This window comes from Plectropomus leopardus, chromosome 15 (assembly GCF_008729295.1).
Source record: "Plectropomus leopardus isolate mb chromosome 15, YSFRI_Pleo_2.0, whole genome shotgun sequence".
NCBI classification, from domain to species: domain Eukaryota; kingdom Metazoa; phylum Chordata; class Actinopteri; order Perciformes; family Serranidae; genus Plectropomus; species Plectropomus leopardus.
In genome coordinates, this window is record NC_056477.1 from 4,391,586 (window position 1) to 4,453,415 (window position 61,830).

Sequence of the window (61,830 nt, forward strand, 5' to 3'; positions counted from 1 at the left end):
GTGGATATTTCTGTGTTCATGCTTTTTTTAGTGCTTGTGAATTGGATTTTGTCTCACTGCTGGCCGTCTTGGCCAGGTCTCCCTTGAAAAACAGATTCTTAATCTCAGTGGGACCAACCTGGTTAAATAAAGGTTAAATAAAATAAATAAAGACTTTGTTTATGACCTCAGAAAACACTTTCAGTTCAGCAGATAGTTTTAAGGCCAGTGTTGAAACTTATTTCTTTAAAAACATCTCATAATCTTATAAAGGGTTCATTTGCAAAAACAGATAAATGTCATTCTTAACATGAATAAAAAACAGTATGATTGATATTCCTAGAGGGCACAATAAATAAATAAATAAACTAACATGTAAGAAAATACATGTTTTTGTAAATAAACACTGATGCACCTGCTGTGTCTAATTACGGCTGCTGAGCTGTGATTGGACGACCGCAGAGGGGTTTAGTGAACAGTAAATTAAAGCATCGAAATAAGAAACAGAAAGGAGAATAAAATGATTTGTTTCAGGCGTCTGATGTCATGGCTCAGCAGGCAAACAGCTTAAAAACATGATTTCCTACGAAAAAATAAATAAATAAAAGACTCTGAACTTTTCCTTTAAACGTTTTAATCATCTCTGTTAACTCTACAGTGTAGAAAAATAAGCATCAAAAATATACCAAAATCAACAAAATAAAATCTGGCGAAGCAAAATGCAAAAAAAAAGGAAAAAAGAAAAAGAAAAAACCCCATCAAATTTGACACGGTGAAAAAATAACTTCATTGCTATTATGATGAACTGGGGTCTGGTCTGAACTCAGAGTTAAATTAAACTTGGATTTTACTCTGAAAAAAAGATTTGCTGGCAATCAAACAGCAGGTAGAGAATCAATAAATCAGGACAAAACAACTCATATTATTATCAATATCTTCAGTAATTTGCAGTAAACTGCAGGCGAAATCTGAGAATGAATGTTTGACTTCAGACCAGACCTGGGTTTGTTTGTTTTGGCTCACCTGGAGCACCAGCCGGGCGGGGTCGCTGGGTTCTTGGCAGTGCGACCGATCAGCTCTGCAGAAATCACTCAATCTGTTATGAAAACAGCATTCCTGTTTTTTTTTAGATGTTCCTTCGATAAACCTATGAAACCGCTTTAAAGTACAAAAACAAGCCGATAACGAGGAGCGCCTCCCTGAACAAAATGGGAGACTCGTCAACAGAAACCAGCAACGAGCACGTGAAATAAATCTATCAACACTTCTGAAGTGCACTAAATCAGTTAAATGTTGCTGCGCTAAAAAAGATCTGCATATATCATCGATACATAAATGTACACCAAAGTCTCTCAAGGCTATAATAAAACATCATGCTAAATATTAGCTGTCAAAATAAAAGCTTTAGTTATTAATCTCTAACAGCCTCGTGTACAGTATAAGAAGGCTCCACATCCCAAACAAGGCGACTAACTACCTTTAGAAAATTAGACTATAGTAGTAGATTATATTCAGGTAGAATAGTTTCATCTATGCACAACTCAGTCTGACAAGCCTACAAAAATAAATAGAGTAATAAGTAGAGTAGATTTATATTCTGAGACACAGACGGCAGAAAAGAAGCTCTTTCACTTCCTGTCACGCCTCGACGTCCATCTGAAACCTGCTGTCTGACACATCGATCGTCACCTGAAGCATCTGGAACGGTTTCTCTCCTCCGCCCACCTGGTGTCAGATTCACTCGAGCACAAGTGATTAATCTTGTTTTTACAGGGTATAAAATGCAGGATTATCCTCAGAATATCTGCATTTTTTCTGCGCTGTCTCTCTCAGATGTCTGCACTTTCGTCGCTACCTTTTTATTTGGGGTCGACCAATAATGGTTTTTCAGGGCAAATACTGATACCGATTATGAGCAGTTTACGAGACCAATATATGCATTTACAATAAAATGAAAATCAGTATTTTGAATTTGGAATATAACAAACTTAAAGGCAAAGCTTTGTTTAAATGTTCAAATGTTTCCTCGAAACTGAAAAATTCAATATCATATACAGCAACTTCCCAGCTACAGTTTTAATAAAAATGAATAAATAAAAATAACTTTCTGGGTCTTTACAAAGTAAAAGTTCCTCCTATGCTGACACTTTATTTGCACTTTTCACTTAATTAATTTATCGGTAATCGTTAAAATAAAATACCGATACGGATAATCAGCAAAATGCCAAATATCGGACACAATAATCGTCCAGGGTGATAAAATGTCGACCCCGTGGTTTTGATAAAGCCCTGACCTCACCTGAGCGCCATTAAATGTCCAAAAACATAGAAAATAATGAGAAAATAAGAAAACAGGCAGAAAAAATACACCACCACACGCTGAGTGCGTCTTAACTGATGATTAAGAGGAATTACTTCTGTCTGTTTGTTGTTTTTCAGGACAAACCTGCATCATATAAGAATTAATTCCAGTTTCACAAATGCAAATATCTTTTTTTTCACTATAAACTGAATTTTCATAAACTTTGAACTCACCTTTATCTTTAAGTCACCTCTGAAAAACCATTTTCTATGCAAAGGCTTGACTTTTATTTCATTGATATTGTTTTATTTTACTCTCTTATGTAGCTCCTTTTGTTCCATGTCGTATAACTTTTTAAAGTGATTCATTTTTTTTTTCATTGTTTTGCAACTTTGAAAAGCACTATATGTACTGAAGCTTAATATTATTTTCATTAATAATAATTAGCCAATTATTAAAAGAAATAATCAAAACACTGATAGACGTTTTTGTTCGTTGTAGCACGGCACAAACTGGAATCAATATTCAACTTTTTGCTTTGTCAAAGTGAATTATTTGCTCTGCATCATTTTTTTTCTTTCATACAGAAATTAATCACAAGTACCTTAATTATATACAAATATATTGCCACATAAACAACATTATTATAACTTCAAAATAAATGCTTTGGGCATATTTTAAATGAATTTTTGATGCACAGCTAATCACTTGTGTAGATTTTTTAGTCACTAAACTATAAGATAAAGGCAGTTAACTGCAGATAAAGGTTAATTAAAGGATAATGGAGTCGACAGCGTGATGTCGTTTTGTCTGACTGACAATCCAAATCAAAACGATACGTGAAACTGGAACCTGTTTTAGTATTTTTGCTTGAAAAATATCTCAAAATAGATGCAGATCAAAGAATAACTCTGATTTGTTTTTTCTTACCACTGAATAAACTCATCGCTGATTATGAATCTGACACCCAGCAGATGAAGATGAACGGCTCCTTCCTGTTTACTGATGATCGATGCGTCACTTTCTCTCACATTTGGATCAAACTTCATCAGTCTGACAGACAGCAGGTTCTTCATGATCTCATCATCATCATCATCACCACCATCATCATCATCACCATCATCGTCGTCATCAGCCTCCTCCTCGTCGTCCTGGTCTGTATCACGGTGCTTTGTCTTGATAAGAAATCTAACTGTGCTTAAATCCAGCAGACATTCGTAGACTGTATGCAGGAGATTCGTCTGTGTGAACTTGTTCACTCTGCGGCGTTGTGGTGAGCGTCCAGACTGGGGAGGGCCGGGCGAGACGGGCCGGGGACAAAACGCGGAGTAAAAACAGCCGAGGTTTGGGGTGAAGCAGCTGCCTCTCGGGGGAAACCGATGCAGGAGAGAAGAAACTACTGAAGTTCTTAAAGTGGCAGATTTCTGCGAGGCGACCTGGTTTGTTTCCCCGGATGAAGCTTCTGCAGCCGTGAGACCAAAGCGAGATATCCTCCAGCGTGACCACAGGATTACGGGCAGTTTGGATTCAAAGAAACGTTGGCACATTTCAAACACACAAAAAAAGAGGAAATTTCATTTTGATGTATATGAGACATCCGGAGCTGGATTCCTCTGCGCAGATCAGCTGACCGGGCGGAACCGAGCCACGTAAGCGCCACAGGATGGGCAGTAGGGGCGTGACGGCTCCGCGGGGAGCTGCTGGCAGAGCGAGCACAGCTGGGGGTCCCTGCGGGTCCGGGGAGGCTGGCGGGAGTCAGTCCGCTGGAGGGGCAGGTGTTGGCGGGCGGCGCGGGGGTCCCAGGAGGAGCCGACAGTCCTGTAGTCACGGCGCCAGTCGGTCTCAGGGGGCACATCAAGGCGGAGCGGCTGGGCGGGGGCCTCCCCCGGCACCCTGACGTGGTGCTGAGCGTACTGGGAGGACCCGTTGACTTTACTGGGCAGCGATGGTTGCCGGTAGTGACCGTTAGTGGTTGTGTTGGCAGGGCGGCGAGGGCGGGACAGGGTGGCATAGAGACTCTGTTGGCCCGGCGGCGGAGGAGCAGGGCCGGCTCTGGGTCTGGGGAGGGAGGCGGTGGAGGAGGAGGGAGGCGGCGCTCGGCGAGGAGCTCGGGGCAGAGTGCCGTAATTCAGCGCGACGCTGTGGAGGCTTTGACCTGAGAGAGCCTGATGCCTGTCAGACACAACCAGAAACTGCTGCTGGACGCCTGGTCCAGATCCTGAGGAGGAGGAGGAGGAGGAGGAGGAAATGGGAAAAACAATTAGAATACAATGTGAAAAAGCTGTAAACAAAACGCTGAGTGACAAAGTCCATCATCGTGCTCTGAATCTTAATTTGTCAAACTTCTGAAATCAGTGAGCCGCTAAAAAAGATCAAATCTTTTAATGTTTGCTGAATTTCAGACTTGTGAAGGACCTCCTGCTGAGAGGAGACGCCAGGAAACTAGAATTTGGTGGTGGTTGTGGAGTTTTTTTGGTGCTGGTGGAGAGTGGAGGTGAGAGTGGAGGTGAAGGGCCAGCGGGTTACCTGAGTGTCCCCAGGTGGAGTGGCCCGAGCTCGGGGGCCGTGATGTCTGCAAGGGAGGGTGCTGTGGAGGAGGTGCAGGAGCTGAGGGGCCGTGGTGTCGGGGTTGGTGGTGTTGGAGGAGGTGGTGGTGGTAGGAGTGATCTGTAGTGAAGGAGGTGGGGGAGGAGGGGATGTGCAGGGAGGAGGTGCTCGGGCGTCGGAGGAGGGAGGAGGAAGAGGAGGAGTGCCTGAGAGGAGGTCTGGACACAGAGGGGTCCTTCAGGGCGAGGAGGAGGACAAATAAGAGGAGCAAATGAAAAGAGATGAAGAAAATGAGGATGTTGGAACAAAGAAAGGATTAAAATAAATTAAATAAAAATAAAAGATGCGATAAATGAAGAAAAGCAGGATGTTAAAACAAAATAACATATAATAATAACAATGGGAAAGGAAAAGAAAAGAATAAAAAGTGAAAATAGGTATAAAAAAGGAGGGATGGGAAACAATATTGGAGAAAGAAAATGGAGAGGAGAAAATAAATGAAAAATTAACATGATGAAGGAATAAAAAGGTGAGAAATGACAAAATAAAATTGACATTTTGAAAACCTTATATCTTTAAATGAATACTTTACTCCCTAAATGGACATTTGTATATCAGTTAGTCACCCTGTGTTTAATTGAATTTGTCATTAAAATGTTGGTGTTAAAATTGTGTTAATTATTATCTTATTTTATCTTAATTTTACTAGCTTTATCAGATCCATCTGAAGATGTATTCTATGTATCCTATTCCGTTTTTATTTTATTACGTCTTTTAGTTACGTCTTTTTGTCTTTTATGTGTTTCTGATGTGAAGCACTGGGTGCATTTAGTTTATTTTTGTAGTTGGGCTGCATTTCTTGTATGAAAGATGCTATACATAGAAAGTTTATTATTGTTGTTATTATTATTATTATTATTATTATTATTATTATTATTACTATCATCATCATCATCATCATCATCATTAAATAACTAAGCTCATAAAGGTCCCTGTTCAACAACACGTGAGGTCACGAGAAGTAGGGAGGTTTTCTCTTGTGAGGACGCAGGAAATGAAGATAGTCAGACAAACACAAACAAACTAACGTATAAAGGCAGCCGTAGACCTGCAGCTCCAGCGTTTAGTGAGATCAAATCACTGTTTTGTTCGGTGGATTCAGGTTTTGAAGAGAGCATCGAGAAGTTGTTTTATGCTCAGTTTCCCGTTTGGGAAAAACTGAGCATAAAACTGTAAAAAAGAGACTTAGATCAAACTGCTCGACTTCTGTGAGAGTTTGTAAATGGATACTTTGACATAGCTTTGCAGTTTTTAAACATAACCCTCCTCTGCTTTGGTTTTTGGCTTCTTCAGTTATTGTGGAGGCGGGCAAAAAAAACCACATTTTTCTGAACAAATTCAACGTAACACAAGGTGAGTAACTGATCATTTAGAGTCGAAGTACTCCTTCAAGATGCAAGTTTTTGTTTTCCAGAAAAAAAAGATGAAGATGAGTTACATTTGTGACTTAAAATCTGTAATTATGTTTTTTTTGGACACGTCACTTTTTAAGTCGATACGTTATGTAAACTTGGAATCAAGATGATGCTTATTTTTTATATCCAGCGTATGTGAGGTTTCTTAAATGCAGCAAAACCGACTAAAAGTAGCCGATAGACTCCTTTCTCAATGCCAGTAGACATGTATGACTGTTTTTCCTGGCGGGATGGGGTGTGTCACCGTCTGTGATGGGAGTTCAGGTGTCTCATCTGCGGCGTCAGCAGTAAGATCACAGATGAGGGTAATTCTTTATGTATGTAGTGAGAAAAAACAGTAAAATTGATGTTTTTCTTGAGCACAGCTGATTTCTCTTCATGTCAGTGGTTGAATCATTAATGAGGATCGCTGATTGCAGGTCAGGGGTCGGCATGTTTTTAGTTTAAAACTCCACCCGTGTGAGTTTCAGTGGGTCTATTACAGATAAAATCAACACTCAGACGCAGAATAAAACGCTCCGGCTAAAGTTAAACATCAGGATTCCTCCCGCAGACGCTGATATCTGGAGTCAAACCTCAGCTGTCGGTACACATCAGGCCGGCTTCGCCTCGCAGCGAGCGCAGAGGTTAAAAGCTTAATGGAAGAACTAAATCAGTGATCAATCTTTAATGCGCTGGCCTGAGGCGATTCCTGAGGGCTGAATACAAGATGGCTGAACGCCAGCGGCAACAGAGAGAGGCAGCGTGAGAGGAGCAGGCTGTGCAGAGAAACACAGGCTGCAGCTCCAGAGAACTGCACCGCTGCAGAGCTCACACGTTCACAGGGTTTCACACCGAACATTTTCACTGCTGCAGACATTTCTGAACACGAACAGTGCTCCAAATCTGCAGCAGGGAAGACGGTGATACAGAGCGATTTTTTAATTTCACACCATTTTATCATTTACCCAGAAAAAAAGAGTTCCTAGATGTTCCTCTGTTAAGAAAGAGGTCTTTAAAAAGGCAGAAAGAACCACTTCATAAGTATAAATCTGTGAACAGCAGTTTAAAGTCTGTCTGCTCTTTTATATATTTTCTATAAAAACTATAAAATCTCTGTCCTCTTTGTGCATCGAGCACTGATTGGCTGTTAAACACTATGATATCATTTCACTGCCCTTTTATAAAACTGAGAGGCAGAATGAGCAGGACTTTTCTAAAGATAAACCAAAAAAAAGAAACAAAAAACAATTCCCTGAATCCTCAGCAAATTGGTCTGATTCCTTTCAAAATCATGGGGAAAAGGCAACTTTAAAAGACATTGCTCAAATATTAACAAAAAAATAGTTAAAAAGTTACAAAATTACCCCAAAATTAAGAAAAAAAGAAGAAAATAACCCACAAAAAGATTTAAAAAATAAAAATATACATGGATACATTTTAAAGAGAAAAAAAATAGAGAAAAAAAATAAAAATAAAAATAATCCCTCTAAATTTTCACTTTTGACTGACTAGAAGTGTGTGAAGGTATCGTTATCTGCAGAGACCCTGCCTGTATTTTCTTATTGTGCTGTGTTTATTCTGACATTTCTGGACATCAGCCTTTCAGCAGCAGAGTGCGAGGACCGGACTGCACAAAAACACAGCGACCAGGTGCCAGATCAGAAGCGGCATCAAAGAAGAGCCGCTGAGCCGGCTCTGAGAGGACAACTTTGAATGTTGTGTTAACAAACTGCAGCTGACAAATCCTCCTCATTCTGCCTCAAAGCTGCCGTGTTTTATGAATCAGAGGTGCGTTTTTGTTATTATTGTTCTAAACAGAACCAGAACCAGTGAAGATCTTTGAGTGAAGAGCAGAAACTGAAAGACTCTGCAGTTACATCGTATGAACACAAGGTGGCAGCACGTCATCAAATGAAATAAAGAGACTGAGACACACACACAGCTGATGTGCTTCCCTGCTGCGGGATCAAGAGGAGTGTGTGTGTGTGTGTGTGAGTTACTTACGCAGCTGTGGGAAGGTCCGAGGTTTTGGGGTCGGGACCCGATGACTGTTCCACTCAGGCTGCGGGCGATGCGTCGCAGGTTATCTGCGCTGTAGCTCTCGTCTTCACCTGAAGGCGGCTGTACGAAGGTCAGAGGTCAACAGTTTTACAAACTTTATTTTTTTTCAATATCCACATTCCCCTCCTGGTAGCAAAAGCTCAATTTATTCATTCATAAAAACACACATTCCTGACATTTTTCGAACTAAGTGACCATTTGAGCATGTGATGTGGAGATTAATCGCTAATGATAAAATAATCCCCAACATCTGAAAACAGTCTTTAATCAGGAAAATAGAGTTCACCCTTTTTAAAATTGTAATTAAATCTAATGATATCTGTGTAATATATACAAACAACTGTCTAACAAAAAGTGTAAACATGTAGATTATGTTAAATGTTAACGTGTAACACTTAATTTTGCAGGTTTTTCAAAATCATAATCATTCTGTGGACATTTCCTCTACAGAATTGTGTCCTTAAACATCACAGACTGGGACAAGGACATGCATTTCCTGTTTCACAGTGAGGACCTACCGCTGCGTTTCATACTACAGCGCATTCATTGTGAGCTTCATGCATGAGTGTCAGCAGTATCGTACACAATGAATCGGTCACATCCAGTTTACATCCAATCTGCTTAAAAAAAATCAATAATCTGGGCTGATTCAAGTGAAAATACGACTGCTCTAATCATTTGTTTTACAGTACATGCTGACATTATTTAAACTTCTAAACAACCGTTTAAAAACTGCAAAACCTAAAAAGTAATTAGACTAAAGTCACAAATGGCTAATGAGGCCACAGAGAGAAAACATTAACAAAAGAAATTGGGCTCATGGAGCTGTTTGACAGCCGTGAAATTACTTCACACAAAAACATGTGTAAAACAAAGACTGCAACACACACAAACACACACACACACACACACACACACACACACACACACACAAACACACACACACACACACTTAGTCAGTTGTACCTTATGAGGTGTGACCGGTGATCTGTAGGCATATCTCTCGATCTCAGCAGTCGGTGTTTTGGAGCGTCCAGATCCTGGCAGCATTCTCCTCACACCTAAACACACACAAACATACACCACACACACACACACACACGTTAATATGAACAGCAGATGCAGTAGTAACAGTACTGGTTGTGTTGCAGCAGTGCGGCACCACCACTGTGCCACTGGTGTCACTTTTCTGTAGTCTGCAGATCTCACAGGGACAGTAATCTTGACAAACCATCCACCTGCTTTTATTACAGAGGTGAGTTTTGTTAACGTTACCTTAGTGTTAATCAGGAGCTCGACAAATAGGAAAACAACTGCAGTAAATATAACTTAATAACATATTTATTTACCTGTTTTTTCCTGCACCAAGCAGGTCGGTTCATTTAAAGTCCGTGTAAAGTGATAATTAAAATGTGTTGTGAGTTTGTCACATCGCAGAAAGATATGTTATTTAACACCTGACCAAATTTGAATGACCAAAAAAATCACCTAGCATGTGAAAGGTCTCCAAATCATGAAAACATGCACAATATTGTCTGATCCGAAATGCTGGGGGCGTGTCCGCTGGGGGCGTGTCCGCTGGAGGAGCGGAGGCCACGCCCAATCCTGGGACTATGCTAATGATGCTTCTCGTTTTTATACTGCTGCATTGTCGGGGGCGGAGTTATGCCGAGTATAGCTCCAGTGCGTCATCGAGCTATGGTTTTAGGCCCGCCCAAAAAATCTTTAAACAGGAAAATGGTGAAAAAACAGTCAACCATCTAACTCCACAATTCAGTACTATATAGTAAAAGGTCTTTGTAACATGTTTTCAACAATTTTCATATCTCTGAATTCACTTTACACGGACTTTAAGTCCGGTACGTATCTTTTTTCGTTTCCATTGTGAAAAGTTGTGGATATTACCTTTGGTTCATTCAGAGCTGTCCCTATTTTTTGTCACCCCTCTGCTTGGGGTACCGAGCACACAGATAAGACTCTAAAAGGTGGAGCTAAAACACAGTTTGTTTGTCAGTAGAGAATCAACACTCTGCGCTCAGCGCTGAACTGTTCACACCATGTAGGTTTTACCTACATTAGTAAACTACAACATAAAGTAAAATAAAGTTTTGCAGCCTGTAATCACAGCTGCAGACTAATATTTCTGTTTTAATTTACTGGGCCGACTGCCATCAACTTTTGAGGTGGAACATTTACTCATAATTTCTAATGCATGAGTCGATGACTTGAATCCATCAACACACCTTAAATTTCAGTATGACATCTTTGACCATTTCATCCGTTTTTGTCGTCTCTCTTGGATGCAGATGCAGTGAATCTTCATGCGTTTAAAAAAGTATATTAATTGTGACCGGATTATGTAAACTGCTAATATTGTAATCCTCTCTCTGAGAACAAAACGTTTCAGAGCGTTGTTCCTGTGCGCTCCAGCAGCACCAAATGCCTGCTGTTGCCTGAGAAGGAGTCAAAGCATAAACCCGCTATTTATAAATATCCCTGAGAGAGACGCTCACTCCAGCCTGCTCCTTTATACGTTTTGAAAATGTCGCCATGCATCCCTATTCTGTGGGCACTAAACGGGGTGCAGACTTCACTCTGAATCTCCAGTGAACAAGGAAATACAGCGAGTGCTGCCGGACGGAGCACCAAGGGAATAAACCCCGCCCACATCGGGCTGCTGTGACTCAGAGGTAGAGCGGGTCGTCCTCTAATCCAAAGGACAGCGCTTCGATCCCCGGCTCCTCCAGTCAACACTCAACATGTCAAAAACCCCTTTGGCAAGATACTGAACCCCAAATTGCTCACGATGCTGCGCCATCGGAGTGTGAGTGCGTGTTACTGAGTAGCAGGTGGCACCATGTATGGGAGCCTTGGTCACCAGTGCGTGAACGTGTGTGTGAATGGGTGAATGTGACGTGTAGTGTGAAAGTGCTTTGAGTGGTCAGAAGACTTGAGTGCGGTCCGTTTACCGTATAAGAGGTGGAAACAATACACAGATGCAGGTTTGTAGGAGTTACTTTTGGCTCCACAGATAGTATACTGAAGAGTTTTGATGGAAACACGGCTTTATTTCCTACCTGGTTTGTTGTTGGTTGGCTGCGGACTGACTCCTCGGCTGCCCCGGTGCATGCTGGGAGCCAGCAGACTGGCCTGGTACAGAGAGTCCAGCTCCGACAGCTCCTCACCGGGCAACGCCGCTGCTCCCCCGCCTCCTCCTGTAGCATTTAAAGAGCCGTAGTATCTGTTGACGTTCTCCGCCCAGCGTTCCACAGGCAGGGTCGCTCTGTAGTCCTGGCTGGGGGGCGGGGACGAGGTCCGACCGGGCCGACTCACAGGAGGCGGCAGGGGGACGTTGGCGGGGGAATCTGGGGGTGAGTAAATGGGCGACCTGTTTGGCGGGTCAACGAGAGAATCAACAACATCAGGTGGGTCGGGGTGTAAGCAGGACCAGCTCCTGGTTGGATAAGAGGACGAGGGCGGAGCGAGCCTGGGGGTGGGGCTAGATGCAGGGGGCGTGATCTGTGATGGTCGGGGGAAATATGGCGCCTCCTCCATCATCAGATGACACCTGTCGCTGGTGCCAACAGGTGGCGGAGACTGGGCCCTTGTTGGAATAGAGACAGGGGGTGTTCTGGTCCACTGGGCAGGACTCTCCACCTCCTCAGGTGGAGGGGGCGGAGCTAAGTCTCCCAAGGGACTTTGCTCCCAGCTGTCCATGCACAGAGCAGGGAGGGACCCAGTGTTGGTGAGGGGTTTCCCAAAAGGAGAGCATGGGCCTCCTGTCCCACTGTCCTCCCTGGGTGAACCTGTAGGGGCCCCGGTGTTGGAGGTGCCGTCAGACAATGAGTTTGTTTTGGGTGGGAGGGGCTTAATGTGGCAGAGAGAGAGAGGCGGAGCCTGCTGGTCCACACTGGCAGCTGGTTGGTCGCCTTGTGTCTCCGTCAGAAGTATTTGGAGCGGGAGAGGCTTTTCACTGCAGAGAGAGAGAGAGAGGAGGTGGTGAGGAAGTGTGTGTGTGTGTGTGTGTGTGTGTGTGTGTGTGTGTGTGTGTGTGTTGGCCTGCAGTATGTCTGGAACAGATGGTGTCATTTGAGAGCTCTGGTTGGTATGTGTGTGTGTATGTGTGTGTTTCAGAGGTTGTTTCCTGGGGAGTGTCGACGATCTCTCACCATAGCTCACACCCTGAGTGAGCCGGTTGTCACGACAACACTTCTCTCAATAACATCTCTAAAGTCCTGCTAGAGCCCCCTACAGGCTGCAGAAAGAACAACAAACGGATGATTGAATTATTTCTGAAAGGAGTTGAGAGTCTCTGAGGCATAGCTTTGTTGTTTCTGCATGTATAAACCACAGCAGACTATAAGGCGAGGAGATGCGATGTGGAGACAACAAGATCTGTGACTGGTCGGCTTGGACCGTTCGTGCTTTTTCCCGATGCCCGTTGAGACAGTGATAACGATAGCATCTGCTCTTTTTTAGAGACACATTTTCAAAATACACATCTCAGCAAAGACATCTTCGATGCTGCACAATTACTTCAAGTTTATTCTTCTTTATTAGCCCTTTTTACACAGACTTTCAAAATACTGCTGCAATGAAAACCTTTTGCTGTTCGATTTCACTGTCTTCAAAACTAACACATATTTTCATTTGCTATTTTTCTTTGAGTTGTTGCTGCTAAATCTCTCCGTGGTGGGTCAAACACATTACACACTGTCAAAGTGTCACACTTGTCCCTTTTACAACAGACTTTGAAGTCACGCTGTTATTACCTCCACTGCCAATGTAAAGGCCAAACAACATGCCCCCGATTCAGAGTTTTTACCTTTTATGTAGAAAAGTGAGGCAGAAAAACAGCGCAACATTCCCACCTTTAACAGGGAGTGTAAGGTTGGAGATACATATGCTATTTAACCTTGCCTTTGTGTGTGTCATGAGCATTTTTGTACCTGTACCGACTCAGAGGATGTGTACGAGTACGGGTAGTTAACAGCAAGTATATCTCCTGCATAAAATGTGCAAAATTAACATTAAAGTCTTGAGTTAAGACCATCAAGCGCCAGGTTCGTTAACAGATAGTTTAGTCAATTTACATCAATAAACACTTTAAAATAAACTCCATACCATTTAAAATCAAAGTAATCAGAAGTTCCTTGGTGTGTTATTCCTGTGACTCCATTATAATCATTTGTAAGTGTATAACTGCATGTTGCTGTCTGTCTGTTCTGTTAAGTCCTAAGATCCAAATGTGGTAATCTCTCAGGTGTCATCTGACTGCAGTGATTGAAACTATTTCTTGTCAAACATCAGTTGTTGCAGTGAATGTGTGCAGCTTCTGCACCTCTGATGTCACTGACTGTCAGGGGTACCCTCTTCTTCTTTAGCTGTAAATGGTGCAGCTAAACATACTAGGCTACTGCAGACGTCGACAGCAAGACCGTGTTGGGACCCACACCAAAACCTGGACTGACGGACTGTATCTGGCAACACATACTATATAGTCGCAGGGCGGATGGTTACAAACAGAGATAAGGTTGATATGCATCCTCTAATCTCAGTCTTTGACATCAAGTGCATCACTAAAATGTTAAACTACATTAAATGAGCCTCATTTAGCAGCGTCACCAGTTTTTAAAGACTTGTAAAACAGAGACAGAATGCAGCTTTTACAGCTAAAATATTTCACACACATTATTGTTGAGAGCTAGTACTACTTCCGATTGGCTGAGCAGACTACAGGTGGTACCTGGGCTGTTCCTGCAGCTGCTGCCCCTCCTCCTGTTGTTGCTGCGGTTGCTGTCTGCCTGCCTCTGAGTCCTGCTGCTGCTGCAGTTGCATGCGTTGCTGCAGACTGCGGGCTCTCCTCATGCAGCGCTGCAGCCGGCTGTGACTACTAGCTCCGCTCTCAGACGCCACCAGCTGCAGTTTGGCTGCAGCCAGGTCACATGTCAACACAAAATATACAACAGAAAGAAAAAAACACAAAGAGAGGAAAGAATGAATAAAGAAAAGAAGCATGCAGAAAATAACTTATGATGATTTCATGAAAAAAACACACCTGACACAAAATCAAATATCAGACTGCTGACATGATGGTGCTGTGACTGTGTGTGTGTGTGTGTGTGTGTGTGTGTGTGTGTGTGTGTGTGTGTGTGTGTTATGGGAATGGCAGGCATGAGAAAGATCAATAATTCTGATTTGGTTCTCAGTGATGAAATGGTGAAATTATATTGACAGAACATTAAATTAACAGAATAATAACCAAACATGTCGGACCAAACTAACTCAAACCAGGCAGTCAAGCTTCTGGAGAGTGAGGCGGCTCTGACGGGCTTCTGTTAGAAGAGAGGAGGCTTGACTCACCGCTTCGCTATTTGTTCCCTTCCATTTTAAATATTTGATGCATGTCTTAAATCTGTCTGTTAACAACTCTGACAAAAACAGATGAAGAAATGCAAAACTGTGCGGTCTAATTAGCTCTGAGTTTCCTGCAGTGACGACAGGGTGCTGGACGAGGCTGTGTGTGCTTGTGAGTGTGTTTGTGAGTGTGTGTGAGTGTGTGTGTGTGTGTGTGTGTGTGTGTGTGTGTGTGTGTGTGTGTGTGTGTGTGATTGACAGATCAAACAAAATGAAAGTCTAAATATTGTATATGTTCTCAGAGACACACAGACACGCTGGAATCTCACTGGCTGATGTCGAGCTGTTATCAGCAGGCCACTGTGCTGCCTCTGGTTGCCATTAGCAACAAAGCAGAGGGCTGGTGGGCGGGGGGTGCGGTGACCTCATTCACAGTGTGAATATTTGGTATGAGATATTATGTGTGTGTGTGTGTGTGGCAGGTGTCATGTGTGTGAAGGAGGCAAAGAGGGTGGAGGCAGGGTCAGGGGGTGGGGAGGGAGGAGGAGCTTACAGACGGCTTCGTTGACCGCCGACAGCGCAGCGGCGACCTCGCCTGCCTGCTCCAGACGAACTGACTGGTCAAGCAGCAACTCTGCCTCCGACACACACCTCTCGAAGCTGTCACCTTTACCTGCAGGATAAGCACGCACACACACACACACACACACACACACACACACACACACACACACACACAGTTAATGATTCAGCAGCTTAATGGTAGGTGTCAGATCAAGAGTCAAAGTTTCTTCTGGAGGTATGGAGGAGGTAAGTTCAGTGTTACAGAGAGACAAATGTGCTCTAAATTCACCTTTATATTTCATGTATGAAACAATAATTATTCTAATCTGTTCCCATCAAAAATAGTTAATTACCTACTGAGAGCAGAAAGTTTGTATTTCTGTTTGATGTCGATGGACAAACGTGTAAGCAAAACAGTAAGTGATGTGCTACTCACTGACAGCTCAAAATCCTTGAAGGAACAATTAAAAAACAACTGAAAATCCTCCAAAACACCAAACAATATAACACAGATTTAAAATGAAGAGCAGCCAGCAGCTGGAAACACACACAGGCTTTATTACTGCGTGGGTCATTCTGTCTTTTGTGTGTCAGCTGAGTCAGGCCCTTTCAGCTGCTCAATGAGGAACATTCCTGTTGTCCGACATGACACACATCTGCTGACCCCACACACACACAAACAAACAGAACACACACAGACACACACACAGGCAGGCACACACACACACACACACACACACACACACACACACACACACAGAACACACCTTACAACAGACGAGTGACAGTTGGATCATTGATGGATGTTTCAAAGTCCTGATGTCTTTTCTTTGCTATTAATCTGCTTTCTTTGAACCCAAAGCAAACGCATGTCTAATGATGCATTGTGTGTGTGTGTGTGTGTGTGTGTGTGTGTGTGTGTGTGTGTGTGTGTGTACCCTGGATCTGCAGCTGGTCCAGGTCCAGGTACTTGCTAGGTCGGGGGTTGAAGCCGAGTGCCGCCTCCCTCTCCTTCTCCTTCCGGCGCTGCTGCTCCTCTTCCCTCGCTCTCCTCTGCACCTCTTCTTGCAGCTCGTCCAGCTCGCTGCGACCTGCAGGGGGCGCTGCACAACACACACAAACACACACAGTTATTGCTGTGCACTTTGGCCAGGTGCACACCAAAGTGAAAGCTTGCGTAATTTTATAGTCAGCAGGATGATACAAGTTTCAGTTAAGAGACATGGAGGGAGGTGAAGATGTGTCGCACCGAGGCTCCCCCTGCTGGAAGAGCTGAGCTCCTGCAGCAAAGCGCCGCTGCTCTTCGATCTGATGTTCTTCCATGACGGTCCTGAGGAAGAGGAGGAGGAGGAGGAAGGCTTCTTCATGACACATTCCCTGAAGAGCAGAAAGACAGACAGAGGGAGTCATATATACAACTGATACAATTAAACAGGACGTGAATTTAAGATAGCCTCACGTATTACGCTTGAAGTTTGTCCTGTGTGGAAATTATGCTAAAATATTAATATTATTAAATTAGCAACAATATGAACCTGTTCATTATCTTGTCTCCATTCACTGAAACTACGATAACACATAGGAGGTGATGACAGTTTGTAGGCATGTCATGCAGAGTTCTGGTTGGGATTTGCAGGTGTGTAAAGGCCCTAAAATCAGCGTATAAGGTTCAGTGCGCAGGATTTAAGGGGATATATTGGCAGAAAAGGAATATAATACAATAATTCTGTTTTCTTTACAACATAATCACCTGAAAATAGAAATCTTTTTGTTTTCGTCACCTTAGAATGAGCCCTTTAAATCTACACAGGGAGCGGGTCCTCGTTAGTGCACTAGAATAAACTCTCTTTTAAAGGGCTCTGGTCCTCTTCTATGGAGTTTGCCATGTTTCTATGGTAACCATATAGTATCGTTGAACACAAACAAACCAAACACTGGCTCTGGATGGGGCCATTCGTATTTTTGCCATCATAATTAGCAGCCCCGCCGTGACAGTCAGCATCATAAAAACACTGTTTTTTTTTTTTATGTGAAAGTTTTAATCGCCTGGTATGTTTGTCTCAGAGCGAAAGAGCCTCTGCAGAGATCTTTTGAATGATGAACACTGAATAAATTCTCATCAGAAGTTTTGAATGGTTTCAATCTGCAACCCTCACTGCTAGATGGCATTAAATCCCCCTAAATTTTTTAACATTAACAGTCCCTAAAAACCACTGAAATAGCTTCACCTGTACATTGAAAATGGCGTTCACTGGACAGATTTCTTTCTTCTTGCTGTAAAGCATTTCGTCAACGTTCTCACAGGATCCGGTTTAGACAGCAACAGAAGGGATAGTATTTTTAATAAATGACACCCTGAAAACCAGTTTCAAAACTATTGTCATGTGAACGAAAGGCCAAACCGCAACAAAAGTTTAACGTTTCATGGAAGAGCCGTTGCTGTTTAATCTTCTAAACATTTATGGATGTAAAATAATTGCTATCGTGGTTGTATGGCATTGCTCAGGTTTCCAAAACATGAACAACTACATTCAGAGAATGACTGCCACAGAACTTTTCTTTTATTATTTTGATATTTTGCTGAACGTTTTCACCAGAATTCGATTCTTCTTTGCTGCTCTAAATCAGTAGTTACCAGCAGCAGCACAACTTGCTGTGTTGGGGAAATAATTGATTTCCATGGAAACTGCCATTTTATACAGGTGCAAAACTACTTTAAAGCTTATCAATAAATGACATGGTATGGGATTGGTGTGTGTATTTTCCAATACTGATCCAGCATTTCCGGCAGCATCAGAGGGATTTCTGATACTGGTCTCGGTTTTGGAACAAGTCGATACATTAGTGGACAAACAGCTGCTCTTTGGTGCCGCGTCTGAGCTCACCTGTCTCCCGGGTTCAGGTCCAGGCTGACCGGGCTGCTGCTGTTCCTCTCGCTGCTCTCGTATCCACTCTCCATTCTCTGGATCAGCCTGGGAGGAGGAGGAGGTGGAGGAGGCAGATCTGCTCGTCCTCCACTTCCAGGTCCATCTCCGCCTCCTCTGTGGCTGCTGGAGGCTGTGGGGAGAGTCCAGGAGGAGCCTGGCCCGACAGACCTCACCTCCCCCTGGGCTGGTGAGGGGGTATCTGCTCCCTCTGAGGTTGGACCTCCACAGTCGTCTGGCAGGGAGGCTCCAAGCGGGCTGTACCCTGCCTGCCTTCGCCTCTCACGATTGAAGATGCTATCAATGTTGAGCGCCTCCCTGCGGGGCCTCCACGCTGGCCGGTACCTCCCCGACCCTGCTCCCCCCGAGCAGCTGGACTTGGACTCGCTGCTGGTGCTGTCGGCCTCCCAGTCCTGGGGCTTATTGGAGGAGGGATCAGAAGTGTTGGCAGAGTAGAGGTGGTTGTTGGAGGTGATTTCAGAGGAGAGGACGGCAGCTGGTAAAGAGGAGGAGGAAGAGGAGGAGAGGGGTCGGCTGTGGATGATGTTGCTCATGGTCTCCTTGAAGTCTCGGAGGCGACTGGTTGAGGATGAGAAGGAGGAGGAAGGTTTGGGAAGGTGACGAGGAACCTGCTGCTCCTTTAATGTCTCACCTGGGGAAGAGTAAAGAGGAACAGAAGAGAGTAGCAGAAAGGAGGAGAGAGAGGAAAGAGGGGGAGGAAGGAGGAGGAAAGAGAAGAAAGCAAAAGGGAGAACAAGGAAGAAGAGAAGAGGAGCAGGAAATTGGGAGAGTGGAGAGAAAAAGGCAAAGGACAAAGTGAGACAAAAGTAAAATACCAAAAAATGAGACAAAGTCAAAGTAAGATTACAGTGACTGAAAATGAATGAATAGAACAAATGATTTAATATGAGTGAAAACTAAAAACATGATTATCAGCAACAAAAGTCCAACAGTTTTTACCTCATATCTTTCTTTTCCCAGTGACAAGCATGCAACGCCCAAATGTTCTGTTATATTTTGTATATTGTTTGTATGTCTATATTTTATGCGGCATGCAATGGACCTTTTTCTGGGTCCTTCATAAAGTGATGAAGAACAGTAAAAAAAGTAATAATTTCTAGTTAAGTTTACTATTTTTATATATGCTGTTACGGTTCGTTTTTCAGCTGTAAAATGTGATGCCGTTGTAAATGCAAGAAAAGTAATGTTTTCTTCACAAGTTCAATGTAACATGCAATAAGTAACTGATATATAAATGGTCATTTTGTGGGTGACGTACCCTTTTAACAGATCCTTGTCAAAGCGTTTTGTTTAAAAATGAGTAATAGCAGATGTATCGCTATCAGGCTTTTTAAAACTCTTATGAGATTATCATCAGTAATCCATTATTGGTACTTTTATTCAACATCTCACATTTTTAATAGTCTGTTTGCTCAATAATTCTCTACTCTGTTTGGCACCAGCGCCCCCTAAACTCTAAAGCCCAGCAATATGCACAAACACCCCGCCTACCCTCGCTGTGGTACCCGGCAGATGAGGCTTCGGTGTCGGGTTTAGATCGCCGATGGCGGCTAGAGCTCCGCCTCCTATCCCCGGCCCCGCCTCCCTTCCTCAGAGACTGGTGCTGCTCACCGTCCGTCACGTGGCCTTAGCAACAAGAAGCATGGCAACGGATGTTTACAGCATGGTCACCACATCATGCAGCACAATGACAGGGGTAAATATTAAAGTGTGCTCGGCTGCACAGCGAAACAAACCGCTTCTTTTTTTGCTCATAATAAGATGATCAAATCCAGATGTGCATGAGTGAATTAAAATGAATGGTGCTTTGTAAGAAAAAAATCTGCTGTGATTCAACAACAAAATGCAGCACAACAACCACTCCCACACTGCCAACGCTACTTTTAACGAGGAAAGAATACTTCCTCCACGTCTCAGCGACCCACCTATGGTATCCAGGCTGCAGAGCGAGGTGTGCAGGGGTCCGTCTGGGCGCTCGATGCAGATGACGGTTCCCTGGGAGTCAGAGGAGTAGTGACTGGCCAGGGACTCATGGTGTGAGTGGGAGGGCTGTCGGTACGAGTAGCTCTCCGTCGACGAATCGGTGCGAGTGTCGCTGGAGATTGACTGCTCGCGGCCTGGCCGGGCGGGTGGAGGGGGGTGGGGTTAGTACACAAGTCGAGGGCGTCAGTGGTGGTGTGCCCATATACACACACACACACACACACACAAATATTCATGACATCAGACACACCTAATGCTACGACTACTACGACTACAACTACTTCTCTAACTGACTTTAGTTACCTCAGACTTGTCTGTCATAGTACTACTACGACTACAACAAGTACTACCGAGTCTGGTTTAGTTACCTGAATGTTTGCTGTTGTGCTACTACTACGACTCCTAGTTGTGTTGTAGTTACCCGAGTCTTCGCTGTCGTAACAGGCCTTGTTGAGGCTGCGGAGGTCGAAGCGCGAGGGCAAGTCCTGGACGGACACCGGCGTCCCCCGCGGGTCTGCGTACAGCAGCAGCAGAGGTTGGTAGTGGCCCTTGATGCAGCGAGAAACAACGTCCTTCCACTTAGGACCGATCTGCAGGAAAAAGACAAAAACACACGGCAGATGATGAAGCTAAAGCTGATGAAAACAACAAAATCACAGAATGACATCTGCAAAACCCCAAACTTCTGGTGTAGTGAAGGTTAAGCCGGAGCACCCGTGTACAAAGGCTATGTCCTTATTGCAGCTGCCGCATGTTCGATTTCGGTCTCGGCCCTTTGCTGCATGTCATCCCCTCTCTCTCTCCCCCTTTCATGCCATTGCCTTCTCATTGAACAAGAAACAATCTTAAAAAAAACTATCATCCTGCAATTCAAGCTGTTGTTTTTTTATTTTCGTTATTTGTTTATTTGGTTGTTTTTGGTAAGCCTGTGTGGTGTGCTTCTGAGGTTGTTTTGGTCTCCAGATTTAGCTCCAGAGTGAGCTCTCCTTGCTTTCACGCTGCTCTACAGCGCAAGACGCTGCAGACGCTGGGTGAGTCTGAGCGGGGGAGGCTTTGCCCGACCAAGATAACGTTATCTTTAGTCATCAACTTAAAACAATACAGTCTCTGGCTTCTGTTTGACATCAAGGATCAGAAAAAAGAGCAGCATAATTTATGATCTCTTGTTATGGTACTTGGTGCGCATTAACATAGATGTTTACTAAAGCCTACGCCGTGAACGTCACTGTCACCCTGAACGTCCTGCCAAACCCTGTTCAGACTCTCAAACTCAAAACGGGAAAAAAGGAACAAAAAGTAGAATATTCACATCAAACCGCCAAATCCGATTCAACTTATTCTGAGTCCAGCAGAACTCTACAATACTTGGCTGTTTTCGTCATGGAAAATTTTTAATTTTTGATTTTTATTTATATCATATAATTGATTATTTAAGGTGCGGCCCTGATATTTTACTTTTAATTTTGCCTTTTACTGATCAGTCAACCCAGAGCTGTTAACTTTACCTATCCTCAGGGGAAACTGATGTGCATTAGTTGTAGTACAAAGTAGAAAAAAGATGATTGACAAAGTGCAAGTATGACAATTTAACACTTGTACTACTGCTGAAGTAAAAACATTTTTTTCCCGCTGTAATGATCCATTACGTCTTTGTACTACCAAACCTCTGGAATTTAATCAACATTTTATATCTTTCTCAACTATAATTTCATTAGCCTTCACAGAAACTAAAAGATGTTTTCTGAACTTAATCTTGAACTTTTAGGTATTTTTAACAGTTTGTTACAAATGCTGACGGCTGAACTGAATTACGTGCCTACAGATAAGGAAACTTGGGTAGTCAAAACATTTTCAACAATAATCAGCCCTGCTGATGTCACGTGTTTTTCAAATTTTTGAATAAAGCTTTCCACATACAACTATCAGCTGAAACAGTAAAAAGTAGCTGGTGAATTTACCAGCCGCAGCGAATCCGTCCTGTTGACCTCGAAAACAGCGCTCAGCAGATAAAACAGTGACGGCAGCCGAAATGTTCGAGGCTGTTTCGTCAGGCTGTTGGAAATTAAGTGTCGTCTTCCTGCTCTTGTGCAACAGAAATCCTCCTGCTTGTTATTTTAACCTTTTCTCCGAAAAAAATAAAATAAAATAAATACATAAATACATATATGTATCCATGTTTACCTCCAGATCTGCTCAGATCTAACAGGACGTCCCCAAATCCAAAAGCGCCAACTTGTCCGTCAACCATGTACCGCTCAGTGTGTGTGAAAAATGTGTGTGTTTGTGCAAGAGAAAGAAAGAGATGTGTGAGCAAAAGTGTCGTCTGTGGTGTGTGTGTGTGTGCGTGTGTGTGTGTGTGTGTGTGCTCTGACCACACCCTCGGTTCTGTCCAGCTGGACTGATCAACAATAGAGGGATATCCTTGTTTTCACAACCAGCAGAGAGAGAGAGAGACCGACAGAGAGAGTGAGGGAATGTAATATCTCATTCCACCAATGTTATTAGAGGACAGCAAAAACAGACAAGAGACTAAAGTCAGATAAAAGAAAAGAGAAAGAAGGGAGGAGGTGAAGAAGGGAGCAGGAGGAGGAGGAGGAGAGGTGTGAGGATGGACAGAAAGTGAGAGATCACTGACTACAACATGAAGTCATTTCCTCTCTTTAAACTGCACACACACACACACACACACTTCTATACCTGTGAGGACCCTCGTCAAGTTCTCAAGTATTTCTACATTGTGTGGTACAGGTACTTTTACTTCTGTTACAAGTCCTGCATTCGAACTCTTGAGTAAAAGCATAAAAGCAGCAAAATATACACAAACTATTTTAAAACTGGATTTTAAACAGTCTTTCATCTCTTGTGTTGTTGTTTAATGGTGATTTTTATTTGGATTTTTAAAATAATTTAGTAATTTGACCTTTAATCCTTTATTTTTATCCTTTATTATGTTTTTATGTTTTATTACTCTGTAAAGCACTTTACATTGTCCTGCTGTATGAAATGTGGATCGGTCTAATTGCTGGTGTTTAACATCTGTCTGAACCTCCTCTTGCTTCATTTGATGTTTGGTACCGACACCTCTGTGAGACACCTGAATATACCTCTTTGACATGTGCATCATCGAAGTACATCCATCGTCGGATCTTCGTCTGGAAGAAGAAGGTGGAGTAATGTTTCCCGTAGTAACACACCATGCCGACCAGGTAGAGCTCAGACTTACGAGCCTTCTCCTCCGTCACCCTGTAAAACAACTGCAGAGAGAACGAGAGGAAGGAGATTTCGATGAAGCAGCTCAAGAGAACCAAGATGTTTATCGGCTGTTGGCTAAAAAACTTCGTACATCTCCCAGACGCAGGCAGGTTCCCAGAGTGTGAATGACGTCCTCAGCCAGGTCCGAGTGATCCGAGTCCCAAACCAGACCGATGGTGATGATCTCCGGACTGTTGAGGAGGACACGAGCCATCCTGAGCTGCTGCCCACACTGACTCTGAGGAAGAGGAGGAGGAAGAGGTCAAACACTTACACTCGTAAGAAACAGCAAATGAACGTTTGGTTTATATATTTAATTAAATGCGTCTTACGGGACAGCTGCGTAGGTCTCCCATGCTGGCGTTTCGCAGCAGCTCCCCAAACATGCCAGGAGTCGCTTTCTCTCTCGACTCCAACATCTTCACTGCCTGGTTACTGATGAGGAAGAGGAGGAGGAGGAGTGTGACCTTCATTTATGACTCTCATATAACTGACATAGTTCAATGTTGCATTTATTACATTTGAATCGGAGAATAAAGGCAGTGCTTTTATTTATATTAAATAGAAGTATAATCACATTTTGAAGATATAGTTTAAAAAATGTATATTTCCTCTGGTGTAAAATTCAGAAGACTTCTGGACCATTTCACAAACCAGACCAAACAAGGATGGCAGAAAAAAGTTGTGCACCGCATCATTAGATAATTATTACTGTTACAAAATAAATACTAAGAAGTATATAGAACAAAAATAAGAGCCGAAGTAAAAAATAGAAAAGTATACAATTAAATGAAACATGAATCACCCGTGCGTGTCTGTGTGCGTGCCCACACACACGCACACACGCACACACACGCACACACACACACACAGCAATAAGTCTGTTGCCTAGGTGAACCTGAAGTGTAACCTAGCGACAGGAATGTATGCAAGAGTGTGTATTTCAACTTACCTCTTCTGAGATGAGAGCTATTCATAGTCTCTCTCTCTCTCTCACACACACACACAGACGCACGCACACACACACACACACACACACACACACACACACACACACACTTACCACAGGGAGGTGGTGGAGATGTAGTGGACCATCTGAATGAAGGGCAGCGGGTCTGAGGACGCTCCACAGCTGCTGCACACACACTGACACACACAAAGACAGGAAAACACACACAAATGCATGAGGTCAACCTCGAATCTGATGCTTAAATGCAGAAATTTTGAAAAAGGAGTTTGACTTATTGTTATTCCAGCAATTTTTTTTGACAAAACTCCTCAACAGATAATATAAATTTGCGTTTAAGATAATATTTGTGTTATTGGTGGGTTCATTCACTCTCCTGAAAACTCTGAGCAACAATCATCACTAAGCTCCACAAACTAGGTTTAGGTTTAGGTTGCTGGGATTTCACAAAGTTAAGTAGGTTGGAAAGACAATATAAGCAGATGGGTCTGCGTCAGGGTGTATTCGTAAATCCAATATAATGATGAACACAAAATGAGAGCGCTGTTGTTCAAAGATGGGCATGTATCTCTATACAACTGAGGCTGTATGCATTTACACACAAGGAGCAGCCTAACTTTGATTATTTCATTAGCTAAAAGTTTAATTCTGTTTCTTCTGTCTAGTTCATAACTACAGTATTTAGTTTTGCTGCCTAAATGTCCGTCGATATTTGCTGCAGTGACATTTCTACTCTTACTCTCAGCTGAAAACTGCTCGATTCTCCAATTTGCCGAATCAGCCATAGTGTGCCAGATTTAGGTGCTGTTGGCTGTTTAAGGGAACGGGAGATGACACTCTGGTTGAAATGATGTTACGTCTAAAACACATCTATGATTAATTAAGGGACTTAATACAACCCCTTTGCTTCTTGTGCCTGCAAGTTGGACACATGCTAAATGCTCTAAGCACCTTGCACTTCAAACAAAGCCTGTAGATTGTTTAAACAGAGACCCTAAATCTCTAAGTCTCACCTGTTCGAAGAGCGTCATGGCAAACTTCTGGTGGGGGATGCAGTGCCTGGCTGTGCAGATGTCTTCTTTGGTCTCGTCTGCGATGTGGAAGTGAATCCTCATCAGGATGTTTTCCTGCAGAAACACACGTAACAGAAATGATAATCTGTTTCATTTGGTTACAACACAAACGCCCTCTGAATACGTCATGTTATTGAACGTTTTCACGGTTATGTGTGAGGAAATGCTGCATGAAGTGTGTGTGTTGACTTACGAAGCACTCTGCAGCGTCGTCCATGATGCCCAGCTGAAACCTCTGCTCGTCCTGGAAGGTTTTGGCGAGCGCGCTGCGAAGAGCGTCAGACGGTAAAACTCTCTCACTGCTGTACTGAAACTGGGCAAAGATACTCTGAAGATACAGACAGATGGAGACTGTTAGAAACAGAAAGCTGGCCGAGGATCAGCTTCAGGTAGCAGACTGATTCTCACCTTCAGAGCACAGAAAATGCACGAGTCCTCCATGCACTTATGGGTCGTCAGCTGACGAAAACTACGTCTGAAGATATCGAGGTGCCAGAGAACCTGAGAGACAAAGACGCAGAGAGAATATCAGTGAATGACACGAAGAAAATAACACACACTCAAGTTGCAAAAGATATTAAATAAGAAGGAAATCCATTCAGCATTTAAATGGAAAGTCAGATGGTGTCAAAATAAAACTTACAAACCTTAGATGAAAACTAAATACTGATTCTGATCCCTGATGTACCAAAAAAAAAAAAATTAAAAACTATCTTCTCTCAGCAGTAAATCACCTCTACCTGCCATGACCCACTCCCAAAATCTCAGCGGACAAAGAGCAGGAAATAAAGATTTTCCCCGTACAAATAAACCTGACTTAATCATCAGAAAATATTCTCAAAAACCCTCTCCGTCCATCTTTTCTGTCCAAAACTCTGAGGAAGAATTTAAAGCCAGAGGAGCGGTCAAACAGTTCAAGACAACTATTCTGGAAAACTCCTTCACTGTCCTCACCTCTGCAGGAGGAGTGGAGAAGACTAAGGGCAAAAAACGGATTTTCTCCGTTCAAAGTTTAAAGTCCTTAAAATCGGAATGAACTTTCTGGGAATCTGTGTGACTCAGAGCTGCAGCGGCTGCTCTGACTCCACTAAAAGGCTCAATGTTACGTGTTTATATCAGAAAGGCGACCGGCCAATCACCTGTCAGCACAGCCGCACCGCCACCACTGACCTGAGACGACAGCCGGCCAATCGGAAAGCTTTTTAGTTTAGTGACCTGAGGACGAGCAGACGTGTGTGCAAGAGAGTGAAAAAGACCGTGTCGGATACACAAGTGAAGATGTGTGTGTGTGTGTGTGTGTGTGTGGAAGAGACGAAAGAGTGTGTGTGTGTGTGTTAGCGTGTCAAACTGTGTTCATCACCTCCATCTGCTTCAGGAAACCATCTGGACTGTGTGACAAAAACAAGAGTGTGTGAGAGAGATGGAGAGTGTTAAAGTGAGGGTGATGTTGAGGGAGAGAAAGTGTGTGTGTGTGTGTGTGTGTGTGTGTGTGTGTGTGTGTGTGTGTGTGTGTGTGTGACAGCACGACATGAGTTTGCGTGTGCCAAAGAACAAATGTCACAATGTGTGCGTCTGTCTTCGTGTGTGCGCTGATGTTTTCATCATTTATAATTATTCAAAAACATTCAAAAGTATTTAAACTAGATATTTTTCTGGTTTGAGTTGCTGAGAGAAATCGTCTGCCTTCTCTCTAATATAACTGAAAAAAATTGGCCCTCTTTTTGTGGTGCTCAAAGTGTAAAAACATAAATCACACTAAAAAAAAAAAAAAATCTAAACTAATACATCAAAATGTGGGTTTCTGATATTGGGGTGAAGTTGAACTGTCCCTATAAGATGTTTTTTTAATGCTAACTACAGTGCAATTTAATATATTATTATTTAGATGCTGCAGTAGCACAACGACAGAGATAAGTAAAGATAAACAAAGAGAAAAAAATAATAATTGAAGGCTAACCTACACCTCAGACCATAGACATCACAAACCATCCGGCAGATTTGAAACACAGCCCCTCCACGATTTTGCAATCACAGTAATAACTGCAACTTAAACCAATCACTGTGAATTCAGCTTGCAGTTAAAATTTTGTCCAATCATTGCGATTTTTCCACAAATTTGACCAGCCATCGCATGAGCCATAAAACTCACTTTCTTCTTTCTGCAGATATGTGCAATACAAAATTACTGCTCAAGACTGTGCAAGGCGACATAAAAGCAGGGGTAAACTGCTTTGCACTAATTTATTTTTTTTGGTAGTGCACAAAGAAATTGATTGGGAAACCCTTTTCTTAGGCAAAACATGCTTAAATGCATAGACAACAGACAAGACAAATCACAGTGACAAAGGTTGTTGCATACAGATCTATTGCACGTGCTAAAAAAATCAAGGTGAGTTTTATTAAACATGCACAGTTAGGTAACATTAGAATTATATTCACAAAGTGATAACAACATGCATCACTATGTTTTAGAAAAGATGCTGCGAAATAAGGCATTTTAGGTCATAACGCTTCCAAAAAAGGCCCACGAGTATCACATAAACACCTGATGAACAAAGGTTAGTAGATTTAATGTTTGATCAGTTTGTTTTTAAATGCAACAATTTTCAAGCTTTCTTTTGATTTCACCACAGATTCACAAATATTTTGCTGAGATCAGATTCAGGCTTCAACGCTTTGAAATGACACTGATTCCAAAAAGTAATTGAGTAAATTGCAAAGTGTTTGCAAAATTGCAAAATTTTTGATGTCAAGTACAACTGGCCCCATATCACTTTAGGACAGGACACCCTACGGACCAGAACTGCAGTTCAGCCTGCATGAATACACTATGACACACACACACACACACACACACACACACACACACACACACACACACACACACACACACACACACACACAGAGGGGGATTTTAACCAGCTGTGACGGCGGGTTGTGAAGGCAGCCAAAGGTTTCATAACAGGATCAGGAACCATCAGCAGTTCAAACTGCAGAGGAGAAAATTATTATTTAACATTTTCACACTGGGTAACAGCAGTTTAGTATTTCATTCGGAGTTTGTTTATATTTATATATATTTATATTCTGTACCTCTCCACTCAGCCCAGAATATTTAACCTTCCAACTTCATCTTATAAGAACAATATTTTAGGTCAGTCTTCTTGTTTTCGGTCTTCTCTGCCATCCAGAGACTTTGTGAGTCTCCTCTCCTGCTGAGCGGCAGGAATTCAGACACAGAGGAATTTTTTCATCACTTTATTTATGAGGAGGGTTTTAAAAGAGTTCAGAGTCAGAGAGGGGGGTGTTTAAATGGATGGTTGTGGATTTGAGCCCTCGGAGTGATGCGTAATTTCTATGAAACTGAATTTTGATTGTGGCGACAAACAATATTACAAACTGTGCAAAGGATTTGAAGTTAATTATTGTGTGCAAACTGCACTTCATGCCTGTACAGAGAGACAGACACTGGACTTCCTGTTAAGTTTTGGACTAGAGCTGCAACAATTAGCTGACTGATCGACTGGTCCATCAACAGAACTATCAATAATCGAATATAGTCTCCTAACATTTGCTGGTTTCATTTTCTCCCACGTGAGGACTATATAATATATAATAATAACTGTAAACTCGGTAATTCTAGATTTGGGACGGCTAAACAGACTGAACACATTTCAAGACGTCACTTTGGACTTTGGAAATAATAAAAGGTATTTTCCACTATCATTATATTTCATAGATCTAATAATTAATAAATTGAAGGAGCGAATAGTCAGCAGATTAACCAATAATAAAAATAACTGTTGGTGGCAGCCGTAGTACAGATAAAACTTTCAAACAAATGATAAAGGTGCCGTTGAGGAAAAACTCCAGCATCAAATCTGAGCCAAAATGAGTCAGCAACGATAAAAAATAAAAAAAACAAAAGATAAACATATTATTCAAATAATACCGTAACAATTCAAACATAATCCTAGCATTGAAAATAATAATAATGATAATAATACATTTATTCATAGATTGCTTTTTAAGGTACTCAAAGACACTTTAAAAAGTCACAAAAGACAATAAAATAGATTACACTAAAATACACAATTAGATATGCACAACATTAAAGACACTGTATAACAATAAAAAGTGTGTAAGCAATTAAATAATTTTAAAATGTGGGTCAGCTTCGTGATTTATGCAGCCATTTCTAAAATAAACAAATAAACAAACTTTTTTTCTCAAATGGACAGAAGGTGTGTTGGAATAAAGCCCTGAGGTGTGAATCTGCCATATACTCTGTGGTGTCAGCACTTTGGGTGTGTTTGTTTTCTCCTTCCTGTGCCCCCCACCAGGGCCAATATGTTGCTTTGTTCCTGCAGGACGAAGCAGCAGCAGCGTTCAGCAGGTCGGTCAGGTAACAAACCTTCAGCACAGATTAGTAAACGACCCTGCTGGCTTCATATGTTCGAAAAACCATTCGTCGGTATTTAGATTGACCTCATTAATCATTTTTGTCTATAAAATGTCAGAAAATAGTGAAAATTTCTTTTAAGATTTCCAACAGCCCAAGGTAACATTTTTCCATCTCACCAACAATCAGATACTTACTTTACCGTTATAAATTATAAAAAAGCATCAAATGGTCACATCTGACATCGACTAATTACTGCATCTCTTGTTTCAGTTCTTTTCTATGAAAATCTACCTGCAGAGACTTGAAACCTGCTGCAGAGAGACAAACCGTCTCAGTCAGTGTCGAGTCTACTTTTGGTTGTTGTTTTTTAGCTTACATTGTAGACACCGAAACAGGAGCCTTGGTAATGTCAAAAGCTTCTGATGTGACTCAAACACATCTGGTGTAACAGGGCTGAGACAGTGGGAGGATGATCTGTGGGAGCTGTGAGGGGGGTGGGAGCATCAGTCGAGGAGGTAAACCACAAAGGAGCGGAGGAGGCTGCACTGTTGATCTGAATGCATTTTTTGAATATCTGAAGAAGGTGTGTTCAAGAAAAGTTGCTCCTAAACAGACTGTGAAAAGTTGAAATTATGGTTACAGGACATTGTGATGGATTTTGTAAAGAAGAAGAGCTTTACTAAAGCCACAAGCTGCCTGTTAAATCCAGCTTATTTTAGGTATCACTGTGCACTAACACCGAAAGAGGAAGCTGTTCCTTTTTAAAGGTGCAGTATGTAGGATTTTGTGACATCTAGTGGTGATTGCAAACAGCTCAAAAGTGGAAACTCTCATTTTGGATTCCTTCAGTGTTCATTGTTCAGGAGGTTTTTAATAAAAGCCAAATTATCTGCTGATAACTGCTCACTAACACAAACAGAACAGGGGATTTAAACCGGTAAAAATATTAAATAAAGCAGTTTCACTGTAAGAAAAAAAAGGTATTTTTCCGATGCCGCTTGTCATGGGGGGGCATAAAGTAGTCCTCTCACACATGTGACACTTCCTAATCAACCTCTGAAGGCAGGAGAGTACAACTTTTGAATGGTAGCATTCATATTTTTAACATATGGAAAGCTGGTTTTCCTGACATCACACCGATGGAAGCCCGAGAGGACGGAGATCAATCTAAAAACGGCTGAAGGATTTGGACCGATTAGATTTCAAAGTTTTCTATCAATGAACACTATTGGGAAGACCCTTTGCACCTTAAATGAAAATTAAAACTTTCTTAAACTGTATATTGTTTCATGTATTGGTATGTTTTTCTATATTCAAAACCCAGTGAAAAGTATTTCATTAGATTTCAAAGTTTTCCTAATTAATATATTAAAACCTGTTGGTAGGACCCTAATGAGCGTTGGCATATTTGCCTCATTGATCTGTGTTAGATTTGATAAATATCAGATGATGTTCCAGCTCTGTTTAACTAATGTGTCATTAACTGCAGAGTCTGATTAAATAAAGTCAAATAAAGTGAATCAGAGTCAGATTTTCATCCGGTGACAAAGACGGATGTTTTTTCTTAGAAAGCTGGATGTCCTGAGCAGCAGGGAGGATGAGGAGGATGAAGGTGGGTGAGCAGCTGAACTGAAGGCCTCAGCTGCTTGTTATCATGATGTTCTTCCTCTTCACTTTGTCTTCGTCACATGTCGGAGCTGCTGAGCCTCCTGACTACTCCTCCAGTCCTCCGCCACGCCACGCCGCATCTACTTCCCTCAGCTCAGCTGCCCGCAGCCTCGCAATCCTTTGGATCACTGTGGTTTGACGTTAGGCAGCAGTGATGAGTCAACATGGACGGGCGGAGAGCTAAAGGGCTGCTGGAGGGGGGTCAGGGTGGTGAACTTGGCCGGTGCACAAGAGTCATGAGGAAGTGTGAGTGTTCACGGTACGCTGGGCTCAGCGGGGGTTCACATCCTGCCGGGCGGCAGACTGATGCCTGAAGTCGATACTTTCCACACAGATTTGTGTCAAAATGCGATGTATTTGTTTTAAATCCTTTTAAAGTCCAATAAAAATTGTGTGGAGACCGGTATTTCAAAGGGTGCATGTTATATTTTCTCCTCCTACATTCCAAGTGTTCCTTAAGTTTTGAGAAGCCTATATTTTACTGGAGTAAAAAGTAGGGATGCACGATAATTGACCCGATATTGAGACTTACGACATCATACCGATAAATGCGATGAGATTTTCCGTCAATCTGTGTTTTCACTGCAGGGGAAACTGTTACGGATGTCATGCAATAAAGCAACATTTCAATGCCCAAAAACAAACGAACAAGACGATCTAAGGAGGGGAGGACTACTAATGTGCTGACTTTATTGCTATTTAGCGGCTTTTTTCTGATCCTCTCAGAGGCGTTGTTTTAAAAAAATGCAAGAAAACAGTGTCTCTGCCGGTGTCCGCTCTGCTCTCATTAGCTGCCGTTGTTGTTGTTACTGAATACAATACAATCCCAAACTGGCACCAAAATGTCTACAGCCGGCCCTGATACTGTCATTTATTAGGCTACCATGCTGGCTGCTTACAATTCAGGTTGACATAAGAAGAGGGGAAAAAAAACAACCCAAAAAATATAAAAATGAGATTGATTTTGCACCTGAAAATGACTTTACCAAAATGTTTTCAAAAGTTGTTTTTTTCTCCATTCACCACATCTCAGCCTTTCATACCCTCAGGTAATGAAAAACAAACAAAAAGAAATAATCAATTATCAATATCTTATTAGCCACTAGAAGCTGGAAATTATCGGAATCGGCTGAAATAATCATTGTCATGCATCATTTGTAAAAAGTTCATCAGATTCATTAAAAATAGCAAAAATGCTCCTGAAATTTTAGAACCTGTTTTTCTTTGGACATGATAATTGGTCAATCAAGAAAATATTTGGTACATACTGCACTGAAGACTTTATTTTACAAACTGCACATTTTGCAAGAGTCTACCTGAAAAGGTGCTCTTCTCATTCACTATATTTGTGTTAATAAACTACTTTAAACAACCATGAAGGGATTTTATTGCTTTTATCTTTTCCACTTTAGAGATTAATTTTGATGTATTTTTATGCATAAATCATTTAATAAGAAGTTGGTCAGGCATGTGTTTACCTGCAACACTAGAATGTACTATTGTGTGGTATAGGAAATAACCATTTCAAATGTCCTGAAATCCAGACATTTCCTAGCAAATTGGAAATGTTCCTTTTTCCTATAAATACCCTAAAATCCTAGAAACATCCTGAAATCCTTGAAATGTGCTAAAATTCTAAAAACGGCCAAAAATTCAAAAAACGTGTTAAAATCCTAAAAATGTGCCAGAATCCTAAAAACGTCATGAATCCTATAAATATCCTAAAATCACAGAAACCTGCCAAATCCTAGAAACATCCTAATAGCCTAAAGAGATCATGTAATCCTAGAAATGTCCACAAATCCTTGAAATGTCTTAAACTCCTGAAGATGTCCTGGAATCCTAGAAACATCATTAAGTCCTGGAAACATCTTAAAATCCAAGTAATGCTCTCAAATCCTATAAATGTCACAAATTTCTATAATCATGTATGGGACTACTGCTACTGGCACCTGGCCTCCTGTGATTTCGCAAAAGTGGCCCCCAAATAAAGTAAGTTGAGTATCCCTGCACTAAATGCTTTATGCTTCTTTATGAACAGTAGTCTCTCCTGGAAACACACTGAAGTGGAAAATCAATCAAGTCCAACTTTAAGGATTACACCATTTAACAGAGTAAGGTTTTTTTTCTGATGACAGAAGACGTCCATGTGTGCTGACCTCTGACTGTGTCTAATGTTGCTGCCGAGCTCACACTAAGCTTCACTTAAACGATGTAATGAGCGTTTCCTCCTCAGCCAAGTCTGTCATTTCAGCACCAGCCCCACCCTGCAGGGTTAATGAGTCAGCCTCCGTTTAAACCGACACCACCAATAATTACCGCTCTCACATACACACTCCATCCCTCGCACTGTCGTAGCTGTTATTGTTGAGGCAGACAATGCAGCACCTCGTCCTCAGAAAGCTGATGAGTCATAAATGAGTGTAATGTGCAGTCTGGGAGGTGTTACAGGCTCCTGAGCTGCAGAGGCTCATTACGGGCTCACATAAGTACAGAGGAGGTTATCAAACTGGTTGTTAAGTGGATGGTGGAGTCATCTGTCTGACTGCTGTTTACCAACCACAGTATTGACTGACTGACTGACTCAAAGGCACTGTGGTGAAACTGGGCCCTCTGTCAGCGTCTGGATGCATTCAGCCTCACTACTGCTGAGTATTACAAGCATGCTGATGCACATAAAGGCCCTTTTACACAGAGTGCGATTTTTTTAATGCACAACTCATCAGGAGTCTGCAGCCATGTTAGCAGCTCTGCAAGGCTGATAATGAATGCCTCAAACCTCATGACAATCCATCAAATATTTCACAAAATAATCACAAAAGTGAACGTCATGGTGGCGCTTAAGGAAAAGTGAACTGAATTTGGGGTGAAATGATATCAGAGTACTGCATCTGGTCAGTGGGTCACCTGCAAAAAAAGAGTGATTCACAGGCGGTATTTCGCCTTAATTTTATTTCTGGGTTTGTTTCTGGGCAACTGAATTTCTTTGAATTTTGGACAGCTTATTGGACAGATGAAGACACCTGTAGATAAAACTATGACGTTATAGAGCATAACATTTATCAATTAACTCAAAGATGTTAGCAGATTAATCAATATTGAAAAATCTCTTTATTGGCATCCCTAAGTTATTCAGTCAATTTTGTCCTCCTATCTGGAGAGGAGACTCGCAGGACTATGAATGTAAGTCTGCAGCTCTACAGCAAGAACACTCAATACAGGTTTCGCCCCAGAGGTCAAAGGTCACAGAGAAAGGGGGTGTGTATGTGTGTGAAAGAGGAAGTAAAGAGAGTAAGAAACGACAGAAGGTGTGTGTGTGTACCTGCAGGGCGCTGTTCAGGAAGCAGCTGTTCTGTCCCGGCTCGTTGCTCAGCCCTTTACTGGGAGCGATGGACGTCATGGTGCGAGGCGTCAACATCCCCGGCATCCCAACACCACCGACAACACCAGCGCTGCCTCCAGCGCCGCCTCCAACGCCTCCACCTCCACCTGATGCAAAGTAGTTCCTCTTCCACGACATTCTGCCCGCTCTCTCCTCTTCTCCCTCTGCTTGTTTGTCTCTCGTCCTCGCTCCCTGCAGGAGTCAACTTCCCGTCGTCCGTTCTCCTATCGAAGGAGACAGAGCCATGTCCTCGGGCCGAGGGGAGGATGAAAGTCAGAATATGATGAAGACTCCCAACAACAAGATGGACAAGGGCATGAAAAAGGAAACAAAAATAAACTGTACTAAACTTTGAGCAGGAAAAAAGCGACTCTGCTCCAAAAATGTAAGTTTCAGAGTACAAATAAGTTCCACAAAATATGTAGTTGAATAGCTTAATATTCTTTGTCAAGAAAAAAAAATCAAGCTTTTGCACTTTTATATTCCAAAGAAAAATCCAAGGATATCCAGGGACTTTGTATCTCTTTGTTATCACTCCAGAAATTCCAACACTTTCGTCCTTCGTTGTAAATCCGAAATTAATGAATGTGCTCTATCTTCTGTGAGAATTTTTCCAGCTTCACAGATTCTGTATTCAAGGATCCTTTTAGTTCGACGTTGCAATAAATAATTGGTTTTTATTCAATATGTCAAGGAATTCAAAGGTTCCTCTGCTTTATAATCCAAGACTTTCAAGGACTCATCCCTCGGAGTGGTTCAGGCGCTACAGGTGCGACGACCTTTGCCCTCCCTTTCACACACCAGCACGTGGTCGCACTTCATCCTTCTCATCATCATCATCATCCCCACAGTCAGGACCAACAGCGAGGTCCTGACACAAACCAGTGGGCAGGGTTCAGAGGTCAAAGGTCAGAGGCTCAAGACGGATCTGCAGAAGGAGGAGGAGAAAGAGTCTGAGCGGTTTCTTTGATCTTAAGTTTCCTGCATTCAGGAAAACAACATTCAGACTCTGTTAGATCGTCATCAGGCACAGGGATTGTTTTCACTGCTGTGCTGATGCAGTTTATTTCACAAATAAACACACACATGCACGCGCACGCACGCACATACACACACACATGCACACACACACGCGCATGCACACACTCTCAGAGTTTCTGCAGATTTAGATTACTTAATTGTCTGTCGTGGCAGAAAATCGTCTTAAACGTGGCTCAACATACAACATACAGTGCAAAACAAACTGAGACAATGAACATACAGCGTTTGTTCCTAAAAACTAACACAAATAATTTTGACAGAATAAAAATTACATCTTTTTTTTACAAATTGCATTACTGTGTGCTAAGTGGCATAGTGTTAATGTAGATGCGGATCATTACCATTTATTTAAGAAGTTTATGGCAGGGGCAATAAAGGAGTTTTAATAAGTGTTTCACTAAATTAATTAGGGTCATTTTAAGACCTTTTTTTAATACCACACTGAAAGTAATTAAAACCCTTTTCACTGTCAATACATTCAAGGACAGGAAGCAAATAAAAGGTCTATATGCATTTTTTATGCATGGTTAATGAACAATTGACTGTGTATAAGTCATTGTATTTAAATTTCAACTACTAATAAACTAAATTGGTGAAAAGTGGTGCCTTTTTTTGGCATTTCTGTTTTTTTTAGCTATAGTGCCTAGTTTAACATTTGTAAGGAAGACAATCAAATCTAACAAGGTACATTACTTTGATAAAGTAATTGAAATAGTTACAGTTATTATTCATTACATTTACATGATAACTAGTAATCAGTTACCTATTACATTGTACAAGTGCCAGCAGCCCAGAAAAAAATCTTCCTTTGACTTCTGAATCCAATGTTTTAAGACTTAAAACCAAAGTGTCTTGTAAAAAAATAATACTTTTGTTAAAACCTATTGATCCTAAAATAAAAAGCAATAACAAGCGGGCATTTTCTGTGGCCATGTTGTAAGAGCTTTGCATTTCTACCTGGTTATAAAATTATTATATCATTAATTTAAAAACAAATCTGTTAAATGAGCTCAACGTTGATTTAGAAAGTTATGAAATTAAAGTGAAGGAAAATCTGAAGACTGTGTTCAGTAATACAGACAGACAGAAACCCAAGGTTTCAAAGCAGGACTTGTAATAACTGGATTTAAGGCCTTTAAATCTCTTTTAAGACTTTATATCGAGATAATTTAAGGCTTCTCCAGATGAAGGCAACCTTTCTCCTCCTCCTCGTCTTCACACTGCAGTCACAATAACAGACAGAAGCATTTACAGCATTTTCTGAATCTTTCCGTTCATTTTGTCAATACCTCCCTCTCTCCGTGGTTTTATTGTCCTGACTGTCTGCTGCCGAAGCCTTCAGGGCTATTTTTGACAATTATTACAAAACACAAATATTAAATGAATGTTTAAACACAGACAGACTTTAAGAAGGGCAAAAATGCAAATCTATAAAGTCTCTCTGGAGACGAATAATCTGACAAACGAGATGAGACAAGACTGCAGCAGTTGCAATAAATACTGGGAAAGAGCGACAAATAAAATTTTTTTTTAAAAAGTAAATAAAAAAAAAAAAAAAGAATAACTTCAACTAAATAAGTGCATGATAAAAAAGGGCACTTTAGCTACTGTGTGTCCTTCTGAACATGTACATATATGTGTGTGAGACCAGGGAGGTGTCACTCCAGGGAGCGCTTGTTTACTACAAGAGGATCAGCTGACAGGACGACAAACACACACACACACACACACACACACACACACACACACACACACACACAGTATTAAGCTGAAGTTTATCTTTATGACTCAGAGGATCCAGGCAGTAAAAGTCGACTGACAGCAGAGCAGCGACACTCACAGTGAAGTGCTGAATTATAAACAACCGCTCATCAGATTTACACTTCAAACATCTGAACCATCAGAATATCTCAGTGAGCAAACTGATTAAAGTGAAACATATGCATGAAGACATGCTGAAAAAGATTTGAGACAAAGCTACGGTAAACCTTTGACCTTTTCTCAAGCTGCCAGCTTTAAACGTGAAAACAAACCAGTCAGAACTCCCATGATGCTCAGCAGTCCGCCACAACAAAGAGTCAAATGGCTTCTTCTCGAAAGCTGAGTTTAAAGCTTTCTCAAAGTAAATAAATAAGTTCATGAATGAATCAACAAAGGGAGAGAGATGGGAATTGTGTGTGTGTGTGTGTGTGTGTGTGTGTGTGTGTGTGTGCGCGTGTGTGTTATGTTGTCTGTGAGAGAGGTAAACTGCCGGTCAGAGCAGAGGGAGGTGAGGAAGGATTAGCCTGATCAGACTCTGTCTGTCTGCACAGGATTTAACTGTCTGTGTGTGTGCGTGCGCATGTGTGTGTGTGTGTATGTTATTGTCTGTCTGTATTTCTGTCTGTTGCTCCTCCATTAACAACATTAGTCTTACTAATTGCAGCAGGTCAGCAGTTTAAAGCAGAAGCAGCGGTGAACCTGAGAGAAACCGTTTTTAATGCATTTAGCTTTTGCCGACAACAAACAGATCAAACCGCCTTCAACAGACGCAGCAGCCACCAGCATAAAGTGAGCTTGTATTTGAGTCACGAAGATTGAGACCAGAACTAATTTTTTCAATAAATCAAACAGCCAGCAGTGCAAAGCCTAAAAATAATGAGAGAATTTGCTGCCTCTAGAAAAAGTCAATCAGTTGATCAACAAAATGAATTCACACTTATTTCAATAACTGGTAAAATCTTTCATTTATCTTTTGTTTTGATACCAAAATTCACTGGTTCCAGCAAATCCAATTATTATCTTTAACAACTAGCGTTGGATTATTTTAATCTGGTCATTAACAGGAATGAGAATAGGAACCAGGTCCAGTTGAGAACTGCATCCAAATTGCCTGATCCATTGGAATTGCATGCCTCCGAGATTTAACGTTAGTTTTATTGATGCCGGCATGTTTTTCTAGTGTGTGACAGTTGTGCATTACAAAACAACTAGTACATCTAACTCATGCATCTGCACTGCTGGAAACCTGCACTGCTGGCAACAAGAAGGTGTGGAGGTGGAGAGGCAAAAACGGTCCAAAGCTTAATTTCACAAAGAAAGACGAAAACAGTTCTGCTTCAAATGTTTGCAAAATTATCATTTCAAAACAGGGTGGAAACAACAGCAAAATGCTATAAAATCTTCACCCATCATGGTCTCAAAGTCCCAAAATGTGATGTTTCTGGCACTACACGCACCAGTGCCTCTGCTTCCCAACCGAGAAGCTCTTTACCATTATCCTATGGTATAAATAACATCAACACCACACAGGCAGGCTTAGCAGGTTTTTTCTTTGACTAAGAAAAAGGATAAACACTGGAGTTACATGCATGCCTCCTTTCTACGGTTTCTACACCGTGTTCAGACCCAGAGATAATAAAGCAGTTAGGTTAATGTCGAAAATCTGTGTAAGCCTAATGTTTTCCACACACAAAATTGCTCAGTAATCCATAAGGGAATCAATAAAGAAACACATCCATAAACAGAATCAATAAGCTTATCAAATCCCATTTTTGGCCAATAAAAAAGTAAAAAAACAACCTGTGGGGCTATTATAAATAATTAAAGCTCAAGTTGATGTCTTCAATTGTTATGCAATATTGTTTATTAACGCTTTGTGTGACGAACCCAGTTCTTCAAAATAATAGCACCATGGGCTCAGCTTTAATTTATTTAATTATAATGATGCATTATTTAACTTCAGTGTAACAGTGCTTAATTTAACTTTATACTTCATTGTATTTAACAATATAACAGTGTTTTATTAAACTTTATTCTAACAGTAGTTTATGTGATTCAATTTTATTGCAGTGGCTTCTTTATTTGTAACTGTATTTTCATTTAATAATTTTGTATTTTCGTATCGATATAAGGCCTAAAAATATTATGATATTACCGTAAAGCCATATCAGCCATCCCTATTGGTCACAGAGAGGTAACAGAGACCAGTGCTTACTGTAGACGGACAAAAAAAACAGAATTGGAGACTTCCATGGACGAGGCAAAGAGAGCAACATAAATCCACTGAAACAAACAACTGTACCAATTTTAAAAACAGCCACAGTGACGAGTTAACATTTAGATATTCCCATTTAAAAACACATAATAGCATCGAAAAATCTTGCAAATGTCAGTAACAAGCCTAGGCACATGATACAGAGCACTGCCCAACAAACGCAAACACAAAACTGAGACTGAAGACAAATGCTGCCAATGAGTTAATTCACTGTTGGTGGTGAAATTATCATGTTTGCACGTCCTCATGTGGAGTAAAAATCTATCCATTCCTCATTTCACAAGAGAAAGCATTTAGTCTTAGTGAACCCGAGTTTGGGAACCTGGAGTAAAAAGTCTTGAAAGCAGCTGAATGGAGACAAAATGTTTTGATGACATTTATGAAGCATGGAGGAGCCGTTTCCAGCTGCCATAATGTCACAGAAGTGAGGAGGAAAAACCTCTTTCTCCTGAATGATTACAGCTTTTTATCCTACAGAAACACATTAGGGTCCCAAGGTCGAATCAACACCAGTGAAATGTTAATTAAAAAACGGAAAGAAGTGCAAAATTAAGACTATGTGAGAGGCAGTTAGGGGCTTATGGAGCCAGCAGGATTAGAGAAATGGACCTTGATAAAACCCTGGTGACATTCACACTGAATAACTGAGCGGAAAGCACACAAACATGACTGCACTGATATCTCTGTTTCCTGATAATAAAACTAAAATCTGTATTAAAAACTTTTCAGGAAATGAGAGAATGAGCCTTTTATTTTGAAGGGCCATTTAATCCTAATTGGGGTGTCCGTTCATGCAGACAGTTTGGGTTTTATTTGCCCAGGTTTAAAGATATCCGTCTCCAAAACAATGGAGGTAAAGGAAAAGAGTCGACAAGATGATAAAGGCTGCAACTATTGTTTTCATGAATGATAAATACGGTAATTACTTTCTTTATATTAATTAGTCTATGAACTGTTAAGGAAAGAGTGAAAAGTGCCAATTTACAGCCATGCATGGCAAAGATGAAATACAAAATACTGAAAAGTACAGTTTAATTCGGGGTTGTCAGCATGCAACTTGCATTATTACAACAACTGGCCAACTATGCAGCTGTTGTCTATGTTATAATAATATCATTAATGTAATAACTTTACAAACATGAGATTATTCGTCTACATTTTCTCTACTTTTTCCAATAGTGGTCAGAAAAACCACAATTAAATATTTTTTATTTCCCAAAATTATCCTATCCTGCCCACAGTATTTAAACAATAAGTTTGAAAAAAATCAATTTATTCCAAAAGCATACAAGAGAAAAGTTTTTATGGAAACTACTTTCTACAGCCCCTCTGACTTTGGTGAACAGTCCCTTTAAAATTCACATTACAGCTGTTATCATGTCTGCTTAATAACAGGGTTTCCCACACATTCATTTATTTGTGGCGGGCTGTCACCATTAAATTATGATTTGACTGGAGATGTTTCCACACTTCTTGGTACCAATACCTTAAAGTACCAATATCCAGTCCGTTAATTACATTTTTGAGGCTTTTACTGTTATTAATATTTGGGAGTTTAATAAATCAGATCATAATATACAGGCTGAACACAACAGAAAACTCTTGATATATTAGTCAATTAATAAGTAACCAATCACAATGAAACCGTATGCAGACTCGTTTATTTTGATAACTTGGTCTCATCCTGCCAATTATAACTCTGATTTCAACATTGGACTACTATTTTTGACTTTTGCTACAAAGTTTAGGAGTGCTTTAAGTAGATGATGATGAAGAGTGCCGGCTGTGCCGCAACAGCAGCAGCAGCTGACGGAGTTGAAGCAGTTTTTCAAACCTGAAGAAGGTCAAAGGTAACGTAGGTCTGATTTGATGCACAATGCTCATGTGCCTGGCCATGGAGGCGGGGCCTCGTTCATTCACACAAGAGCTGCTCATTGACACATGAAGCAAAAAAAAGCTCTTTTTTCGGGTATAAAATACCCGGCTCTACTGGCCCACAAGGCATGCGCATTAGAGTCGTATCTGATTTGCAGACGTCTCTTTCCCGAGCCTGGCGCGCTTCCTGGGGCTTGGTTGTGTCCCTGTCCCCTTGGCTCTGATGTTCAAATCATCATTTCACCAATATACTGGGATTAGATTAATTTATTTAAAACTGACAGAAACCTGTCTTCACTTTCACATGGGGACTTAAATGAAATGGGACCCGCATGGCGTCTGAATACCTGGACGGCACTCTAACCAATCAGAGAGTCAGGATTAGTTCATCTGGTTAGAGGTCACTTCCTCTCCTGGTGAGCGCTGAGGCTGATTTGGTGTAAAATTGGTTATATAACAAAATGACAGTCTGTCGCAGAGGCTTTACAGCCACAACACACACACACACACACACACATACACACACACACACACACACACACACACACACACACACACACAAAAGACACGCACACACACACACAAAAGACACGCACACTGCTATAATCACCTCTAATTCGCCAGGCTGGCTCAGTGCCGGCTCCATGCAGCCACTCTGCAGGGCTGACGGGAGAGCTGCCAGGAGACTAGATACTATTGGGAACACTGGGAACGCTGGGATGAAGCCAGCAGGGATGGAGACATGGAGAGGCAGAGATAAAGGGTCTGGCAGCAGACAGACAGACAGTGTATTGATCTGATTGAGTCTGTCCCGTCAGGTGAGTTCACAGCTGCCAGACTTCATTCGTTTTCATTCCCGTTTTCACCAAGCTGCTGTTCAGACTTTCACAGCGAAATTTACTAAACACAGCAACACCAGTGAAATCATCAGAGCTGCAGTGACTCCACATTCACAACAGCTGTATAGACCTTTCTCACAGTCGACATTTCACAGTAGGAAAGTCAGATGTTCCCGTTCAATAATCATTCGGTTACGCATGCTTGCTCACTGCGTCGGCTTACTGGACACTTTTTTATTAATTTTTGGGCGCCCGCATTGTAATGATGAGACAGCAGAAGCAGAGCGAAAGGAAATGATGGAAAAAGATGCAACAAAGGACACTGGCTAGACTCAAACTGGAAATATTGCATCTTATGGCCACCGCACACTGGGACACAGACTTTAAATAAATGGTGAAGAAATTCACTTGTATGTAAAAGTCTTTGTTTCAGAGCTGCAGCAATCAGCAAAATGCCCCAAATCATACAGGTTCTCAAATGTGGGAATTTGCAGCAGTTTTAAAAAAATACTGTACTCTATGCAGCTGGAAGATGAAAATACTTTTGAAATTGGTGCTTCACGACCACACAAAAAAAGGAGAAGGAAAAAAAAGACTGTGGCATTTTTGATCAAGAGGTAGAAAATGCACTGCGTTTTTCAACAGGAGACATTATGGTTCTAATATGAAGCAACATAAAAAACATTTTCTCCTTTGAAACTTGAATAAATTGGCTTGTTTACTTGAAAAAACATGGGAAGAAGGCAATGAGCAACAAAGTGAGTAATGACTTGAAAATTAGTAAGAAATTTGTAAAATGTTAAAACAGAAATTAACTGAAAATTAGTCCACAAAAAAACAGCAATAAGTAAATTAAATGCTTGAAAGTTATAACTCTGTAACATAATTTTACAAATAAATAATTATGATAATTATAAATATAATTTTTCCCTAGCTGTTTTATTTTTCCGTAAGCATTTTTCCTTAGCTTTTTAAAAATAATTTTCTAAATCTAATAGTATCTTGCAATTATGGAAAATATTTTTACCAAGCTAGTCATCGCCTTTCTTCCCCGTGTTTTTGTACAAAGGGTTAAATACTTGTGAAAGGTGTCTGAAAATAGCACAAGAATAGTGACGTCGCTTTAGGTGTCAAAGGGTTAACATGCAGCATGTTAAAAAAAAAAACATAAGAAGTTGGCACATTTCAGAAGCTGAATCTCTGCAGTGCATTCTTCCCTTAAAAATGACTTTAAATTATCAAAACAATTATTTTCTCAATCGATTTCCCTTTTGATCAACTACTCATTTTAGCTCTAATTAGAATAAACATCTGTGTAATGTTTATTCCACCATATCAACATCGATATCTCTAAAAATGAAAAGTGCAAGATTGAGCCCGAGGGAGGAGACACTCAATAGTTTGAGGTGACGTTGAGACGGTGGAGAGGAAAATGAAAATATTAAGGAGAAAAAGAGATTAAGAATATAAATGGTAAGGAATTCTCTGCAGCCTGTATGCATTTAAAGCTACAGCCTTTTTTTTTTTTTTTTGCTTCCTCAGGACACGACTTAAATTAAATCTGTGCATCTTATTTTCATGAAGCTCTTGAGAGAATCTCTAAAGTTAAATATTTTCTAAGATGCTTTCTGGGCGCACGAACTGAAGCTCTTCTTGCTGCTGACCTCGTTGGCAGTCAGTCTGGGGGGAAGATTTGGAGCCTAATGACTAAAAAGGAGAGCTCATGAATATACAGCCGTCCTTCAGAGCTGCAACTGCACCAAAATAACTCAGAGAATTTGGGAATGTGGAGCACTTCAATCACTTAATTCCACCCAGTGAAAAGAGGAATTAGCTTCTTGTCGTGTCCCTCCGAGACTCTAAGACAAGTCGACGTCTTGACTCAGTCAAGGACACTTGAGCGGTGGTGAATAGTGACTGCATGTAAAGACACCAGCAGGATCAACTCCACATCAGACTGAAACCAAAATTAAGAGGAAAACCTTCTTCTGGTGAGTCTCATGTTGAAGTCGAGGCAGATTTAAGTGAGGAAATCATCTCAAACATAAAGAAAGACCAATCATCAACTCCCTGTGCAGGTAACCAGCTGCTCAACTTAATATTTTTTACTGATTCTGGGTCTCAACACTGACCGCTCGAGTCAAGCAACATCTGGCACAATAAAGATTATTATAGTGTGACTGTAGGACATTGACTTCCAGCCAAAACAGATGTAGCAATTACTTTTAATTATAGCGCTTTAATTTAAATCCTGATTAGTGTGATGTTTTTAAACACTTTAAAAATCATGTTTTATTAACGGCAAGAAATGTTGGAAGTTGCACCAACTGGCTGTAGGCCTGCTATTATATTTCTAATATAGCTCAAAGTTGTTCATATTGTAAATTACTATACAAACACACAAAAAAATATTCACATCTCTTTTAAATGAGGTAACACATGCAACAACTGCCTCTGTGACTGATCATGCTAAATGTCAATACAGTAATACATGAAATACAACATTACATTAAACAACAGCATTAAAAGACTTTAAAGATGCATACTGTGAGATAATTTTAGTTTCAAACTCCAGCTATGAAGTGATGAAAGTTTGAGAGGAAGGTGGATAAATAGTTGTTTTTTAAGGTGTGTCAAATTTTCAAAACATTGCTGGTATACAACTATTTGATATAAAAAAAACAACACATGATTCGCTTTTATGATATTATGCAGTGCTACACAGCAGTATAAAGCATCTACAAAAAACTACAACATGAAACGCTCTTACATGTATTTCGTAGTGATAAAACTAAATAACAGAAAATACCATACTTAAAAGAGCCAATTTGCATAATGAGTACTTTTTATACTCAAAATACATTTTGATAAATTTGAATTCAGGACTTTTACTTGTACAGAAGTATTTTTTAGACAATAGTATTTTTACTTAGGAAAGGATCTGAGTACTTCCTCCACCACTGATATGGAGATACAGATCTCATGTTAATACCAGGCGTACATGGGGTGAATCTTCACCACAGCAGGTCATCAATCCATCAATACTCTGATAGATTGAGCTCCTCTGATTTCATGGTAGAGTGGTAATTTTGAAACTTTCCCCCCTTTAAATTCACAAACCTCTTTTCCAGTTTGTCCAAGCCACGACACTCAGAGTTGTTTCCCCTCTGTCACATCCCCTGTTGTGAATGTATTGTTCTAATTTACACTCCCTCACATTCCTCCCAGCTGCAGCAGCCTCCACCAGTTGAGTGAATAACCAGTAAATCATCCAGACTGGGAGGAGCTCCTCCTCCTGTTCTTTCAACACATTATTTTCCCATGAATACTGCTGAATAATGTGCCTTTAATTTAAAACTGGGGTGGCTGCACTCAGAGTAACCAAAACACATCACAAAAACTCCCAATTTCTGCAAAACACCAGCTCCCACTTCCACAGAAGCATCCATGAGAAGTGACGCATCACCGATTCATTCATTTAAAAAGCAGGAGTCCATTACTGCTCCTCCGACTGGACCTACAGGTTGTTTTATTCTGTCTTAAAACTGACTCTGCTGTTTTTGTCATTCAAACCTAAATTTATACTGATGATTCATGTTGAAACACAAGAACTAGCAATTATTAGCAACCAACTCAGAGTCTGAACCACGGGAGACCTGAGTCTGCACACAGGAATGCCAAAAGCGGATTCCAAAACATCTTTCCCCGTTAAATTATTCTACCACCACACCAAACTCCGTTCACAAATGTCTCAAAATAAAGTTTATTTACTCATATGTTAATGTGGAGTCGCATAAGAACATCAAACAGGTACTTTTAGAGATGCACATGTAACACTTTTTAAATCGGCATAAATCAGATCCACCTCACGGCACGAATTCACCAGGAAAATACGTCAAATTTAAAACTGCTTCGTCTGTATTCCCGTAAGTCCCTTCTACTTAAACAGTGATGAACATTAGGAGTAGAAACCTGAGATTGAGTTTCAATTAAAACACAAAATTCTGCAGGTGGTCGCATTAACCACAAGCACACCAAACCAAATTATCTCCTCGTCATATGAACACTTGCTGACAGACGACGTAGCACTTAAAACGCAGTTTTTTTAAACGCAGTCCGGGGCAGAGCTGGCTCCGCTCACGGAGAGGCACCGGGGCTACATTACATCACTTCCAGCAAACTTCACGGAGAACAATGAGGGCAGAGCAGCATCCCTGCTCCGTTTAAACCGAATATTTCATCTCTGAGTTCAGCCAAAAGCACAAAAACACCGAATCCGTCTGGATATTCACAGCACGTTAGCGTGACGCTCACTACCGAGCCGTGTTTGTAACCGGTACCGACAGCGTAGTACTAGCTAACGCCGGTGAATGAGAGTAACGGCTGCTGCGTTCAAATCTACACGCACGCAGACGGAAAAAAACAGCAACATGGACGTTTATGAGCGGCTCACCTGTGACCTGCAGCCCGCAGGAGAAGCAGGAATCCCGGCTGACCTGAGGCGAGTTTGTCCAGAGCTCCGGAGGAGAAGCGGCGGTTTATTGTGTTTAAAGCGGCAGCGCGGAGGGGGGAGGGGCTACTACCTGCAGCACTGTGCGCGAGCACGAGCGCGTGCGTGCGTGTCAACATGTGAGCGTGTGTTAATGTATGTGTGTCTCAAGTATTTGTATACTTTACTTCAGCACAAGTACTAATACACAATAAAAAAAAAACTCTGTTAAATGTAACAGTCCTCAATTTAAATGTTAGTATAATAAAGAATATATAGTAAAAAAAAAATTAGATAGATACACAATAAAAACAATACACAATAAAAATACACTGTTAAATGTAAAAGTCCTCCTTTTAAATGTTACTAAAGTGTACTAAAGTGTAAACCAAGAACATGTAGCAAAAATACACTGTTAAATGTAAAAGTCCTCCTTTTAAATGTTAGTATAATAAAGAATATAGGCCTAGTAAAAAAAAAAAAAACAACAAAAATTAGAATCATAGATACACAATAAAAAATACACTGTTAAATGTAAAAGTCCTCAATTTAAATGTTAGTATAATAAAGAATATGTAGTTAAAAAAAACAACATAAAAATTAGATAGATACACAATAAAATCAATACAGAATAAAAATACATTGTTAAATGTAAAAGTCCTCCTTTTAAATGTTAGTATAATGAGGAATATATTTTTTTTTTAAAAAAACCAACATAAAAATTAGATAGATGGATACACAATAAAAACAATACACAATAAAAAAAAATACACTGTTAAATGTAAAAGTCCTCCTTTTAAATGTTAGTATAATAAAGAATATAGGCCTAATTAAAAAAAAACAACAAAAATTAGAATCATAGATACACAATAAAAAATACACTGTTAAATGTAAAAGTCCTCAATTTAAATGTTAGTATAATGAGGAATATATAGAAAAAAAACAACATAAAAATTAGATAGATAGATACACAATGAAAACAATACACAATAAAAATACACTGTTAAATGTAAAATCCTCCTTTGAAATGTTAGTATAATAAAGAATATAGGCCTAATAAAAAAAACAACAAAAATTAGAAGACAGACAACTAGATAGGTGGATTTATTTTATATACTTATGTTTTTATTTAATTATATTTGTTAGTTAGTTAAAAAGGACTATGTATAGTTCAAAACAGTGATTCCCAGGTGGTCCAGCCACAGGGTCCAGATTTTGTCCTTGATCATAATTTCAATGTTTTGACATAAGATAAATTACAACATATTCAGTGTTTTAATGAGTTTTAAGCACCTGGTCAGTTTGTTTTGGAGAGGAGGAGATCTCTGCAGATAGTTCAGGTCACAGTAAAAACCTCCTGAACAACAAATACAGAAGCATTTCCAACCAAGAGAAGTTTCATCTGGTGGCAATCTGCGATACTCACCACAAGATGCCACTAAATCCCCCGAAATTTTACACACTGGACCTTTAAGCCCTGTTTAAGATCAAATTTGGTCAGCACACTCAGGAGTTTCTATCATTATAAAATCAGTGTATAATCACTGGAGTCTAATGTTGGACATAAAGTCACTCAGGAGTTAAACCTATGAGTTGTGCTTTAACAGCATGTGTGTGTATTGATTACGGTATTGATCACATTAGAAACACAGGAGGACATGTCAGCATCGATACATGGCAGCACACAACAGCCTGCCACAACACACACCGCAGGACGACTCATAATGCTCATAATTAACATGTTTATTATAATAAACCTCTGACTCACACATGCACTGTTCAACAAGTCATTATAGCGTGTTTAATTATTCATTAACAGGTAAATCAGTCGGATAAATATTTGATTCTGACTTATTAATACTTTATCAGTTTCTGCAAACACTATAAAAACGCGTCTCATATTTCTATGTGATGTGATTCTGAAAGACTAAAACCAATATTCATGCATGAGCGACAGCTGCAAATACAACTGTGACAACAGACACTAATGAAGCCACCACATAAATAAACTGATATATGTTTTTTTTTGTCACTGTGAAAATGAAATCTAATACGAGTTTACAAACCACCGCTGTCCAATGACAACAAACATTTAACCACTCAAACACTGACAAAGTCCTGAGAAGTTAACTTTTTGGGTGAGTTATGCTTATTTCTTACTGTTTGAGAATCAGAGTAAGACGTTTGTCCGTGTCCTCGACGACACATGAAAGTGTTTTCTGATCTGACACTCCTGTCAACAGGACCACATTGTGCGAGATAAAAATATATACAAGATAAAATAAAACTTTATTTATCCTGAGAAAAAAAATTGGAGGGAAAGCGTGAAAATAAAATTAAATTTAAAAAATAAATGTTATAAATAAGGTGCAAAAAATGTACCATATGCTTAAAAGTAAAAAGGTTAAAGGGAGAGCTCACCCTTAAATAAAATTTTTAAAAATCTCTAGTGTTAATTATCAGTCTGGATTATTTTGGTGCAAGTTGCCCCCCAAAAAACTAAAAAGAGAAACTGAATGTAAAGTGTGCAAATAAAATTAAATCGATCTTTTTTAAAATTGTGCGCACTATACTAAAAATGTAAACACATTAAAGGGATAGCTCACCCCAAAATAAATAAATAAATAAATAAATAAAAATTAAATCTCTAACACAAATCATCAGTCTAGATTATTTTGGTGTAAATTGCAGAGAGCTGGAGATATCGCCCCTCTCCCTACCCCTCCCTCCCAAAAAACCCCCAAAAAAACAAAACTCAACAGTGATGTCTCTTTCCAGAAATCATGACCCGGTTACTCAAGATAATCCACACACCTTGTTGTAAGCAGTTTCATTTAGGAACTATTTTCTTCTACCAAACTACATTAAAGCACCTCTTTCTTGACTCTTTTCATCACTGTAACGTCATCAAAATTTAGCTAATTTCTCACTAATTTAACACTTTGTCCCGTCTGTAAAAGCTAAGAGACCTTCAGTTGTTTCTCCTCAGCTCTCGCCTGTGATGAACGCATTAATCTAGCACATTGCATATTGGTATTTTGGTATTTTCCTTCTAATTGGATTATATTAATATTGTTATATGGACTAAACTTTAATCGGAGCTTTAAAAAAGAGCTGACTGGAAAACCATAAAACTTCATTTTTTAGCTTCCTGTCTGTACATCTTAGATTTTCTTTCTCATATAAAACATTAGGCATCCGCAGTAATATATCAATAAAATCTCTGTGGTGGTTCTCTCTCTGCTAACGACGGCCAACTGCTGCTGCCAGATCCAACAGTGCTTGTAAAAACACAATATCCACTGGAGTTAGCAGAGCTTCATAAGAGCAGTGTAAACAGGCGGGTGAAATATGTGAGAGGGTCGGCGCGGAGTCAAAATGCGGTTAAAAATAAATTCATGATGTTTAATGAAATAAAACATGAAGGCGCAGTTTGTCTCATGTGGAGCTGAGCTGAGTGTTTGGGTGGAGATCAGATCTGAACCACAAACATTCCTCTGGTGGAAACTCCTCAGCCTGGTTTCTATTAAACGGGGCTGAAGTGGGCTGAAGTGGGCCGAACGGGGCTAAATAGAGCTGTGCAGAGGCCTCGCTTATTATCCTCTATATCGATCACGGAGGGAACATTTCTCTGGTTTCAGTGCACTCGATGATTCAGGTCACATGTGCTGTCAGATAAAAGTCTCTTTTTGTTTTTGTCTTTCTCTCTATTAGTACATTTAATCAAGTACTGTGAATCTGAGGTACTTGAACTTGAGTATTTCCATTTTATGTACTTTTTACTCCTTCTTCATAACATAATTTTGTAATTTTTATTCCACTACATTTATCTGACGGTAAAACATAATGTAGTATTATAGATTATGATTTAATTGATCGATTAGGTTGGTGCTTGTTTTGTACACAGTACACACAGTACATGTATAGAACCAGTACTACTTCATGAGTATTACAACATGCTTTAAATCACTGTCTCAGAGCCGGACTCTGTCTCAGTAACCTACATTTACTCGTGAATAAAACCTGCACAGAATGAGATAAAATGACTCAATTAGCTGACTTTAATGTCACAGGATGTTTTCAAATTAAAAGCACAGTGGCAGCTCTCAGAGTTTCCAGCAGAGGAAAAGGCGCGGCTCATTTTTAACCCCCCGGTGAGAAGTTCCACCGCGATGTGACAGAAACACGATGACATGACGTTTATCGCTCTGACGTTTGTGGGAGCAGGTTTGAGTCAATAGATGTTATCTGCTAAAGACAACAAAACTGGCTGAAAACACCTGAAAACATCTGCGTGAAGTTCGTCCTGAGGGTGGCGCTGGATGAAAGGTCAGGAGGCCAACAGAGTCCCTAAAAGTTAGAGGTTATTTCTCACTCTGGACGCAGCTGCAGTTTGTCAACAGGTGCATAAATACGGATAAAACCCGGGAGAGCGAACACAATGCAGAATGAAAACTACTGTCAACAAGCAACACATCATCCGTTCACGGGCTCCTGTGTGTGTGTCACACTCTGTCCGCTTTAAAAATGTTTAATAATCGCTTTTTCCGCTCTCTGTTGAGACATTAAAACTGACTGTTACAATCCACAGAGGATCAGACGACGCAGGGCGAGCGGCAGAATGGAGGTCAGAGGTCACAGCACACGCACAACAGTGATTAGTGGGACGCCAAAGATAGAAAACAACGGTCACAGAGAAGGAAATTGTCAAATTACTGCAGCTATAAATGTATTTTCCCACAAAAAGTAAAATATTTTATGCTTTTACTTTGAAGGAATCATGTGAGCTAAATCACCATACAACAGCTGTTTTTTTTTTTTACTTATGAACCACCTGTAGTGAAATTAAAAGTACTTTTACACTAAAGAATCACTGTCAGAGGTGTAAAGTACAAGTATCTGAAACATACTTCTTGTATGTAGTATTTGTTGAGTAAATGTACTTAGTCACACTCCACACATAAAGAAAGAAGTTCATACAACTCACAGTGCAACTAAAAATAGTAAAAATAATATTTACAAAATAAATTTGGAGAAATGTGTTTAAATTATTAGAATTTTCATTTATGTGCATTTTTAGCTGACAGATTATGAAATTCTTGATTAACAAAGTAACTTTATTCTAGTAAAACCTCCACTTTACTTTTATCATATTATGACTTTACTTTCTACACAAATTTTTCATGTAAAATTAAGACTCTAAATTTTGATACTGTGACTTTGTTTTGAAAAATACAACTTTATTCTAACATTACAACTTTTTTTCCCAAAATATCTAAACTTTATTGAGAAAAGAAAAAAAATCTCCTCACAATATTTTACCCTACTTTGCAAACACCCACATCAAACATTATTTTTTCTATTCTTTCTATTTGGCAAGTTTTCTGAAATATATGAATATAAATTAATTTGTTTCTTCGTATCCTGCACATGCACTAATTGTTTTCAATCCTCACATTATTTCTCGTGCTTTGATGTGAAGACGAGCACGTTTTATTCCAGTTTTTGACAGCTTCTGTGTCGGTTTCGCCGCAGCTCACTGTGATGACTATGATATTGTTTTTCCGATGAGAAGCCGAGGTTGTGTAACGGACTGCGGTGAACAGTTTGTGCTGTCAGAACGTGTTTTCAAACACAACAGTGAGTCACTTCCATCTTCTCGCAGTGTTGTTTGATGGTTACTGTCCCTCTCAGTGTTTGTGGCGACGAACAAAGAGCTCAGCGGAGTGAGAGCGAAGACTCGTCTCATTCAGCTCGCAGACAAAAAGCTGCTGCCATTTGAATACAAAGAGTCTGAGAGGGAAACACTGCTGACCTTCCTGCTCATTACTGTGTGTGTGTGTGTGTGTGTGTGTGTGTGTGTGTGTGTGTGTGTGTGTGTGTGTGTGTGTGTGTGGTGGGGGGTGTCCTGTTTGAACCAGTTTACTTCTGCTGAATTTTCAGACTGTTTCAAACAATAAACAATACTAATGATGATGATATTACCGCCTGAACTTTTCCCGCTATTCATTAAGTCATCTTTACAGTAAATAGTGGTACAAGTACTCAGATCCTTTATTCTTGGGAAGAAGGAAATGGGAAACTTAACACGAAATGACCTCAAAGTTAGCCGCAAATTAGTAAAAAGTTACAAGAAAATTATCTGGAGAGAAAAAAAGGAAAAATAAAAATTTTTTTTTTTTAAAAAAAACTTACGCATTCTGTAACATATTTTGATTATAAATGTCCAATCATCATAAATATGTATTTATTTATACATTTTCCTTGTTTAAAAAATAATACTTTTCTAATATTTCTCCCCCTCCTTTTTAAACATTCGTTTTCAGGTTGTTTTCCTGTCAATAAAACCTTTTTGTTTAGGTTTCAAAGGTTTAGATAATTATGAAAGGCGTCCAAATGCAGAACAAGAAAAACTGATGTCCATCCAGGTTTCAAAGGGTTAATCAAGTAAAAGCTGCAGCGTGAGTGTGATTCTGACTGGTAATCATTAATCACAAGTTTATTCTACGTTAGCATCATGTAAGCGAAATTTAAATCGACATAAAGAGGCTTTAAATCGAGATTTTAACTTGAGGTTCTTCTATTAATAACTTTAGGTCAGTAGTGTAAGAAGTATTCTTTTACAGTGCAAATACAGTAATAATGGTGATACCGCAATTTAAAAAAAAAAAAGTGTTAAAGTAAAAGTTCTGCATTTAAAATCCTACTTAAAAACAGAACTATTACAAGCAAAGTGAACTTAAAATGTCAAAAGTAAAAGTACTCAGTGAGGGTCAACTGATGGAGCCCCAAAAGTCCTTAAAGTTACTTAAGTAAAAGTAGCAATACTACACTGTACAAATACTCTGTTACATGAAAAAGTCATGCATTAGCATCAAAATATACTGTTTTTAATATATGATATACTACTGAGTACCAAATGTACTAATTACACAAAATGCCCCATTTAAGAGTAATAAATAATCTAATATAATTAGATTAAAATGATTGATGCATTAATGTGTTAATTATTAAATGTTGCAGGTGGTAAAGATGGGACTCATTCTAACTACTTTAATTAATGTATAAAAATACAAATTTATTAGCCTGATGACATTTTAATACTCTGAGTAAAGTATAAAGTAGCAGAAAATGAAAATACACAAGTACAAGTACCTCAGTTATGAACTTAAGCGCAGTGTTGTGTAGATGTACTTTTTCTTTGTCATGGTGGGAGAAATTCACAACAGCTTTTTCCACGAACTCAAACAGAGCGACGATGTTACGGCGCGAACATGAAGGTCGTCGTGTTCAGTCGGCTGTGAGTTTTTATGATCTCATTTATTGTGTCGGCTGAGCAACGATGTGAAAAACACAGTCTGAACGTTCAGACTTTAAAGCGTTTATAATTAGTTTACTTGTTACGTCTGTAAAGTTTAACTGTCGTGTGGGTCACGGTTCTCTGGAGGAAAAAAGTCGTGCCCGCACACTTACGGATGAAGTGTGCACGTGTCACTTTTTCCTTTATGTACGCTGTTTTTTGACAGACTTACACTTCTGTGATGTGCACATAACTACTCTCTCTCTCAAACGGTCAGATTTTACTTTAATAAACAGATAATAAACATTGTGTTTTGGTTATAGGCGCCTGTTTAAGCGTTTGAAAGTTTGGTGTTTCAGGGCTTCGAACATTATTATAGAAGTATATAACAGCCATTTTAATCATGTTTCATGACTGGTTGCAGGAGTTTTGGGGTTGATATCATTTGTTGAACAGCTTTTATACTAAATTTAAGCATTTTTGACCATTCAGGAATTGTTAAAAATGTGAAATATTCACGTTTGCTTTTTTCAATAATGGTCTACTTAAAAAAAAAAAAGAGACTGAACACTAAACATATTGTCATGTGACACCGTGCATATGGTACAGTTACAGCGTGTGTGTGTGAGTGTGTGTGTGTGTGTGTGTGTGTGTGTGTGTGCGCTTTCATTTCACTATGTCCACTTCCTGCATGACATCATCCTTACCTTTCCACTGTACAACATCTACACTGTTTACTCTCCCAGTCATATGATGGTACCACACACACACACACACCACACACACACACACACACACACACACGCGCGCACGCGCACAGCCCCGGGACAGTTGTGACTCACTTAATCACACAAAGTGCGTGTGTGTGTGTATAGACAGTTAGGCACCTGTTTACTCTGTCACACACTGACACCTTAAACACGTCAACATTACCAACATACACTAATATTAAAAATTATATTATTTGACCTTTAAAGCTCCAATTATCAATATTTTTATGTGACAACGGATCAAATTAACTCATCCTCAGTCTAGAACCCATCAATCTGTACCAAGAAAAGACGTTTTACGAGGGACAAATGGACAAGAGACAAATTATTTAAGTCATTTGAGAAGTGATGAAGGAGGTTTCTGGAAATATTTACAGCTAAAAAAAGCCTCACAGAACACAAGCCTTTTTCCATGAGTTTCCTGTTTCTCAGATGTGAGACACAAACCGTCATGAAGTCGGCGCTCGCTCGTATTTTGGAGTCATCCTCGTGTCAATGGTAACTTTTCCAGACGCTACCTAAAATTCCAAAGTCACATTAGTCTGAAAAATATCCCATTGGAGCATCGGCTCAATTCTCTGACAGCCTGTTATTCCAAAAACAAACGCCCTTTGATCCAAAGTCACATTTCTCCCAAAACACTCTCTCTGTGGCTAGTTTCAGTTTGCCAGCAGCATTTGAGCGACCAGTCGCGAGTGTTTTTACCGTCCCGTCCCTGCTTTTCCAGATGCTTTCCTGCTACCAAATTTGGATATTTACCACCACCGAGAGTTTTTTTGTGCCTGAATCTAAGCACACATTCACCACAGCCTTAAGAAAAAAAGTTTAAACTATCCACTTCAAAATAATGTGCAATTTTATCATATTGTAACATCCATTTTTTCATGCGATTGGGTGCATGAACTGCAGAGAGATTTTTTTAAATTAATGGGACTGCAGAATATTTGGCAGCCCCAACTTGCGGTAAAGCTAAGTTAAGCGGTTTCTGCTTCCTGCCTCAATGGATCGAGGAGTTTAAGGGTCAAAGGTCAACAAGAGAAAGGATGGAGGACAATAATGTGCAGTTTCAGATAATCCACTTTAAATGCAGTTTTCCACCAGAAACTTGCAGAGTTGATCCACAGAGTGACAGCGACCAAAGAACAGGGAGTAACGTCCAGCGAAGCCAAACTGACCACTAAAGCAAATTACAGACTGAGCTCCGAAACAGCCCGTTCCTCCTGCTGCTCCGCACCAGAGCTGCCAACACGCATCGCCGACGGTTTAAAGAAGACATCGCAACCACTGTTAGATGCCAGAAAAACGACTTTCTCCCGTTTAGGATCGAACTCGTGCTGCGTCAGACTTCACTTACAAGACTGAGCTCCATCTGAGCTCCTCCCTGACGTAACAAAGAAACAAAATTCATTCAGAAACAAGCCTTTACGCTGAAAATCATTTTTCATGGAGGTTTTCTGTCATGTCAAAACAAGAGAGAGACAAACGTTTGCCACAAAGCCGGAAGAAAAACTACCCATCTTTCCATCTTCACTTTTGGACATTTTTTTTTTCTTTTTTTATGGCTATTTTTAATCTTTTTGGCTTTTTGCTTGTTTGTTCTCTGTACTTACTGTACATATTTATTATAATTAATGTTATTTCATTTTATTCTTTTTTATTCTAAGTGCCGTCCTTTGTATATATATGTATATATTTGCATTATTTTGCCCTTTTTAACGAATATTTCATTCAGTTGCTGCTCTCTTATTTGTTGCTGTCACAAAACATTTTCCCTTATGAGGTTAATACAGTATTTCTATTCTATTGATATTTTTCAAATTAAAGAAACAGTGTGTCAGATTTAAAGGGATTTCGTGGCGTCTAGCTGTGAGGTTCAATGTTCAATGTTGAGCTTCAATGTTCACGAGGTTTCACATTGAAAAAGACAGATTTTGTTGATGCTGTTTGGCTCATTGCAGGTCGCTCGCAGCACCTCCTGACGTGCGCTCACCTGATTTCTGATCCAGACGTTCAGGATTTTTTTATTCACTAATTTAGACTAAACATGTCAGGAAATGGTGAAAAGTGAAACCTGGAACGACATCAGTTTTCTGTGCTGCGTTCAGACGTCTTTCACAAGCTATTAGTTCTTTCAAATGGGCAAAAAGGCAACAACCAATTTGGCAAGAATTGTTCTAAAAATTGCAAGAAATTAGTAAAAGGTGACAATAAAATGAGCTGAAAAATATTTTTTTAAAAGGGGAGGAAGTTATTAGAAATTTCCCATTTTCAAAAAAGAAAACAGAGGAAAATGCCCATAAAACTAAATTTTTAATTAGGATAATTGAATATTTTTAGATTATGCTACAGATTTTTTTTTTTTTACAAATATGTTTTTTCCCCTTCAGATTTCAGCACTTTTTTGGGTCATTTTCCAGTTTGTTTTTCTCTTTTTTGTGCTTATTTTCAAGTACATTTTTTTGTAACTTTTTATTTCTGCAGCATGAATATTTCCCCTCGTGTTAACTGGAGAGCCTCGACAAAACACACGCAAAAAAGTGTGCAGACAGGGGGTGTCCACATACTTTTGGCCATGTAGTGTAAACACAGTTGCTAGTTATTGAGCCGAAACAACAACAACAACAAAAACAACAGCAGAGAGGCTCTTTAAAAAGTTGAGGTCTTAATTCAAGTTGCAGAGTGAAGTGAGGAGATAAAATGAGCAGATTTCTGAACGCAGTTTGGTTTGATGATTCATCCACACAAAATAATCAATGTCTCACTGTCTCAGTCATTCACTCCGTCTCACGCTCACCTTGACAAACAGCAGTATTCAAATGCCGCCTCCTCCTCCTCCTCCTCCTCCTCTGCTGGGCCTCCTTCCTCACACCGACACCTCCTCCTCACAGACCAAACACAGGGGTGATGAAGGCAGCTCGTTGCCTCCTCTTCTCTTATCTTTATCTGTGTCCACGCGACGCTCGGCGGCCGTCTCCCAGGTGACTCAGCCACAGAATGACATCATCCCTGTCAGCACACACACCTGTTTCCTCAAAAAGCCCCGCCCCCCTTCGCTCCCATGCACTTCCTGGATGTCTTAAAGGGGAAGTGTCGGTCGAAACGCTGCTGCTGCTGCTGCTGCAGGGCAAAAACAACAGGTGAGTCTGTCAGAGAGACAGAAATATCTTTATTTTCCAAAAAATAAAAAAGTTCACTTTAAAATAAAGATCTTTCTCAAAGTTTGGATTAATAACTAAATTATTTTGTATTTCAGAGTCAGAATCTGGTTTTATTGCCAAGTATATTTACATAGATGCATCTGGGTGTGTATGTATATGTATATGTGTATATGAATGTATGTGTTCGTATATGAGTGTGTAAAAATTTGAAAAAAAAATTGGAAAAAAGGGGGTAGGATTTGATAAGTATTTACCTCTTCTTTTTACCTCTTCTTTCGGACATGAAATACTTATGTTTGTTTACTGAATATGTATGGTGGGTGTCTGATGTTGTTTTGGGGGAATATTTCATTCACAAATGTGAATATATTTCCTGCATTTCTAAACAGCCTGATAATATATATCCTGTTATCCCCCTGAAACCAGAACAAACTGGCTTGTTTTCTTTCAAAAATGTGGCAAGAAGGCAGTGAGCAAAATAAATGACCCAAAAATGACCAAGAAATTAGTAAAAAGTACAAGAAAATTACCTGAAATTAAGAAGGGGAAAAAAGAAAAAGAAAGTTAAAAAAAAAAGGGAATATTACAATTAAAAATTTTTAAAAATGCTTAAAAAATCTAAAAAATTTGTAACATAATTTCAAATGTGTATTATTATGCTTAGTTTTTTTTCTCTTTATTCCCAAACACTATTCTCTAGCTTTCCATAAACAATTTTCTAGAAATTTCTTGCAATTTGTGGAACATTTCTTGCAAAGTCGCTCATTACCTTTTTTCCCCATTTTTGTGCAAAGGTGACGTCAATCCAGGTTTCAAAGGGTTAAAGCACATTACACACACTTCACCACATTCCCCTCATGTACTCTGTGTATGTGTGTGTGTGTGTGTGTGTGTGTGTGGTTACAACTGAAGGTCTTGTACTTTTACAGACTTTACTCTCCAATCTCAACTGAATACGTCAAAGTTGTCACCTTCAATATTTACAACTAATAACGTCAGACTAATTCAGTAACAACAGGTGATGCTGCTTCCACCTCAGGGTGCTGGTGTGACCTCTGACCTTTTTGACCCCTGACCCTCCCTGCAGAGCGTCACATGAAGACAAAACTCACATGTTTTACTGAAGAGTTTTCTGTATGTAATGAGGCTGAGCACTTCCTGCAGCCGAATGTGATCCACAGTATTATTATTGTAGAAACCCTGCTGGGGCTGTAACACACACACACACACACACACACACACACACACACACACACACACACACACAGGATGAACCAACCAATTAAGGAAATATGCAAATGCAGAGAACAGAGAAGGATTATATTCTTGTTAATTTCATACTGGAGACGAAACGCCGGCAGGAAGAGGAACAAACATGACTGCAGTCAGAGTCTGAATCTCTTTTGTTGTGCAGCTGAAAATGAAGCGTTTGTCTCTCCTTTCAGTCTTTATGGTAAACTAACCGTCTCCTCTCAGCGTCGAGTAATAAGTAAGACTTTTAAAGCCTCTGGAAATGTGCTAAGAATGCACATATTATATCAAAGTTGAGTGTCTCATTAAGTATCTGCAAAAGCCTGAAAATAAATGTGCCCGACTATTAGAAAACCGAGTTTAAAAACAGCTTATTTTGGGGATAATAGCATTTCTCTGGACTGTGTGGGCAGATCCAGTTTTGATTGACACCTACTCGGATCCCACCTTTATCAATCATCTCTCGTCTCCACGACGACAGCTACGGAGCAAAGCAGAGTCGGCGCGGTACAGCTCGATTTAAGATCTCTAAGATTCTCAAAATAATACATTTTACTCTGTCACTGAATGATACGATGGAGGATGAGGGAATAAAGTTGTAATATTATGAGAAAAAAAGTCTGATTATTAAAAGAATTGAGTCGTAATTTTATGGGAGTAAACTCATAATATTATCAGAATAAAAACTGAATTTTATGAAGAAAAAGTTGTAATATTATGAGAAAAAAGTCATAATATTACGAAAATAATGTTGTGGATTTACGTGAAAAAAGTCATAATTGTATGACAATGAAATCAAAATATTCCGAGAATAAAGTCGTAATTTTAAGAGAAAAAAAACTCATAATATTATGATAATTAAGTTGTAGTTTTGCAAGAAAAAAGTCGTAATTTATAAAATCGAAATATCACGAGAATAAATCGTCATTTTACGAGAAAGATATTATACAACAGAAATTAACAACCGGGAACAATAGTTGCCAAGGAAGCTGCCTGTTTTATAGTATGCTGGCAATATGTTGATTTCCGTAATATAATATCTGCTTTCTTTAAGATAAACAACTATAAATCAACCCCAGAATACAGAAACTACTGTAGTACTACCACTTTACTACAAAGTACTGAAGATGCACTGGTACTACAGTTATGAGACGTGTTTTACTGCCTGTGCTTTGTGAAGAGACTCTTCAGATGTGAAGAAGCAGAAAACAGCAGCAAAACAATTACATCATGACGGCCTAGACACACACACACACACACACATACATGCACACACACACACACACACACATACACACACACGCAGTGACAGCAGCTCTTTAACTTCGTGTTATGTATCACTGTTATTATATGTGGGAGAAGCAAATACACACACACACACTCATGTAATGACACACACTTATTTCTGTCCCGTCTCCCATAGCGACCAGACTGCTCTCTGTCGCCACGGCGATAGATCTGCAGCTCCACACCACAACTGATGCAAACCAGACAGACAGAAAGAGAGGACACTACAGAGTACTGAGGTACACTCCTGAGGTACTTGTTCTTTACGCAAGTGTTTTTACTTTGTATTTTTACTTCAGTAGCCTACATCTAAGAGGGAAATATTGTACGTTTTACTGCACTACATTTATCTGGAACCTGTACTTACCATAGACTGTATATAAAGGTATGTTATTATTATTATTATTATCATTATTTACAGTCTATGGTACTTTATCAGCAGAAAAACCTTTGATGAGCATATAAAATATCACATTGTTATACAGTAATTTAACCCCTTAAAACCTGAGCCAAGGCTCCATTTCTTTGAAAAACACGGGAAGAAGGCAATGAGCAAAACAACCCAAAAATCAGCAAGAAATTAGTAAAAACTACAAGAAAATGACCTGAACATTAGTAAAAAAAAAGTTACGTTAAAGTTCACAAAACAGCAAAGACATGACCATGAAATACGTGCTTCAAAAGTTATGATAATTTTGTAAGATAGTTTGAAATATGTAATTATACCAATTATAAATACATATATTACAATCAAAAACTTAACATTGTTTTTCCCTCACTTTTTTCTTTCCCGAGCTTTTCAAAAATTATTTTCTAAATCAAATAATTTATTGCGATTTGTG

General features: G+C 40.0%; 1 protein-coding gene across 3 annotated transcripts; it reads right to left on the reverse strand.

Annotated features, from left to right (window-relative positions):
• Positions 1-3,897: 3,897 nt before the first annotated feature.
• On the reverse strand, positions 3,898-58,151 carry LOC121954396 (inactive ubiquitin carboxyl-terminal hydrolase 54-like). 3 transcript variants are annotated; one of them, XM_042501872.1, is made up of 22 exons: positions 58,087-58,151; positions 34,883-35,870; positions 25,896-25,988; positions 25,681-25,815; positions 25,428-25,541; positions 24,511-24,593; positions 23,780-23,882; positions 23,539-23,685; positions 23,300-23,449; positions 20,617-20,785; positions 20,138-20,329; positions 19,704-19,838; positions 18,153-18,843; positions 16,517-16,644; positions 16,206-16,370; positions 15,257-15,376; positions 14,093-14,276; positions 11,424-12,319; positions 9,313-9,407; positions 8,290-8,406; positions 4,808-5,063; positions 3,898-4,499 (listed from the first exon to the last, which is right to left on the reverse strand). In XM_042501872.1, exons 2-22 carry the CDS (start codon positions 35,078-35,080, stop codon positions 3,904-3,906), a joined length of 4,767 nt encoding a protein of 1,588 aa, XP_042357806.1. In that variant the 5' UTR covers positions 35,081-35,870; positions 58,087-58,151; the 3' UTR covers positions 3,898-3,903. The 3 variants fall into 3 exon arrangements, with proteins under 3 accessions (XP_042357806.1, XP_042357805.1, XP_042357807.1); XM_042501871.1 differs by lacking the exon at positions 58,087-58,151 and adding an exon at positions 47,187-47,256; XM_042501873.1 differs by lacking the exons at positions 19,704-19,838; positions 58,087-58,151 and adding an exon at positions 47,187-47,256.
• Between the last annotated feature and the right edge of the window lie 3,679 nt (positions 58,152-61,830).

Excerpts from the sequence above, each read along its gene's own strand:
- LOC121954396 (XM_042501872.1), bottom strand. The coding sequence starts at position 35,080 with ATGTCGTGGAAGAGGAACTACTTTGCATCAGGTGGAGGTGGAGGCGTT. Across the intron at positions 24,594-25,427 it reads CCATGACGCTCTTCGAACAG|TGTGTGTGCAGCAGCTGTGG; the intron begins GTGAGACTTAGA and ends TGTGTGTGTCAG. Across the intron at positions 19,839-20,137 it reads CTGCAGCCTGGATACCATAG|GCCACGTGACGGACGGTGAG; the intron begins GTGGGTCGCTGA and ends CTTGTTGCTAAG.